Source organism: Diadema antillarum, unplaced genomic scaffold (assembly GCF_040938485.1).
Source record: "Diadema antillarum isolate AM-2024a unplaced genomic scaffold, OU_Dant_1.0 scf00000010, whole genome shotgun sequence".
NCBI classification, from domain to species: Eukaryota; Metazoa; Echinodermata; class Echinoidea; order Diadematoida; family Diadematidae; genus Diadema; species Diadema antillarum.
Window position 1 is genome coordinate 2,614,307 of NW_027270899.1, and position 65,484 is coordinate 2,679,790.

A 65,484-nucleotide genomic window follows, 5' to 3' on the forward strand; every position below is an offset into this window, starting at 1 on the left:
TCTTTGGGCCTGGCGCGTATTTTTCAAGTGCAAAGGATCAATACAAACAATATGGGGACACTACTATTCCCTACGGGAATTTTTTATAAAGTCGTTAAGTCATTATAGCAGTTTATACAATGTCTACTACTTGCTGTTAATTTCAAATTATTTTCAACATACGTTACTCCCATTCCAGGGTATATGTAGCTCTTGAACTTGTTACCAAATTAAACAATGAACTTACTCGTGAATTGATTGGATGAAAGCTGACAAGAAATCCTTTAAATGACATACAGTGTATTCAATACTTATGTCACACATAAATTAAAGTTGAAAGATTGAGTTATTGTCCTTGGCTTGGCATCAGAGACGCCTACCATGCGGAAATTAATCCTTCTGGAGAAGCTTTCGGCCTTGTTTACTTCAACTTCATGGCAGCGGAGCTGATCTTCATGGATGAAACTTCCTTTTGCATTGCTGCTACCTTTTCCTCCAGATGTTTGTTCCTCTTTTCCAGTTCGTCGGCTCTAGTGCTCTGGTACTCCACACTTTTTTACACAATCTGTCTGCGTTCTTGGAGTGATTCAACAACTTTCTTGATCATTCGCTCGAAATTGGCGTTTGCAGGTTCAAAGTAGTTGTAGATAGAATGTGTAGGAGTTCGGGTGCTTTCTGCTGTTCAGGCGTATCGAGGATCTCATCAAGGTCAGAACGAGCAGCTCCTTCGACATCAGTGGCGCCAAATTCTGTCCCAAACAAGCTGTCGTCGCTACAGGTGTCGTCATCTTCCGAGTCCAGCTGTTTCCTACGTTTTGGGTACTTTTTTACGTCCGTCCTTGCTCATAGTGGATTCAGCAATTGATTATATGATAATAAATCCAGTTATGTATTCCAAAAAAGAGAAGAAAATAAGCTTAATCCAGCGAATTGAATACGAAGGTGGAGAGGACTTTTCGCCTTTTTACCAATAACGAGCCGCCACATATTTTTTTTTTAGTCGTAATTGAAACGCCAAATTCAATGCACCACCTTGTCTTAAGTTCAGCGATTATTGCACATTCCCTAAATTTGCGGGCATAGTTTCAATATAGTCTGCAATGACATGCTGAATTACACATTGGCTGTCTCGTCACATGACATGACATGACCTACGTTGTAGGTGTCTTGATGGCCAAGTCACATTGGAATTACATTTCGACGTAGTTCGTGAGAAATTCCCGACAAAGACCAGAGGGCCACCGCCGGTACGCCTACGGGACACCAATGGATGAATCATTGATCACCCATCGGTCGCCGAGCGATTTCCTAAAAATCAGCCGGTGGTCGATGGGAGATCGTCTAGTTACCCGTTGGGCATCGCTCAGTGACTACTTAGAGACTCTGCGAGGAGATTATCCCTATATTTTGCGAATTTTTTTTTGCAAAAAATACGACCGGTGACCGACGAGAAGTCGACAGGGCCTCGCGCAGGCCTCACTCGGGTATTACAGCCTACTCGACATCTCCCAAAACTGATGGGCGGTGCCAACATTTCTGCGCCGAACGAGCAGGCGTCAAATCGGTCGGTCGCCGATCTGAGTTGTGACCGTAGACTATCAGTTCTCACAAAGCGCATGGTCTCTCCAGCAGTGACTTAGGGAAAGCAAACTTGAGTCCAAATATGGCCAAGGTGAAGAAAAGACAACTCAACGAGCTTCTTAAACCTGTTGGCAATTGCGACTGCCCCATGCTGAATCTCATTATTGTTGTCTTATTCACTTTAGGGGTCTCATGAGCATCATATTCAATCTCTTGTGTCCATCAACCAATAGGTTCAGAAGAAGAAATGTTGTATTTTTTTTTCTTTTGAAAGAATAGGTATCTTTAAATAGGAAGTTAAACATGTTTGCCAAACATCCACTTCAGTATCAACAGACATTAACTTATGCTTCGCTAAGTCAGTTAGTTTCCCCTTCCCCTTTCTTATATCATAAATGTGCTAATCCTTGTTAAAAAATTTACCGCCATGTGTGTCTTCACTGCTATAAGATTCTGCCAATACAGATTGCTATAAAAAATGCCTTGTACAAGTATATGTTTTTTTATCTTTTTTACACAGACAATCACCATGGCAACCTTTAATGACTTCCTCACCCAGAAACATGTGTGTCCGACTTGTCTAACACAGTTCAACCTACCAAAATTACTGGCATGTTCTCACCGCTTCTGCGTTAACTGTTTGGAACAAATGTCTCAATCCCAGCCCTATCAGCGAATTTTTACATGTCCCATCTGCAGAAAAGTAACGGCCTTACCCACTGGAGGTGTGGGTAGGTTACCAACAGACATACTGCTGCCAGTGCTGTGTTCTCTTTTGGGCGAACTGAAAACCGAGAATATTTCTTCAACATGCTCAGTTTGTAAGATTGACCAAAAGCTCCCTGCAGTGTCATACTGTAAGGATTGTGGGAAATATTTATGCAAATCATGTGAGAAACGTCACTGTGCCTGGAAAGAGCTCTTCAACCACGAAGTGGTCCCCATCTCTGAGATCTCCCCGGAAAACGCTCCGCTGAAGAGCCGCCCAAAGTGTGAGAAGCATCCTGATTATGAGGAAGAATATATCTGTACCAGGTGTCGTCAGTACATTTGCAGTAAGTGCGGGGTTTCGGTTCATATGAAGGCTGGTCATCAGGTGGAAAGAGCAGACGTCCATGAAGAGAAACTTGTGGAAAATATCCATGATTTGAGAGAAAAAGCAAAGTTAAAGAGGTCAAACTTTGAAAACCACATCGAATTCATAGAAACACATCGTAAGGAAATAAAAAACATGTTGCGAAAGCTCAATGATGACATCGACAATACGTACGAGGAGTACATGCAATTGTTGTCAAGCAGAAGAGAAACTTTGAAAGGCCAAGTAAAACAATTTTCTGAAAACCTCGAGAAGGAATTAAATGACATGGACGAAAAGAGTAGGCAAACCATCCGTCTCTTGAATGCAACGGACGAGCTTACCACTAAAGACATGAAGCTACCGCAAGAGAAAGGCGCCTTGCTTGAATACGACAGATTGTGTGAGAACTTGGAGAGCGTTTTGGGACATGATCCTGACAACCAATCACCAAGAAGAGTGATAGAGCGAGCTCTGAATATGTCATTTCGTAAAAACGTAAAGGTCAATGAACTTCGCCTTGGAGAGCTGAAAGTCAATGAACTTCGTCTTGGAGAGCTGAAGGTCAATGAACTTCGTCTTGGAGAGCTGAAGGTAAATGAACGTCGTCTTGGAGAGCTGAAAGGTAATGAACTTCGTCTTGGAGTGCGGAAAAGTTGCACGTGGAATGTCAAGATAGGCGTAGAGCTCGCTGTCGACAGTAACTGTATGAGTCATGCACCAGACGGTGTGATGGCCATGGGATCGTTTACCGGTGGGATCTGCCTCTATTCCCCTGATGGCCAGTTACAGGAGACGGTCCTGGAAGATGTCCCTGTCTGTGGTGTGGGATTCCTGTCGGACTGTCGAAGCGTTGTACGTGACATACACAACAAGATTTCACTGTACACACCACAGTGGGAGAAGCTTGACGTCGCGTTCGAGACGATGCGTTTCAATGAAGGAGTACCTGGCGGGACCACTGTAGATGGGGGTGATACTATCTACGTGGGTTATTGGAAACCTCACAGGATCCAGATATTTACCCCACATGGTGGTAAGGCTGTTAAGGAGGTCATGTGTAATGAACATTCACCCATTCAATTATTTTCCTTTCAATCTACTGGAAACCTTATACTGAGAGATACAAAGTCTGTCGTGTGCGTTCTGGATGGAAATGGGAAAAAGAAGAACGTCATGAAAGGGAAGGAGGGTAGGGCTGCTTACCCAGCTGTGTGTCGAGATGATTCGGTCATTGTAGCCTGGGCGAATCACAAGAAGAACCTCGTCAGCATCGATCGATACACGACAGATTTGAAGCATGTGCACAATCTCATTACGGACTTCAAACTACATACACCACTAAAGGGATTCGGGTATCGTCTGGAAGAGCTTGAGAGTGGTGCGATAGCTTTCTGCACTCCAGACAGACTATATGTTTTTGATTCTGCATAGCGTTAAAAATCACGATAAAATGTTCCCGGTGTGCATCAAAGTAAAATCGTTTTTCTTCTATTTTTTGTATGTGTATGGGTACATGAGATGGAATTGATATACCTGTGGTCTACATCATCTTTGTTTGTTTGGTTTTTTTTCCTGTTGCTAATGTATCGTGTATATTTGAATGCTTATGCTGTCACAAGATACTATGTATCTGGGCTGTACAAAGTCTTTCATGATAATAATTATGGTGCTTAACAATTCTTTAACATTGCCTTAGATCGAACACAGTTATATGAAGGGTTAATGTTGATAGTTTATTCCTAAGATGAAATAAGTATGTAACCACCATTTGTTTTATGTGCATTTACGGTGGGCATGTATTCTTTGGTTAAACTGGACAGGATACATTACCGTTACAATGCACTAGAATTGACTTCCATTCCTCATGTATGGTTTTCTGTGTAATAATCCCCACATTTATTCTATTGCTTTCCAACTTGTATTTACCTATTTCAATGCAGACCTCAACGCTTAATCAATGTGTGCTTTACCTAGTCTGTGGAAATCAGTCTGCACTGAAGGGTATTCATGAATATACTAGGTGTTACCAAAAAAAAAATCATACTTTTGATCCTTAATAGTTCGAAAAGTATACATTAGATAATTGATATGAGTAATGGCTGAATAGTGTAGAATTTATTCGGAGGTGATTAGAAAAAAGAGAGCATTGATTAGTTTCGTTAAATTCATGATTGATTTTAAAGTTAAGTTCCACATTTTGGTGAAATTTGAACCCTCCGTATAAAATTAAACTTTACACAGGAACCGATGTTTGTGAGTGTGTGTGCTTACAATGACCCTGAATAGCAGACCTGAATACCACCTTTTCAGAGCTCTGATCCAAGGCAATGAATGCTTCATTAATGATAAATGATGGATTACCCTGGGCACTGCTAGTCTGAATTCATAGTAAAGGGTAAAATGCATGCACGTGGGGAAAAAATAAGTACATGTTTTCATGTGCTTGATTTCAGAATGAATAAAACTAGCTGTCATAGTGGAATTTCTCAGAACATTCCAATCCTGGTTATTGTTCAGGACCATTGTTACGGTGTTAAAGACACACTCTCCTACACACCAATTGACCCTGGCAAAATTGAAATTTTGTACAAAGGGTTGAAAACAGAGCAAAATCTGAAACCTAACTTACAAATAAATCTGTATTCATCTCTGCTATAATTCATAAATTACATCCAACAAAATTGTACACACTCAGCTATTGCTCGTATCAATATCAGTGTTATCTAATATGTAGGGGTTTTTTTTAAACTATAAGATGAAGAGTGGGGAATATCTTTTTCAACGCCTATATAGTTTAAGTACGCCAATTGGTTTCAACATGGAAATTATGATTTAATAATGACAAACTTGTGCTACATTGGTACACTTGTATTTGCCGCTATGAAATTGAGAGACATTTAGGTTGGTCTGTAGGCAGTATAATGATGACATTTTACAACATTGGTAGTAATACGCTTTATTGTGTGCTTATTCATTCTAATGTGCTTACAAACGACAGTATTATGCTATAAGCGCTATATAAGTATTGATTATTGTTTTTGTTAATGTTTTAATACTTTTGAATCTCATAACATAATAACTGTGGTTTGAACAAGGATGTACCGAGCGAATACATCCTTGCTTTGAAGTATAGCCTGAGTATTAGCCCCATACACTGAAACAAAGCCTCACACACAGGAATCGTCCGTTGGTCCAACGTTGGCAACGGCCGACACGGTAGAAGTCGGTGAGCCGACGTTGCCTCAAGGTTGGACGTAGTCACTTAGTTTACATAAACGTTGGGTGACTACTTTTTGTTTTGTAACGTTTGATTACTATCAACTGTAAATATCCGTCCATGAAATCACTTTTTCAACTATTTTCTCTTTCATATTTTGCTCAGGAAAGAATTTGCAGTAATGATTTTGTGTTCTGATTAATCTTCACTAGGCCAAATAGTCACGATAGTGTGGAAAGTGATTCCGTGATCAAGATCTAAAAGGCTAGAGGTGTCCGTTTGTAGTTTTTGTGTCTGTAACTCTGCGAAGGTCCCCATTGAACAATTGTTCAACGACTTTCTAATCTTCGAAAAGTATATTTATGTATTTTTTTGCAAATTTCCTGAACACTGAAAATGGCGCATCATTAGTTGTGTCAGATATTGTATTGTCAGAAGTTGAGGAGGAAGAAGTGCAGAATGAAGCGATGACAGGACCTTTATTCCTTTTTCTTGAATTTATTTTTTGAAGCAGGTAGGGTGATGTCATTGCTGTCTTTGTAGCTATGTTATGGCAAATGACGAAGATTATAATGCACCCACAACCGTTATGGTGACCGCTCTTTCTTCGTTTGTATAACGACATACAGTTTTAATATTGTATATTTGCTCAGGGGATCAGCCTCGAAAGGCCAATGGCCTACTGCTGATCTCCTCCACCATTTATTTTAATTGTTATGTCAATCTGGAACACACACTTTTTAACTTTTAACTGTGATTATGTATTTATCCAAAATAATTTTTGGTTTGTATATGTATGTGTCAGAACTGATTGATTGTGTATTTATATGTTTTTACCTGAACTGTGGAAAATAAACTGAAACTTAAACTGAAACTGAAACTGAGTTTGTGCCCCCTTCTTTGGAACACTCTCCCTACTCATATCTCACTTCCGCTGACATCTTCGAAAAGAAACTTGAAACCCATTTGTTTCTAGAACGGAACTGATAATTATGTATGTATTTGTAGTAGATTATTTGCATTCTAAGCTGTGTTTGTGTGTTTGCTTTGATGACTGTAAAGCGCTTCGAAACATATTGTATTAATGTGCCATATCATTATTATCATTATGTATATTTGCTTCCCTGATATCAAATGTGCTTTATTAAAATGATATTATGTTATTTCGAAAGACCGTGCCTTGACCGTGGCTGTCTAGACTTTGATAATGTTTGTGAGAAATGTGACATTTAGAGCGCCGTCTATCGTTCGATCACTTTTCTTTCTTTCTTTCTCTCTCATTCTCTCTCTCTCTCTCTCTCTCTCTCTCTCTCTCTCATTTGACCACGTCTGTGACGCACATACTAAGGAAATGAGCCAAGCCCTAACAATATAAACTCAGTTTTGTGACGTGAAATAACGCGTTGCCCAAGGAGCCAAAAAAACAAATCGGTTCTTTGAAGTTTGAAGTTTGAAGATTAGTGACTCAATGACCCTCATGCAAGTTATCATGCACCGTAAAGAATAATTTCAAATAAATTAGTCTAACAAGTTAAGAGTAAACAACAAATATATGTACAAGACATCAGTAGCCTACAGTTTGCATAAAATTAGATTAAGAATAATCATATAAAGTGAATTTATGTACATATGAATAATCCAGGCACTGCCGAAAGTAAAAAAAAAAAAAAATACAAACAACAGGTATGTAGAGTATGCTCAAACGCTGTGTTTCATTTGCTATTAACTTAACAAATACTCATACGTGTTATTTCAATTTGGACTTATCTTCTGTGTATGTATTGGTCCTTGTCACAGCAAGTGTAGGTTGATTGATTGTGTTTTTGTTTTTGTTTTTTTTTTTTTGAGGGCTCCAGCCACAAGCACACAATCCTGGGAGTCTTGGCATGTATTTGTATATTTGTAATGACCTATAAGTTGTATATTGTTTTATATTTAAAAACATATGTGACCCTGCGTCACAAAGCCAACACAGACATTGAATTTAAGTCCTTCTGTCCTCTCACATTAAATTAGTGCGTGCGCCTTTTTTTTTTTCCTTTGGTTTTGTGACGCACGGTCACATAATTATTATGGTCGTGTTTAAATGTGTTACCATAATTTCAATAATACTTCGTGAGAATGTTTAGCGTTTCTTTTTAATGAAAGGATACGCAAACAAACATGATGATTCATGACCGTTATCATTATTAGTCACCAAAATCATTATTAGAACAATGTGAACAAAGACGTTCAACTTTGGGAATGTCTTTGTAAAATCCAGACACACTGCATAATAAAATCATATGCATGTATATTGCATATCACAATCTCTGCTACCATAATCACATTTTCTTCTTTAGGTCTGTACACCCGTCACATTGCACATCTGTTTCAGTTGCTTTCATAGCTGCGCAAGTAATCGGTATGAATGAAAATTATAATGTAGCGGTATTTTTACAAAAGGCTTGCAAAAAGGATTCTATGGAGGAATCGAAACTGCTCGGAAGGCAAACAGGAATCTGGCTCTCGATGCCCGAGGGAAATTTGTTTTGATTTGACATTTGACTTTAGTTTCCTGGTAGATTACAATCGTGTCTACAGAGGAAGTTAAAATTGGCTACAGATCGGTTTGTTTTACATTCAACAACACATGTTTGCAGCCCCGTTTAAAATACATGCTCAAATCAAAATGAGACTCAATGTCTTTCTGCCAAACCTGTCATAGAAAGCACTGTTTGATAGATACATAATGTTAACATAGCACACTATCACAGCACAATATCACTAGTATACACTACAATTACTTTGCATGACGGCATTTTGAGAGGAAAAGATATTCATATTTTCATTTATTTATGTTTTTCAGTTCCAACCAAAACATACAAATATTTTGCAGGCATTGTATCACAATGTGTAATGAAAGATGAGTTTACAAGATACGGAAATGCTGGAAATGGGGAGGACTGCTAAAAAGCAGTGTTGGAGGGTGAATCCCACCCCCCCTTCCCCCCCCCCCCACACACACACACACACAGGTAATAAAAGAAAAATATTTGATGTAATGTTGTGAATTAAAAACGGAATTACACAAGAAATATACTTAACGCTTTGTCTGCAACCAGGATGGTTTAATACCTATCTCTTTTATTGATGACTGATTAATACTCTCTTACATTCTTGTTAGGCCTACTTACTATCTCTCCCTCCCCACCCCCACCTCTCTCTCTCTCTCTCTCTCTCTCTCTTTCTCTCTCCATTTTGCATCCTTGATACATACATTAGAATCTACTGACTTTATTGAACACTTCAACTAGAAATCAATCCTTAATTCTCTTTGGTTTTTTGGTTTTGTTTTGTTTGTTCTTTTTGTGGTGTTGTCCGTTCGTATGTTTCATGAAGTGTCCAAAATGTTTTCCTTCCCGTAAGACCATTTTCTCTCTGACATAATAATATCATGTCACAGAAATAATACGTCGAGACCATATTATGGTCTCGACGTATTTGGGAAAATTATTTGCAAAGGACATATAAAAAAGAAGAATTGTTATCTTCACCAAAACTGAGATTGAAAACGTTGCCAGCACGTAGTCACTTATGTGTACCTGGTGTAAATCACGTGGGAAGGCAATGTCGAACTTACATTGAAATTGAAGACCTGAATATAAGAACGACCCAAGTCCATTTTTGGCCAAAATCAGTCTGACATGGGAAATTGTAGCTTATGCATGGACTCATCTTGTGTAAAAAAGATAAATCCTAATTACCCCCGGAAGTGCCTGAAATGAATTAGTTAAATCTGATATGAATGTAAGAATGAAGGACTTGGGTCATTCTCACATTCATATTATATCGCCCTCTCTCATCCATCTCTCATCTCTATAGCAGAATATCATGTATATGATTCAAAGAACCACCCAAGTACATCATACAAAATGGCCTCTCCGCAATGTAATAATGTTAATGTTAATTATCATAGTAATACATGTTTTAATTTGTATATACAATGTTCCCTTCCCATCACAGTTAAATAGAATATTATTAGACAAATAAAAAAGATATGATTTTTTTTCTTAAAGTTTACTCGAAATGGTCTTCCATGGACTTGGGTCGTTCATATATTCAGATACTTAATTGATGTAAAATAGGATACCATGATATGTCGACAGTCAAAGGTAAATAATTTGCCCAAGAATTCCTTATCTCATTTTCCTAAGATAATTATTGAACTTATCAGTTTACATGCCAAAAAAAAACACACACACAAAAAAAAGTGATTTTCATGAAGATACAGTGTATAATAAATGCTGGGAAAACCGCTACTATTAATAATTAGGGTCCCATGAAAAGGTCATACGGTAGGTACTGGCTTCCTCTGAACTGCTCCGCCATTTTGTGAGTACTTTCTAATTGATCTCTCTTTCTTTTAACTTACTGTCAGTACTCTGTTTGAGTCTTCAGAGTTATGCTGCACTCATTCTAAATTCTGTTCGCACGTTCTTACAAGCTGAACATAAAGTAGGTTGTGATTTTATGCGTGACTGCACTTCGGAGTCAAACATATTAATCGACAAAATTCAACCCGGAAGCGCAGCACACTTGGTAAGCACATGAAGCGCTACTCGATCACGCATGTTATTCATGCCTGTCATATATTTTTACTGGTGAACAAAGGATCGCCATAAAACTGTTTGGGGCCACTAATATTCCTCATTTCATCAACGCCATTAAAAACGAAATCATTTAGCAGTTTATTATACAATGTATACTTTTCATTGTTGAATCCGATTTATCATTGTACTCCCATTCCACCTTTTCTCCAGCTCCTGAAATTGTTAACAAACTAAACGATGGATTTACTCATGTAATTGACTGGGTGAAAGCAAGCCAGTCATTTCTTAGTTTGAAAAAGCTTAAATGATCTTCTCAATCCAATATAAGCAGATGAGAGTCCTATAACTGAAGTTATTTTATATTTAGTTGCTAAATTCTTAATTGTCTCTTTTGACGACACATTTTCTTGGAACGTTCATAAATAAATCCAATCGAACAATCTCCGGTGATATCAGAATAAGAGACAAACTTGTTGAATTTAGTTATTGCCCGTAAATATGTGGTTGGGTTGAAATGAATTACAAGCAAAATGGCAACCAAAGAAATTGAGTAGAATCAGTTCTGGGAATTTCATTTTCCATATCCAAATAATGCAAGATTTTTGTAAAGTAACGTTAATCATTTGTAAAAGCAGGTAAACAGGTATATTTGGGTTAATACAATACAATAAATAAAAATACGTACATGAAATAAATATCAAACCACGATTATCATGGTATGACATGCTTTGACTTTATCACGTAATCATTTATATCATTTAAATCAATGTTATTGTAAGAACTGGGGGAGCTTCATAAATCTGCTCTTAAAGTTACCAACGACGTAAGAACGACTGGTGATCAGTTATTGTGTTGAATTATTAAAATTCTGATAAGCATAGCACATCAGAACAAATATTATACATATATATATTATGTATATTATATTGTATATGTGTGACGGAAGAAAAACTTGCAGTATAGACGTTGCAGTGATGTTCACTCTTGCCTTTATTCCCCAAGCTTTCGGCTGTTTCACCAGCCTTTTTTTCAAGGGCTTGATGAGACATAAGAATAAAAGCAAAATATGTTTTATGTTTATGTCTTTTATGTTTATGTCTCATCAAGCCCTTGAAAAAGGCTGGCGAAACAGCCAAAAGCTTGGGGAATAAAGGCAAGAGTGAACATCACTGCAACGTGTATACTGCAAGTTTTTCTTCCGTCACACATATACCAATGATGCAGTACCCACCACGTACGAGGCCAAGCCCGCTTCACGTTATATATATATATATATATATATATATATATATGAAGGGTTTGTTTGCAAAAACGGATAAGTCCATTTTTGAAGATTTTGAAGTACGATCTCTGTCATAATGAACAAAATAATACCTTTTAAATAATATATTGGTCACTACATATAAACGTATATTTTTGAAGTTATGGTCAAAAAAAGCAAAAATTTTCTTATTATTCTCTTTATTTTTCTTAACCTTTAATCGCAAATATCTCCATTTGGCAAATATGGACTTATCGGTTTTTGCAAACAAACTCTTCATATATATATATATATATATATATATATATATTGTATATAATGTAAACACGTCAAAGCTGTGATATATTAATTCACCCGACTAAAATGAAAATAAAATGAATGTTTGATTTCTATTGAACTGTGTCACTTTTATCATTTTCTATTTTTGGGTATTCTCAGTATGCGTACTTAATCTCTCCCTCTTTTCATCCTTGGTAGTCACTCCTAAACTTACTAATTTCTTGATCATTTTAACCGACAAGTAATCCCCCATTTCTTTTTAAACTATATGATTCACTTCAGTTCCATTAGCAAAGGTGATGCATACAAGTTCATATTTTTGTCATTAATTTTTGAATGGGTTTTTCAACTCTGTGCTGCTGGCATGCTCGTCTTGTCATTGGTTATGTCTTATTTGGCTCTCCTTTTGTTTGCATCATAATGATATGAATGCACCTTTACACAATTTATGTAATCCTCACTCAAAGAAACACAGCCTTTCAAATTCGGTCTTTCATGGTGTTGCCCTTTCGTATGGTCCATGAAGTGTCCCATTTATTTTTTTTTCGCCCTCATTGGAAACATTTCTCTCTGCCCTATATGGTGCAGACGTATTAGAGGAAAATAAAGTTTGCAAAGGGCTTCCAAGACAGGTAAATTGTTATTTATTAAGAAATCTGAAATGATAATAATTTGCCCGTGTCTATTTTGTATTAAGTCACCTTGGAAAAAATGCTGAAAAGAAAGACAATGACGAAATTACATTGAAATTGACGTAAAATAGGATGCCATGTTACACGATATGCCGACAGTCAAACGAAAATAATCTGCTGAAGATTCTCCATCTCATTTTACTCGGATTATCTCTTGAAGTTATCATTTTACATTGTAAAGAAAAAAAAATAAATCGTGCTCTGTGACTTTCACATACACAGGGTGTATATGAGATGTTTGGGGAAAACCCGCAACTATTAATAATAGGGTCCCAGTGAAAAGGTCATACGGTAAGTACTGACTTCCTTTGAATCGTCCCGCCATTTTTTGAGAGCCTCGCAATACATCTTTCTTTCTAATAACTAACTCTCAGTACTCTGTTTGAGTCTTTAGAGTAAGACCGCACTCATTCTAATTTCTGTTCTCACGTTCCTACAGGCCTAACATAAAGTAGGTTGTGATTTTATGCATCACTACTCTTCGGAGCCCGACAGAAAATCAACAAAATTCAACCCGGAAGCGCAGCATACTTGGTAAGCACATGAAGCATTACTTGATCACGCAAGTTATTCATGCCTGTTATGTAGTTTTAAAAGTGCACAACGGATCGCCATAAAAAATTTTTGGGGCCACTAATATTCCTCATTTCATCAACGTTATTAAAATCGCAATCATATAGCAGTGTATACCACGTATACTATTCGTTGTTGATTCCATTATATATTTTACTCCCATTCCAGCGTTTCTCCAGCTCCTGAACTTGTTACCGAATCAAGCGATTAATTCATTCATGTTATTGATTTGGTGAAAGACAACAAGTTATCTCTTAGTTTGAAAAATCTTAAATGATCTTCCCAATCCAATATAAGCAGATGAGAGCCCTACAACTGAAGCTATTTTGCAGTTACTGACTAAATTCGTCAATGTCTCTCTTGACAACACATTTTCTTGGAACGTTGGCAGATAAATCTAATAAAACTATTTCCCGTACTATCAGAGTAGGAGACAAACTTGGTGAATTTAGTTGTCGCCGGTAAATATGTGCTTGGATTTAAATGCTATACAAGGAAACTGATAACCCCAGAAATTGAGTAGAATCAATTCTGAGAATTTCATTTTCCATATCCAAATAACGAAAGATTATTGGAAAGTAACAATGATCATTTTTTTTTGATTGAAAAAGCAGATAAACATGGTACATGGGGTTAGTACAATAAAGTAAATACAAATAGATATCAAATTCATCACGTTAATATCAGTATCATTTGATCGTTGTTATTATAAGAACTTGAAGTTGTTTTAATGGTATACAAGTAGTGGAATTTTAAAGACATGAACGTGCATTAGCATGATCAAAAACGGATATTTTGTGACGCACATTACAAGGTAAAGACAATGGAGATCCAATATAATAAGTTGAAATACCAGCATGACCAGGGTCTTCAAAACATCGAACAAGGCGTTCAACGGAGATAACCATTGTATGCAAATAAGGAATGAATCACAAATAAATAGTATAGTCTCGCCAATTCCGTAACGCTCGAAGCTGACATAAAATAAAAATGTTATGATAATTAGACAAGAGAATGAGAAAGTTATAAAAGAGAAACGTGACCACTAGTTATAGAAATAGTTTTCTAATGTACCTCTTTAGGCTGCGAATAGAGATCGACCATATTTTTTCTCTCTTACTCTTTCTCTTTATCTTCAACTTTCGCAATCCCTTTTTTCTTCTTAGCGTGATATGTGTTCATTCTGTTATTGCTTTGATTTGTGAAATAGTTATTGTTTTGTTGTAACTAATCACATCGATAGTTTATCAAAACTAGGCCTATTACTCTTTCTGTGTATCTATTGAGGCCCCAAACATTAGTCTTTGTTTACTGGGGACCCCCCTGCATCGTAACTTCACTTTTTTCATAACTCTGTTTTCTGTCACTATGATTTTTTACTAAAAAAAAAAATGATTTGCATAACTTGGTATATTTTCAAGTGATATGTTAAATTGCACTATGCAGAAACAGCAAATTATATGAAAAATATGATTATTCAAATCCAGCAACCATATAGTTTCCCCATGATTCTGGATTTCCAATGTGTCGTTTCACGTACATAAGAGTGTGCAGAAGATGGGAATTAATATTCAAAACATGTGTAATTTGACGACAGTGCCTTGTACGAGTGGACAAGAACCTAATTACATATAGTTAATGCACCTCACGCTCAGGGAAGAGGCTCCTCAATCAACAGCTACTATATTTCGTAAGCACTTTGAACTATGAATGATCATTTCTTGGGATTGATATTTATATTTCTTGTATTGCTATTTCGGCCACAAATGTCAGGTGTTTTCTTTTGCATAATCCTCTCTATTGATCTCTCTCCGTTTGGTCCATGAAATATGCCAGCCCCCCCCCCCTAACACACACAAACACACACATAAACATATGCATGCTTTAAGGACAAGTTCACCTTCATAAACATAAGGATTGAGAGAAAGTAGCAATATTGGTAGAACACATCATTGAAAGTTTGAGGAAAATCAGACAATCCGTTTAAAAGTTATGAATTTTTGAAGTTTTTGTGCAGTAACCGCTGGATGAGAAGACTACTGCGGTGTATGAATAAGTTATGTCACATGCGTACAACAATAAATGGAAAATATAAAGAGAATTTCACAAAATTCCATCTTTTGAAACAAGTATACATTCCCTTGACTCGTTACCAACAAATTTTATGGGTAATATTATTCCCCCTGCCTTTAGAAAGAGGCAAGTCAAGTGCACTGTAAAAACATGGGTGTTAGATTTAACACCACGGGTGTTAAATCTAACACCGATCAAACTTCAATAAAGGACCACACCCACAGGTGTTAAAAATCCACTGTGATGGTGTTGAAAAGTGTTCACCTGACACTTCGTGGTGTTAATTTGACACTGTATCTGGTGTTATTTTGACACTGTACTGGCGTTAATTAAAAAATGACACCACATGGTGTTGATTTTATATTTGTTGGTGTTCATATCAATGGATTAACACCCGTCCAGCTTCAATAAGGGACCACACCAGCTGGTGTTACTTTGGTGTAAATTTATTTTCACATATTTTCAAAAATCTAGTATTTTAATGTAAAATTCTTGATCGTCTTGTTTAAATTAAAAATCAACAAGAAGTGCAGTTACTAAGAAACTCTTCAAAAAACAGTTTAAAATTTGGAAATGACACCCGGGGGTGTTAATTTAACACCATAAATGAGCACCGAAAATTTAACACCAGCTCGGTGTTCACTATTTAACACCGGACTTTTTGCAGTGTGCTTTTTTATTATGCGAAAAAAATGAAAATATGTTGAATTTTCTTCTATATTTTCTTTATACTGTTGTACGCATATGACTCACAAGCTGTAGTAGTCTCCTCTTCCAGCGGTTCCAACACAAAAATGTTAAAAATTCATAACTTTTGCATCGATTGTCCAATTTTCCTGAAACTTTCACTGATGTGTTCTACTAATATTGTTGCACTCTCTCAATCCTTGTTTATGAAGGTGAACTTGTCCTTTAACGTATTGGTCCCTCTAAAGCAAGTGTCTCTGCCAGAATGTGGGGAAACCCATTTCTTAAAGACAAAAGGTGAAAGAATACGCCCAGGCTTTCATTCACCACTCGACCATATAGGGCTTGTTTTTATTTTCTAGTTCTCTTTAAGGTTGCACTTACTTGATATTCAAGCTCTTTTGTTCATCAACCATCAGAGTCAGCAGACATACAGTAGGTTCTAATCCTAATCCCTTTCACATGAAACATACCAACAGTGCAGGCGATTGTTTATCAATGTACGACATGATTTTTTTAAGGATGGATTCTATTCCAAAAAGTCTCTAACTTTCGATGAATTGTGTACCTACCTGATACATTTTGCAAACGTTTTATACTATACAGATGCAATTTATTGATTGTTATCATGAAATAATAGTATGAAATGAATTGAAAAGTGAATGCATTGAATTAATCTTTGCCTCGTATCGCTATTCGATCTTTCCCTTTTCCTTTTCTTGTCCTAAATATGATATTTGTTAACATGTATTACTTCTTATATTTCTTGTTTGCTAAAATTCTGCTAGAACTGCCTGATACCAAATAATACCTAATTATTATGTCTTGTGGCTCTTTTTTCTGTTCAACAGACCAAAACTATGGCAACGTTTAATAAAGTCATTAGTCAAGATCTCGAGTGTCCTATTTGCCTGACACTTTTCAACAAGCCTAAAGAATTGGCATGTTCACACACTTTCTGCGAAGATTGCTTGGAGTATATCTTTCAAGCTCAACCCAACCAACAAACGCTTAAATGCCCTGTATGCAGGAGAGGAGCACCCTTACCCAGTGGAGGTGTTGGTAAGTTACAAACAAACGAACCAGTGAGTTCTCTTTTGGAGGCATTGAAAACCGAGAACCCAACATGCACAGTTTGTGAGATGGACGAAAAACCGCTAGCTGTGTCCCACTGTCAGGATTGTGGGAAATATATGTGTAAATCGTGTGAGAAAAACCACTCCACCTGGAAAGCGCTCTCCAACCACGAAGTGGTGCCCATGAGCGAGGTGCTCTCGGGAAAAGTTCGGCTTAAGAGGAGAAGAAAGTGTAAGAAACACCCTAACGATGATGAAGACTGTTACTGTATCGGATGTCGGGAGTACATTTGCTGTAAGTGCGGGATGTTGGAGCATTCGCAAGCTGGTCATCAGGTGGAAGGAGCACCTATTCATGAGGAAAACATTCTCAAAAATATCAAGGAGTTGAAAGAAAGAGTAAATTCAAAGAAAACGACTGTTGAAAACCATATCAAGTTCATAGCCACACAACGCAATGAAATAGCAAACATATTGGAAAAGGTAAATGATGACATTGACAAGGCATACGAGGAATGCATTCAACTATTGTCAGACAGAAAAGAAGCGCTGAAAGGTCAAGTGAAACGATGGTCTGAAAAATTCGAGAAGGAATTATACGACATGGATGAAGAGCATCGGCGAACAATCCGTCACATAACCTCCACGGAGGAGCTTGTCACTAATGGTATGAAGGCACCTCTGGAGAAAGACGCATTGTTTGCACACGACACGCTGCGCGAAAACTTGACGAATCTCCTGGGACGAAATGATCCAGACGACCAAATACCTAGACGTGTGAAAGAACGAGCTCAGAGGATTTCATTCAGTAAACACGTGAAGGCCAATGAACTTTGTCTCGGTGAGCTAAAAGATTACAAGTGGGAAGTCAAAGCAGACGTAAAGCTCACTGGTGTAGGACCTACCTGCCGCATGAGGTGTATAGCAGCAACACCAAACGGGAAAATGGCGATGGGCAGGATGGGAAGTTATGAAAGTGGAATCTATCTCTACTCCCCTGATGGCAAGTTACAACAGACGGTGATGGAACATGTTTTTGCTTATTCAATGGCATTCCTGTCTGACGGACGAAGTGTTTTGGGCCTACGTGGTAAAATCTACAAGATATCACTGTACACTCCACACTGGGAGAAGCTTGACGTCACGTTCGAGACTGGAAGCCAGCTAACAGCTGCTGATAGTGTGACTGTTGACGGAGGTGATAATATATACGTGAGTTGTGACATACGCCAAAAGATCCAAGTATTTACCCCACGGGGAGGGAAGGCTTTCAGAGAAATAATGTATGATAAATTACATATCTCACCAATGCAAATAGTCTCATTTCTAACAACGGGAAACCTGATATGCGGTGTGCTCAATCGTGTCATATGCCTTGATGGTAATGGGAAGATAAAGAAAGTCTTCAGGGAAAATGGTAGGGATGGCTACCCGGCAGTTTGTCGAGATGATTCGGTCATTATAGCCTTGGTGGATCAAGGGAACGGTCTTGTCAGTATCGATCGATACGCGAGGGATTTGGAGTACGTGCACAATCTCATCACTGATTTCAAAGTGCCAAAAAGTTGTCGGTACGTGTGCCTCCTACAGGTGTTCAAGAGTGGTGAGATAGCCTTGTACATGCCTCCGCAAAGATTCTACATATTTGACACCGTAAGAGCATAGTGTGAACATTGACGATATTTTGAAATTGCCCTGGAAAATTTTTTATTTCCCTTTCTATGTGGGGCTGGAGGTGATGGAGTGGGTGAGGAAATAAGACGGGGGTCTAGGGCAATTACCCTCTGGGCAATTACCCCGTCCCCTTCCCCTGGCCTTAATCCAAATCCTAATAATGAACCTAATCCTAGCCCTAAACCTAACCCTAACCCTAATCTTTTATTACTCCTACCTTACCACTAACCAGTATTTAGCGGGGGGGGGGGGGGGGTTATTGCCCTTTGGGGGTAATTGCCCGGATACGGTATTGTGTTGCAACCAAACCCTCCATGCAAGGACAGGCCACCGTCTCCACAAATGGGGGTCACTCGACTAGCCCGGCTTGTGACTGCAGCCATCCTGACCAAACCCTCCGTCACATCGTGGAAGACTGCCACATGTCTGTATATGTATGTAAACACAATACGAAGATGAAATAGCGACGGTTCATAAATACACGCGTATTGCACGTTCTCTATTGTACAGGCCCTACAGCGCGGGTCTCACGAACCGGCGCAATACAACTTTTCATACCTAGGTTCGTGAGACCCGCGCTTTAGTACATAACCTATGGTGCGCGCAAGAAACGATGCGTTTACGAACCGACGCAGTGAGTTTGAAGACAGAAATATCGTAGATTTTTGAATTCACCCTAAAATTACACTATGAATAGGAAGAACAACTTCCACTTTCATCACCCTGTCAAAATTTTTACACACAAGACAGGAAAAAACATTGAAAACGTTGTCTAAAACTTGTGAGATCTTTAAACGCGATTTTCTCAGAATTGCATTTTCGCTCAAAAAAACGAAATAGCGTCGGTTCGTGAAACCAACGACGAAATGTTCGGATTAACAAACCCTTTTTCATTTTTCGGATTAACGAACCTCTAGGCATAGGGAATTTGTGTGTTTCGAATTAACTGACCTTCGGAATACCGAACCTTCGGAATAGCGAACAGCACACAATAAGACATGACGTCATTGAAGTGGAATAAGAGTACGGCCTCTTCAAATTTGAAGGAACTTTTAGAAAAAGAAATTAAGAAAAGAAATTGTGAATATGCATGGAAATGAATGTCTGTAACACTTTTTTTAGAATAAAGTTATAATCTGATACGTCGTCTGAATAAGTTTACCCAAAACACTTTATTTTGGTGTAAATTAGCCACTTGAAGCAACATTCGAGCAGATTATATTTTATTAATGCAATATTATTGCTCCCTGTCATTGACTGTGTTCAACATTGAAATCAAAATATTCCAGTCAAAAAGACTTTATAATCATACGCAAATTAAAATTTCCTGTTTGGCAATCATTCCTTTGGTGGCCACTGCCGTGCATTTTAACAACGTCCTTCAAGCATATCTACAGGAAAGGAAAATTAAACTGTGTACATTCTTATCGATTTGATGATTTCGACTGACTGAAAAAAGTACTTTCCTATTCGGTTTGTAAATAGCTGAATCTTGTTATTTCGATATGCTACTGATCATGTACTTCTCTGTCTAATATTTCACGAAGTGTGCTTATAATTGAGTCGTTATTTTGCATGACCCGTAGTGCAGCATCCATAAAGATTCAAAACTCATATTCGGTATGATTTGAATTTTATAGTAAAATTGGATTTGATGTTCCCTTTGAATGCTTTAAAATGTATATAAGAGTAATGTATGTCATGATAATGTTGTAAAACGTTTCTCAGCTGTTTCATCCACGTGTCTGTCTCATGCTGCCTTTAATATTTCTAATGTGTGCAATAAATACCAGAGCGTTTGTAAACAGAACGATGGGTCTGACATCACTTGGTCAGACGTAGTAATATGAAGTGTTGCATTTCCGACAATGTACCAAGTATAAAAGAGTGATTACGTTTTACTATGTGAACATCGTTTACAGAATTGACTTTAACTACAACGTATCACCACATTTTTTTTCGATCTACACTTGTATAAGATATTTGTGTTGTTATATACTTGTGCCTACTATAGGATAAACAATCGCTTTATTCCCTATTCATCTTCTGAAAGTTAATGAATATTTATTAGATCACTAACACTTTCTGAGAACTTTATGTTCATATTAGTACCATGTCTGTGTCATAAAATGGGTGTATCTGCGCGCATACGTGTTCCCATGTATCTGGAACAAACATTTAATCCAATTTTACAACAGACCCTACTACACTTTGTGACTTCAGAATCTAAAGAGTGTGATCACAGTAAACTCTGTAACATTAATTCCTTAGTTTTATTTTGTTGCAGTAAGCATAATAAAACATTCATGTAGAAAGCCATCTGCATAAGAATTTCAAAATATGTTTTACCTTCTTTCAGGGCCTTCATAATATGTATGTGCTCATAGAAGAAGAAGATCAAAATGAAATGTATGAGTTTCATTTCGTAACATAATGCTCTTATAGATTTAAACTGATATAAACCATTCGATATAAACTAATATTAGAGGGACTGTACAGTACTGGTTGAGGTGAGGATTCAGGTTTATAACATTCCTAAGTGAGATAATGAGAAACCTTTTCTGAAAAATGAACGAATATGTAATTTTAATAAGGATTCAAGGTTTTTGATAAAAATTGGTTTTCAAATGGTTGAGATATCCAAAAAAAATGATAGTAAATAAAAGGCGACAGCCCACGTTTTTTTATTAGGATCTCTTTGATTCACCTTGTTTTTGGATATCTCAGCCATTTCAAAACCAGTTTTCAACAAATAAACTTCGGATACCCCTTAGAATTGCATGCTCTTTGACATTTCATAGGGTGGTTCCTGAATATCTCGCAAAACGTTAAAAGCTAAATCCTCACCTCGACGAGAACTGTACAACCTCTTTAATGTTGTTTTATTGAAATTCAATATCTGCATTGAAATTTAACGAATCAATTTCCCGTTTTATAATGCGGATGACATGAGGGGCAATTCATTTAAGCAATAGTTTCATGGATTATTTACAATTGAGAAGAAAGCCGAGGGGGATCATCGGCAACATTGTTGGCAAAATTGTCTAATATGATTGTATTGTTTGTGTGTGTGCGTGTTGTGTTTCCGTGTGTGTGTGTGTCTGTGCGTGTCTGTTTGTCTGATAGAAAACTAATCATGAATAATGTTTATAATCTTCACCTTGAAACCCATATATGGTACAACTAAACAATACACAAGAATCTAATGTCCATGTAACATTATCCGATATTCTTGTAAGAAATATTTTCACCTATCGGTACAATACATGGCATTCTATACATTTTAATCATTTATCAAATTTTCATGAAATATCTTATTACCGAAAAGTGTAGTAATCTCAAACAAAAATACAATTTGAATTTAGTGTATGTAGAATTGTGGAGCTCATTGATACACATGAAAGGGAAAAAATATTGTACTTCATTGACTTCGTTCATTTTCAGTATTTCTGTTCATTTTATGGATACTTTCTTTTCCCGAAGGGTATCCCAACTTTCATACCAAGAGTTGCTCATATGAAAGAGCCTGTAATTCCAAGAGGGAGTCAACGCTTAATTAATGAAAATTATCCTTATAAAAGTTGGGACACACCTTCCATTACGATCCCTTTGTTTTGCTTTGTTTTTGGATGTCTCAGCCATTCCAAAACTTATTTTCATCCATTAAAAAAAAAAATGAATTCCTGTCATACAGAATGGTATGCTTTGTATTATTAAAAAAATGATCTCTTGGTGTTTCACCAAAAGCTATAAGCCCAATCTTCATCTTCATCTTCACCAACAGGCCTAGTATCATCCCTTCAAGTCCTCATTACCAATTAAATTTACATTGACCTATTGCCTCATGAAGGGGCGGAAAGTACAATATTGTTACAGGGTAACATTTCTTGGCAGTAGTAAAAAAAGAGGGAGTAAAAAAAAGAAATAACTGTGTATGTTTATCAAAAGAAAAATAGTTCGAATTCATGCATATTTCTTTTACCCTTCTTAATGTTAGATAGTCACTTTGATCATCGAAAACTCAAAGTCTATAAACTTGATAGTTTACAAAAATTCTTTATTACTCAAATGAAAACAATGTCTCGATTGACATTTTGAATTGGCGTACAATATAGCAAGGCATTGTTGCATAATTATGCTGGCAGACAAACAGACGTTATTGCTGGAACTTATTCTCCATCTCATTTTCCTTAAGATTATCATTGAAGTTCTTATTCAACTTCGTATATGCACACATTCAAATTTTTTGGCTCACACTGATCCCATATTTTATCGCCTAAAAACTTTGAAGGCCCATAATATACATCTATACCTAACTTCCATATTTATGTATAAACACACTCGAAATTTATTACCATTTTTTCATAATACCCTATAGTAACCAATGACCATATTCACTCATACCCTACCCGTCGTTTCCATGATTTTCATTTAAGTAATCCGAAGCTTTTACTTGCTCAAAATTCGATTAGACATCAAGGTCCGGATACATGGAACACTCTTCCTGAGAAGTTGAAACAGTGTGCCTCCTTGTTTTCATTTAAAGCAAAGTTAAAGAAGTACATTTTATTACAGTATACTTCAAATACGAACTAAAAACAAATAAATTATACAACTAATGTTGGTCTCCCGATAGCAACAGCGCATATCGTCCCCTCTTTCAGTAAACCAATTTCATTATTCTAAATTCCAGCCTATCTGTCATTGTGCACCCTCAAGCACCTGAACACACATTCACCACCACCACCATCACACACCAGAGTTTATTTTCCCTGCTACCTTCGCAGCAGAATTTATATTGTTACGAATCTAGCACGTCCTTATCTTTTCCTCGGGCCGGCCATATTTTCAAGCAATGCTTATAATGGCGGCCCTCTGCATAATCGTTTCTTAACTACAAATGTTATTCGTATCACTGCTGCATAGACATGCATACTGTATATTAAATCTCTTTCATATCGTTGTTTATGCAAGTCAAAAGACTGTGTTAAATTTATTTTATATATTTCCTACATGTTCATGATTATGTACTTATATGTATCGTGGTTTATGCAAGTCAAACGACTCTGCGTTGAATTTACTTTGTATATTTCCTGCATCTTCATGATTATGTAACTTATGTATATTGATTTGCAGAAAATAAAGTGTTAAATTTATTCTATATATTTCCTACATGTTCATGATTATGTACTTATATGTATCGTGGTTTGTGCAAGTCAAACGACTCTGCGTTGAATTTACTTTGTATATTTCCTGCATTTTCATGATTATGTAACTTATAGTTGATTTGCAGAAAATAAAGTATCTATCAAACAAACAACTTCAGGACATTTGTTTACATCTTTGTCTTTTGAGTATATAAATTCTCCTCTTTGGTAGCATAATAATCAAGAAACACTTGTATTCTACATAAGGTTTGTTCTGTTTATGATTTTGAATAAATGATTCACTAAAGTATGAAGTCCCAATTTCTCCATCTTACATTTCAATGACGGACGAACATCTTTCATACCATGAGGCAGAATGCGGTTACGCGCTGTGCTTTTCAGAAAGACACACGGTGAATGGGATGTGGGGAAAACCCAGCACTAAGTGAAAGGGTCGTAATGAAAAGGTCACCGATCAAACGGCAGAGAAGGGCATGATGCACGCACGTACAGAGCACATTCAGTTCTATGCTCTTTGATCATGGTCTGTGTAATAGCTGCTTGTACCACCGACCATTTCGTGAGTACTCTGTAATACATCTCTCTTTTGTTTGACGTGTTTTACTAATCGTCCGTTTTCTATTTGGGCCTTACAAGCAAGACAACATTCCGTCTGACTTGTGACTTCACCTTTCTACAGGCTGAACAACACATCCCTGTCACAGAGTCGGTGGCGATCGCATGCATACGTCGGTGGCGGACATAGGCCCTACATGTAAATCAACAATATTCTGTGTGGGAAACGGCCTACATCATACTGTATACTTGGTAAGCATATGGGACATTGTTCACACACACACACACACACACACACACACACACACTTTGTTTATGCCTAGCATAATTAATTTGTTTCCCAAATGCAACACTTAGGCCTAACACTGTATAAACATTAAATATAAGGTCACTATTATTTTTCATTGTGTCTATGTACTGTGTAGCACCCGTCTGATATGTCGAATGAATGAATAATAATAGTATATCATCATCGTCGTCCTATCTGGCGTAAACGACGTTCAAATGAACAGAGCTACCAAGTCTCACGCATTCTGAGTGAGACTCAAGCATTTAGGGGCCATCTCACGATTTTACGCATGGCATCCATTTTTCTCACGCATCGGGAAAAGTCTGCTAACTTGGGCCTACACTATAATATTAATAATGAGCATAGCCCAAAGGATTAAAGTGATAGTTGGAATTGAAGGTTTATTTCCCTTTTCTCTTTCAAAATAGGTAAGAATAGTCACTTATGTATGCACCTGATCGCACCATAAGAGCTAAAAATTGAAAAAGCTCCCTACCGTGGGAGGGATAAAAAACTCCTCCCCCCCCCCAAAAAAAAGAGCTATATATATATATATATATATATATATATGGGGGGGGGGGGGGGCAAAACGGGTTTTTGCCCCTCCCCGCGTGTCCCATGTAACAAATAATCTACCAAATAAAAAAAGGCGCTTTTCTTTCTAAAAGTTGTCAATTGAGTATATGAATATAAGAACGACCCAAGTCCATGGAAGACCATTTCGAGTAAACTAAAAAAACCTTCATATCTTTTTTGTTTGTCCAATGATCTATTTAACTGTGATGGGATGGCAACATTGTATATACAAATTAGAACATATATTAGTATGACAATTAACATTAACATTAATTGTGGAGAGGCCATTTTGTGTGATGGACTTGGGTCGTTCTTTGATTCATATACATGATATTCTGCTATAGAGATGAGAGGACGAGAGAGGGCGCTATGATATGAATGTAAGAATGACCCAAGTCCTTCATTCTTACATTCATATAAGATTTAACTCATTTATTTCAGGCACTTCCGGGGTTAATTAGGATTTATCATTTATACACAAGATGAGTCCATGCATAAGCTACAATTTCCCATGTCAAACTGAATTTGGCCAAAAATTGGACTTGGGTCGTTCTTATATTCATATACTCAATTGTCAATTTCATAACTGAAAATTCGCAAACCATAATACACTATTATATACATTATAATATATATACACTAATATTTACTTATGAGTAGATTTAGTGCATACATGGTGGCCTCGCGTCCTCGAGTGTGCTTCCTGAGACATACCTTTAGTAAACCTTACATTTTCCCTTTCTTCTATACTTTTTGGCAATATAAGAAAGAAAAATTATTGCTCAATGCGACCACTTTTAAAGGGATGGTACAGTTTTGGTGGAGATGAGAATTAATCTTTTAACTTATTGCGACATACCAAGAAAACACTTATGATATAGTACAGAACATACCGTTTTAAGAGGAATTCAAAGTTTATTTGATGAAAATCGGGTTTGGAATGACTAAAACATCCAAAAAATCACAAAATAAAACAAAGCTATCGTAATAAAATGCGGGTCCCACACTTCTTTGGTAGAATCGCTCTTTTTTGGATATCTCAGCCATTTCAAAACTAATTTACATCAGATAATTAAAACGTTGAATTCCTCATACAATGATACATGCTCTTTCATATTTCATGAGACTTTTCTCATTATCTAACACAAAAAAGTTAGAAATGTGAAATTAGGTCTCAACCAGGACTGTACGATACCTTTAAGCTTTTAATGAACATATTTCAGACGAATGGCAAAGTGAAAGTGTCTCGCTCGCTCTGCCCGTACTTATAGTAAAATGAACAGTTTTAATTAGCGCCCTCCCCAGGCAGGTCCTTCCACGTCCCCCTGCTCGGTCGCTTCGCTCCCTCGCCGAGAATCTCACACCGCCACATAAATGTACCCCCGTATAATGATAGTTCTTTCCTTTTTAATTCTTTTCCACTATGTTTAATTTCCTTGAAATTTGCTTTTAGGCAAATACTCGATAAACGGGACTTTTTTACTCTGTTTTTACAGAAAGTCCCTACCCTACAACCGCTCGATCGCTTCGCTCCTTCGGCGAGGATCTCACACCGTCACATTATATGCCCCCGTCGAGATTTTGCCCCCCCCCCCCCCAAAAAAAAAAAAAAAAAAACACACACACACACACAAACACACACACACACATACACACACACAAAACAAAACAAAAAACAGAAAAAAAACAGAAGTGTTCCGGCACGCTTGACCACCTGTAGGGATGTAGGCGCAAGGAAAGGTATGACTTGGAGAGTTTTGTGTTTTTACATTTGGATTCAGCTTCACTGACATGTTACAGAAGTCCCGTGCCTTCCTGGAAGTGTTGTTAGCGATCATCTATAGGCCTATATGTCACAAAACACTTCTTTTTTTCTTCCCCATTAGAAACATTTCTCTCTGACCTATATGTCCAAGACGTATTAGGAAAAAAAAAAAATTTGCAAAGGGCTTCCAAGAGAGGTAAATCATCGTTTGTTAAGAAATCTGAAATGATAATATTTGCCCGTGCTTATTTTGTATTAAAGTCACCTTGGAAGAATTGCTGAAAAGAAAGACAATGACGAAATTACATCGAAACTGACGTTAAATAGGATGCCATGTTACACGATATGCTGACAGTCAAACGAAAATAATCTGCTGAAGATTCTCCATCTCATTTTACTCAGATTAGTAATTGAAGTTATCATTTTACATTGTAAAGAAAAAAATGAATAAATCGTGCGCTGTGATTTTCACATACACAGTGTGTATATGAGATGTTTGGGAAAACCCGCAACTATTAATAATAGGGTCCCAGTGAAAAGGTCATACGGTAAGTACTGACTTCCTTTGAATCGTCCCGCCATTTTGTGAGAGCCTCGCAATGCATCTCTCTTTCTAATAACTAACTCTCAGTGCTCTGTTTGAGTCTTTAGAGTAAGACCGCACTCATTCTAATTTCTGATCTCACGTTCCTACAGGCCTAACATAAAGTATGTTGTGATTTTATGCATCACTACACTTCGGAGCCCGACAGAAAATCAACAAAATTCAACCCGGAAGCGCAGCATACTTGGTAAGCACATGAAACATTACTCGATCACGCAAGTTATTCATGCCTGTGTAAGTGCACAATGGATCGCCATACAAATTTATGGGGCCACTAATATTCCTCATTTCATCAACGTTATTAAAATCGCAATCATATAGCAGTTTATACCACGTATACTATTCGTTGTTAATTCCAATATTATACAAATGATGCACAGGATAGAGTGCGTTAGTGTAGGCGTAGTGCACTCGAGGGTATTTACAATTGTGAAACATGCACGAGGCGAACACTAACGCCACGAAATAATCCTGTGCATCATTTGTTTTATAAAATGGGTCGAAAATTCGAAAACTAACATCATTTTTCAGCGTTTTTCACGTACCTTTGTGGGTCAAGACGTCCGAAGATGTTCGTCCCAAACTTTTACGCACGTCGCACTCGCGGAAGTCCCGCACATACAGTATAAGTATAATGGGGGGTTGGGTTTCCGGACACCCGCATGAAAACTTACTTATTTTACATGGAATATGCACCCTTTACCTTAAAGACTTGATATAGACTCCTCATATAGGCCTACTAGACAACATACTCTGAAAACGGCGTGAGAATTAACCTACTAAATCGTTGGATTTGCTCTTCAAAGTGACTCCATGTACGCGCGTCCGGTCCCATAACGCTTGGTCTACTGTACTGTACAAAGTGTACGTATAGTACAGTATACGTACGTACGCCACATATGTTATGCACAAGGGAAGACAGGCCGGCCGGCCGGCAGCCCGAACTAGAAGTTGTTTACAGGATTGACAGCGCGTACGCGTATGCATGCAATTCATCATTGGAGCCGCCGCGCGCACAGACGATCGGCAATCTACCATAGGATTACAGGCAGTGCAGTTGTACTGAAGTAAAGGAAGGATGTGTGTCTCATTTCAGCGCTTCCTATTGGCTACATTCTTGAACCCATTTTATAAATTATTTTACTGCCATTCCAGCGTTTCTCCAGCTCCTGAACTTGTTGCCAAATCAAGCGATTAATTCATTCATGTTATTGATTTGGTGAAAGACAACAAGTTATGTATTAGTTTGAAAAATCTTAAATGATCTTCCCAATCCAATATAAGCAGATGAGAGCCCTACAACTGAAGCTATTTTGCAGTTACTGACTAAATTCGTCAATGTCTCTCTTGACAACACATTTTCTTGGAACGTTGGCAGATAAATCTAATAAAACTATTTCCCGTACTATCAGAGTAGGAGACAAACTTGGTGAATTTAGTTGTCGCCGGTAAATATGTGCTTGGATTTAAATGCTATACAAGGAAACTGATAACCCCAGAAATTGAGTAGAATCAATTCTGAGAATTTCATTTTCCATATCCAAATAACGAAAGATTATTGGAAAGTAACAATGATCATTTTTTTTTTATTGGAAAAGCAGATAAACATGGTACATGGGGTTAGTACAATAAAGTAAATACAAATAGATATCAAATTCATCACGTTAATATCAGTATCATTTGATCGTTGTTATTATAAGAACTTGAAGTTGTTTTAATGGTATACAAGTAGTGGAATTTTAAAGACATGAACGTGCATTAGCATGATCAAAAACGGATATTTTGTGACGCACATTACAAGGTAAAGACAATGGAGATCCAATATAATAAGCTGAAATACCAGCATGACCATCAGGGTCTTCAAAACATCGGACAAGGCGTTCAGCGGAGATAACCATTGTATGCAAATAAGGAATGAATCACAAATAGATAGTATTGTCTCGCCAATTCCGTAACGCTCGAAGCTGTCATAAAATAAAAATGTTATGATAATTAGACAAGAGAATGAGAAAGTTATAAAAGAGAAACGTATTTTCTTGTATATTTTCTTTATACTGTTGTACGCATATGACTCATAAGCTGTAGTAGTCTCCTCTTCCAGCGGTTCCAACACAAATATGTTAAAAATTCATAACTTTTGCATCGATTGTCCAATTTTCCTCAAACTTTCACTGATGTGTTCTACTAATATTGTTGCACTCTCTCAATCCTTATGTTTATGAAGGTGAACTTGTCCTTTAACGTATTGGTCCCTCTAAAGCAAGTGTCTCTGCCAGAATGTGGGGAAACCCATTTCTTAAAGACAAAAGGTGAAAGAATACGCCCAGGCTTTCATTCACCACTCGACCATATAGGGCTTGTTTTTATTTTCTAGTTCTCTTTAAGGTTGCACTTACTTGATATTCAAGCTCTTTTGTTCATCAACCATCAGAGCCAGCAGACATACAGTAGGTTCTAATCCTAATCCCTTTCACATGAAACATACCAACAGTGCAGGCGATTGTTTATCAATGTACGATATGATTTTTTAAAGGATGGATTCTATTCCAAAAAGTCTCTAACTTTCGATGAATTGTGTACCTACCTGATACATTTTGCAAACGTTTTATACTATACAGATGCAATTTATTGATTGTTATCACAAAATAATAGTATGAAATGAATTGAAAAGTGAATGCATTGAATTAATCTTTGCCTCGTATCGCTATTCGATCTTTCCCTTTTCCTTTTCTTGTCCTAAATATGATATTTGTTAACATGTATTACTTCTTATATTTCTTGTTTGCTAAAATTCTGCTAGAACTGCCAATACCAAATAATAGCTAATTATTATGTCTTGTGGCTCTTTTTTTTTCTGTTCAACAGACCAAAACTATGGCAACGTTTAATGAAGTCATTAGTCAAGATCTCGAGTGTCCTATTTGCCTGACACTTTTCAACCAGCCTAAAGAATTGGCATGTTCACACACTTTCTGCGAAGATTGCTTGGAGTATATCTTTCAAGATCAACCCAACCAACGAACGCTTAAATGCCCTGTATGCAGGAGAGGAACACCCTTACCCAGTGGAGGTGTTGGTAAGTTACAAACAAACGAACCAGTGAGTTCTCTTTTGGAGGCATTGAAAACCGAGAACCCAACGTGCACAGTTTGTGAGATGGACGAAAAACCGCCAGCTGTGTCCCACTGTCAGGATTGTGGGAAATATATGTGTAAATCGTGTGAGAAAAATCACTCTACCTGGGAAACGCTCTCCAACCACGAAGTGGTGCCCATGAGCGAGGTGCTCTCGGGAAAAGTTCGGCTTAAGAGGAGAAGAAAGTGTAAGAAACACCCTAACGATGATGAAGACTGTTACTGTATCGGATGTCGGGAGTACATTTGCTGTAAGTGCGGGATGTTGGAGCATTCGCAAGCTGGTCATCAGGTGGAAGGAGCACCTATTCATGCGGAACACATTCTCAAAAATATCAAGGAGTTGAAAGAAAGAGTAAATTCAAAGAAAACGACTGTTGAAAACCATATCAAGTTCATAGCCACACAACGCAATGAAATAGCAAACATATTGGAAAAGGTAAATGATGACATTGACAAGGCATACGAGGAATGCATTCAACTATTGTCAGACAGAAAAGAAGCACTGAAAGGTCAAGTGAAACGATGGTCTGAAAAATTCGAGAAGGAATTATACGACATGGATGAAGAGCATCGGCGAACAATCCGTCACATAACCTCCACGGAGGAGCTTGTCACTAATGGTATGAAGGCACCTCTGGAGAATGACGCATTGTTTGCACACGACACGCTGCGCGAAAACTTGACGAATCTCCTGGGACGAAATGATCCAGACGACCAAATACCTAGACGTGTGAAAGAACGAGCTCAGAGGATGTCATTTACTAAACACGTGAAGGCCAATGAACTTTGTCTCGGTGAGCTAACAGATTACAAGTGGGAAGTCAAAGCAGACGTAAAGCTCACTGGTGTAGGACCCACCTGCTTCATGAGGTGTATAGCCGCAACACCAAACGGGAAAATGGCGATGGGCAGGATGGGAAGTTATGAAAGTGGAATCTATCTCTACTCCCCTGATGGCAAGTTACAACAGACGGTGATGGAACATGTTTTTGCTTATTCAATGGCATTCCTGTCTGACGGACGAAGTGTTTTGGGCCTACGTGGTAAAATCTACAAGATATCACTGTACACTCCACACTGGGAGAAGCTTGACGTCACGTTCGAGACTGGAAGCCAGCTAACAGCTGCTGATAGTGTGACTGTTGACGGAGATGATAATATATACGTGAGTTGTGACATACGCCAAAAGATCCAAGTATTTACCCCACGGGGAGGGAAGGCTTTCAGAGAAATAATGTATGATAAATTACATATCTCACCAATGCAAATAGTCTCATTTCTAACAACGGGAAACCTGATATGCGGTGTGCTCAATCGTGTCATATGCCTTGATGGTAATGGGAAGATAAAGAAAGTCTTCAGGGAAAATGGTAGGGATGGCTACCCGGCAGTTTGTCGAGATGATTCGGTCATTATAGCCTGGGTGGATCAAGGGAACGGTCTTGTCAGTATCGATCGATACGCGAGGGATTTGGAGTACGTGCACAATCTCATCACTGATTTCAAAGTGCCAAAAAGTTGTCGGTACGTGTGCCTCCTACAGGTGTTCAAGAGTGGTGAGATAGCCTTGTACATGCCTCCGCAAAGATTCTACATATTTGACACCGTAAGAGCATAGTGTGAACATTGACGATATTTTGAAATTGCCCTGGAAAATCTTTTATTTCCCTTTCTATTTGGGGCTGGAGGTGATGGAGTGGGTGAGGAAATAAGACGGGGGTCTAGGGCAATTACCCTCTGGGCAATTACCCCGTCCCCTTCCCCTGGCCTTAATCCAAATCCTAATAATGAACCTAATCCTAACCCTAAACCTAACCCTAATCTTTTATTACTCCTACCTTAATTACCACTAACCAGTATTTAGCGGGGGGGGGGGGGGGGGGGGGGGTTATTGCCCTTTGGGGGTAATTGTCCGGATACGGTATTGTGTTGCAACCAAACCCTCCATGCAAGGACAGGCCACCGTCTCCACAAATGGGGGTCACTCGGCTAGCACGGCTTGTGACTGCAGCCATCCTGACCAAACCCTCCGTCACATCGTGGAAGACTGCCACATGTCTGTATATGTATGTAAACACAATACGAAGATTAAATAGCGACGGTTCATAAATACACACGTATTGCACGTTATCTATTGTACAGGCCCTACAGCGCGGGTCTCACGAACCGGCGCAATACAACTTTTCATACGTCGGTTCGTGAGACCCGCGCTTTAGTACATAACCTATGGTGCGCGCAAGAAACGATGGGTTTACGAACCGACGCAGGGAGTTTGAAGACAGAGATATCGTAGATTTTTGAATTCACACTAAAATTACACTATGAATAGGAAGAACAACTTCCACTCTCATCACCCTGTCAAAATTTTTACACACAAGACAGGAAAAAAACATTGAAAACGTTGTCTGAAACTTGTGAGATCTTTAAACGCGATTTTCTCAGAACTGCATTTTCGCTCAAAAACGAAATAGCGTCGTTTCGTGAAACCAACGACGAAATGTTCGGATTAATAAACCCTTTTTCATTTTTCGGATTAACGAACCTCTAGGCATAGGGAATTTGTGTGTTTCGGATTAACTGACCTTCGGAATAACGAACCTTCGAAATAGCGAACAGCACACAATAAGACATGACGTCATTGAAGTGGAATAAGAGTAAGGCCTCTTCAAATTTGAGGGAACTTTTAGCAAAAGAAATGAAGAAAAGAAATTGTGAATATGCATGGAAATGAATGTCTGTAACACTTCTTTTAGAATAAAGTTATAATCTGATACGTCGTCTGAATAAGTTTACCCAAAACACTTTATTTTGGTGTAAATTAGCCACTTGAAGCAACATTCGAGCAGAGTATATTTTATTAATGCAATATTATTGCTCCTTGTAATGGACTGTGTTCAGCATTGGAATCAAAACATTCCAGTCAAAAAGACTTTATAATCATACGCAAATCAAAATTTCCTGTTTGGTAATCATTCCGTTGGTGGGCACTGCCGTGCATTTTAACAACGTCCTTCAAGCATATCTACAGGAAAGGAAAATCAAACTGTGTACATTCTTATCGATTTGATGATTTCGACTGACTGAAAAAAGTACTTTCCTATTCGGTTTGTAAATAGCTGAATCTTGTTATTTCGATATGCTACTGATCATGTACTTCTCTGTCTAATATTTCACGAAGTGTGCTTATAATTGAGTCGTTATTTTGCATGACCCGCAGTGCAGCATCCATAAAGATTCAAAACTCATAATCGGTATGATTTGAATTTTATAGTAAAATTGGATTTGATGTTCCCTTTGAATGCTTTAAAATGTATATAAGAGTAATGTATGTCATGATAATATTGTAAAACGTTTCTCAGCTGTTTCATCCACGTGTCTGTCTCATGCTGCCTTTAATATTTCTAATGTGTGCAATAAATTTCAGAGCGTTTGTAAACAGAACGATGGGTCTGACATCACTTGGTCAGACGTAGTAATATGGAGTGTTGCATTTCCGACAATGTACCAAGTATAAAAGAGTGATTACGTTTTACTATGTGAACATCGTTTACAGAATTGACTTTAACTACAACGTATCACCACATTTTTTTTGGATCTACACTTGTATAAGATATTTGTGTTGTTATATACTTGCGCCTACTATAGGATAAACAATCGTTTTTTTCCCCTATTCATCTTCTGAAAGTTAATGAATATTTATTAGATCACTAACACTTTCTGAGAACTTTATTTCCATATTAGTACCATGTCTGTGTCATAAAATGGGTGTATCTGCGCGCATACGTGTTCGCATGTATCTGGAACAAACATTTAATCCAATTATACAACAGACCCTACTACACTTTGTGACTTCAGAATCTAAAGAGTGTGATCACAGTAAACTCTAACATTAATTCCTTAGTTTTATTTTGTTGCAGTAAGCATAATAAAACATTCATGTAGAAAGCCATCTGCATAAGAATTTTAAAATATGTTTTACCTTCTTTCAGGGCCTTCATAATATGTATGTGCTCATAGAAGAAGACGGTCAAAATGAAATGTATGAGTTTCATTTCGTAACATAATGCTCTTATAGATTTAAACTGATATAAACCATTCGATATAAACTAATATTAAAGGGACTGTAGAGTACTGGTTGAGGTGAGGATTCAGGTTTATAACATTCCTATAAGTGAGATGATGAGAAACCTTTTCTGAAATATGAACGAACATGTAATTTTAATAAGGATTCAAGGTTTTTGATGAAAATTGGTTTTCAAATGGTTGAGATATCCAAAAAAAATTATATTAATAAAAGGCGACAGGCCACGTTTTTTATTAGGATCTCTTTGATTCACCTTGTTTTTGGATATCTCAGCCATTTCAAAACCAGTTTTCAACAAACAAACTTCGGATACCCCTTAGAATTGCATGCTCTTTGACATCTCATAGGGTGGTTCCTAAATATCTCGCAAAACGTTAAAAGCTAAATCCTAACCTCGACGAGAACTGTACAACCTCTTTAATGTTGTTTTATTGAAATTCAATATCTGCATTGAAATTTAACTAATCAATTTCCCGTTTTATAATGCGGATGACGTGAGGGGCAATTCATTTAAGCAATAGTTTCATGGATTATTTACAATTCAGAAGAAAGCCGAGGGGGATCATCGGCAACATTGTTGGCAAAATTGTGTAATATGATTGTATTGTTTGTGTGTGTGCGTGTGTGTGTTTGCGCGTGTGTGTGTCTGTGTGTGTCTGTGTGTCTGATAGAAAACTAATCATGAATAATGTTTATAATCTTCACCTTGAAACCCATATGGTACAACTAAACAATACAGAAGAATCTAATGTCCATGTAACATTATCCGATATTCTTGTAAGAAATATTTTCACCTATCGGTACAATACATGGCATTCTATACATTTTAATTATTTATCAAATTTTCATGAAATATGTTATTACCGAAAAGTGTAGTAATCTCAAACAAAAATACAATTTGAATTTAGTGTATGTAGAATTGTGGAGCTCATTGATACACATGAAAGGGAAAAAATATTGTACTTCATTGACTTCGTTCATTTTCAGTATTTCTGTTCATTTTATGGATACTTTATTTTCTCGAAGGGTATCCCAACTTTCATACCAAGAGTTGCTCATATGAAAGAGCCTGTAATTCCAAGAGGGAGTCAACGCTTAATTAATGAAAATTATCCTTATAAAAGTTGTGACACACCTTCCATTACGATCCCTTTGTTTTGCTTTGTATTTGGATGTCTCAGCCATTCCAAAACTTATTTTCATCCATTAAAAAAAATGAATTCCTGTCATACAGAATGGTATGTTTTGTATTATTGAAAACATGATCTCTTGGTGTTTCACCAAAAGCTATAAGCCCAATCTTCATCTTCATCTTCACCAACAGGCCTAGTACCATCCCTTCAAGTCCTCATTACCAATTAAATTTACATTGACCTATTGCCTCATGAAGGGGCGGAAAGTACAATATTGTTACAGGGTAACATTTCTTTGCAGTAGTAAAAAAAGAGGGAGTAAAAAAAAGAAATAACTGTGTATGTTTATCAAAAGAAAAATAGTTCGAATTCATGCATATTTCTTTTACCCTTCTTAATGTCAGATAGTCACTTTGATCATCGAAAACTCAAAGTCTATAAACTTGATAGTTTACAAAAATTCTTTATTACTCAAATGAAAACAATGTCTCGATTGACATTTTGAATTGGCGTACAATATAGCATGGCATTCTTGCATAATTATGCTGGCAGACAAACAGACGTTATTGCTGGAACTTATTCTCCATCTCATTTTCCTTAAGATTATCATTGAAGTTCTTATTCAACTTCGTATATGCACACATTCAAATTTTTTGGCTCACGCTGATCCCATATTTTATCGCCTAAAAACTTTGAAGGCCCATGATATACATCTATACCTAACTGCCATATTTATGTATAAACACACTCGAAATTTATTACCATTTTTTCATAATACCCTATAGTAACCAATGACCATATTCACTCATACCCTACCCGTCGTTTCCATGATTTTCATTTAAGTAATCCGAAGCTTTTACTTGCTCAAAATTCGATTAGACATCAAGGTCCGGATACATGGAACACTCTTCCTGAGAAGTTGAAACAGTGTGCCTCCTTGTTTTCATTTAAAGCAAAGTTAAAGAAGTACATTTTATTACAGTATACTTCAAATACGAACTAAAAACAAATAAATTATACAACTAATGTTGGTCTCCCGATAGCAACAGCGCATATCGTCCCCTCTTTCAGTAAACCAATTTCATTATTCTAAATTCCAGCCTATCTGTCATTGTGCACCCTCAAGCACCTGCACACACATTCACCACCACCACCATCACACACCAGAGTTTATTTTTCCCTGCTACCTTCGCAGCAGAATTTATATTGTTACAAATCTAGTACGTCCTTATCTTTCCCTCGGGCCGGCCATATTTTCAAGCAATGCTTATAATGGCGGCCCTCTGCATAATCGTTTCTTAACTACAAATGTTATTCGTATCACTGCTGCATAGACATGCATACTGTATATTAAATCTCTTTCATATCGTTGTTTATGCAAGTCAATAGACTGTGTTAAATTTATTTCATATATTTCCTACATGTTCATGATTATGTATTATATGTATCGTGGTTTATGCAAGTCAAACGATTCTGCGTTGAATTTACTTTGTATATTTCCTGCATCTTCATGATTATGTAACTTATGTATATTGATTTGCAGAAAATAAAGTGTTAAATCTATTTTATATATTTCCTACATGTTCATGATTATGTACTTATATGTATTGTGGTTTGTGCAAGTCAAACGACTCTGCGTTGAATTTACTTTGTATATTTCCTGCATCTTCATGATTATGTAACTTATGTATATTGATTTGCAGAAAATAAAGTATCTATCAAACAAACAACTTCAGGATATTTGTTTACATCTTTGTCTTTTGAGTATATAAATTCTCCTCTTTGGTAGCATAATAATCAAGAAACACTTGAAGGGTTTGTTTGCAAAAACCGATAAGTCCATTTTTGAAGATTTTGAAGTACGATCTCTGTCATAAAGTACAAACTAATACCTTTTAAATGATATATTGGTCACTACATATAAAGCTATATTTTTGAAGATATGGTCAAAAGAAGCAAAAATTTTCTTATTATTCTCTTTATTTTTCTTGACCTTTAATCGCAAATATCTCCATTTGGCAAATATGGACTTGTCGGTTTTTGCAAACTCTTCACTTGTATTCTACATAGGGTTTGTTTTGTTTATGACTTTAAATAAATGATTCAGTAAAGTATAAAGTCCCAATTTCTCCATCTTACATTTCAATGACGGACGAACATCTTTCATATCATGAGGCAGAATGCGGTTACGCGCTGTGCTTTTCAGAAAGACACACGGTGAATGGGATGTGGGGAAAACCCAGTACTAAGTGAAAGGGTCGCAATGAAAAGGTCACCGATCAAACGACTGAGAAGGGCGTGATGCACGCACGTACAGAGCACATTCAGTTCTATGCTCTTTGATCATGGTCTGTGTAATAGCTGCTTGTATCACCGACCATTTTGTGAGTACTCTGTAATACATCTCTCTTTTGTTTGACGTGTTTGACTAATCGTCCGTTTTCTATTTGGGCCTTACAAGCAAGACAACATTCCGTCTGACTTGTGACTTCACCTTTCTACAGGCTGAACAACACATCCCTGTCACAGAGTCGGTGGCGATCGCATGCATACGTCGGTGGCGGACATAGGCCCTACATGTAAATCAACAATATTCTGTGTGGGAAACGGCCTACATCATACTGTATACTTGGTAAGCATATGGGACATTGTTCACACACACACACACACACACACACACACACACTTTGTTTATGCCTAGCATAATTAATTTGTTTCCCAAATGCAACACTTAGGCCTAACACTGTATAAACATTAAATATAAGGTCACTATTATTTTTCATTGTGTCTATGTACTGTGTAGCACCCGTCTGATATGTCGAATGAATGAATAATAATAGTATATCATCATCGTCGTCCTATCTGGCGTAAACGACGTTCAAATGAACAGAGCTACCAAGTCTCACGCATTCTGAGTGAGACTCAAGCATTTAGGGGCCATCTCACGATTTTACGCATGGCATCCATTTTTCTCACGCATCGGGAAAAGTCTGCTAACTTGGGCCTACACTATAATATTAATAATGAGCATAGCCCAAAGGATTAAAGTGATAGTTGGAATTGAAGGTTTATTTCCCTTTTCTCTTTCAAAATAGGTAAGAATAGTCACTTATGTATGCACCTGATCGCACCATAAGAGCTAAAAATTGAAAAAGCTCCCTACCGTGGGAGGGATAAAAAACTCCTCCCCCCCCCCCAAAAAAAAAGAGCTATATATATATATATATATATATATATGGGGGGGGGGGGCAAAACGGGTTTTTGCCCCTCCCCGCGTGTCCCATGTAACAAATAATCTACCAAATAAAAAAAGGCGCTTTTCTTTCTAAAAGTTGTCAATTGAGTATATGAATATAAGAACGACCCAAGTCCATGGAAGACCATTTCGAGTAAACTAAAAAAACCTTCATATCTTTTTTGTTTGTCCAATGATCTATTTAACTGTGATGGGATGGCAACATTGTATATACAAATTAGAACATATATTAGTATGACAATTAACATTAACATTAATTGTGGAGAGGCCATTTTGTGTGATGGACTTGGGTCGTTCTTTGATTCATATACATGATATTCTGCTATAGAGATGAGAGGACGAGAGAGGGCGCTATGATATGAATGTAAGAATGACCCAAGTCCTTCATTCTTACATTCATATAAGATTTAACTCATTTATTTCAGGCACTTCCGGGGTTAATTAGGATTTATCATTTATACACAAGATGAGTCCATGCATAAGCTACAATTTCCCATGTCAAACTGAATTTGGCCAAAAATTGGACTTGGGTCGTTCTTATATTCATATACTCAATTGTCAATTTCATAACTGAAAATTCGCAAACCATAATACACTATTATATACATTATAATATATATACACTAATATTTACTTATGAGTAGATTTAGTGCATACATGGTGGCCTCGCGTCCTCGAGTGTGCTTCCTGAGACATACCTTTAGTAAACCTTACATTTTCCCTTTCTTCTATACTTTTTGGCAATATAAGAAAGAAAAATTATTGCTCAATGCGACCACCTTTAAAGGGATGGTACAGTTTTGGTGGAGATGAGAATTAATCTTTTAACTTATTGCGACATACCAAGAAAACACTTATGATATAGTACAGAACATACCGTTTTAAGAGGAATTCAAAGTTTATTTGATGAAAATCGGGTTTGGAATGACTAAAACATCCAAAAAATCACAAAATAAAACAAAGCTATCGTAATAAAATGCGGGTCCCACACTTCTTTGGTAGAATCGCTCTTTTTTGGATATCTCAGCCATTTCAAAACTAATTTACATCAGATAATTAAAACGTTGAATTCCTCATACAATGATACATGCTCTTTCATATTTCATGAGACTTTTCTCATTATCTAACACAAAAAAGTTAGAAATGTGAAATTAGGTCTCAACCAGGACTGTACGATACCTTTAAGCTTTTAATGAACATATTTCAGACGAATGGCAAAGTGAAAGTGTCTCGCTCGCTCTGCCCGTACTTATAGTAAAATGAACAGTTTTAATTAGCGCCCTCCCCAGGCAGGTCCTTCCACGTCCCCCTGCTCGGTCGCTTCGCTCCCTCGCCGAGAATCTCACACCGCCACATAAATGTACCCCCGTATAATGATAGTTCTTTCCTTTTTAATTCTTTTCCACTATGTTTAATTTCCTTGAAATTTGCTTTTAGGCAAATACTCGATAAACGGGACTTTTTTACTCTGTTTTTACAGAAAGTCCCTACCCTACAACCGCTCGATCGCTTCGCTCCTTCGGCGAGGATCTCACACCGTCACATTATATGCCCCCGTCGAGATTTTGCCCCCCCCCCCCCCCCCCCAAAAAAAAAAAAAAAAAAAAAAAAAAACACACACACACACACACAAACACACACACACACATACACACACACAAAACAAAACAAAAAACAGAAAAAAAACAGAAGTGTTCCGGCACGCTTGACCACCTGTAGGGATGTAGGCGCAAGGAAAGGTATGACTTGGAGAGTTTTGTGTTTTTACATTTGGATTCAGCTTCACTGACATGTTACAGAAGTCCCGTGCCTTCCTGGAAGTGTTGTTAGCGATCATCTATAGGCCTATATGTCACAAAACACTTCTTTTTTTCTTCCCCATTAGAAACATTTCTCTCTGACCTATATGTCCAAGACGTATTAGGAAAAAAAAAAACATTTGCAAAGGGCTTCCAAGAGAGGTAAATCATCGTTTGTTAAGAAATCTGAAATGATAATATTTGCCCGTGCTTATTTTGTATTAAAGTCACCTTGGAAGAATTGCTGAAAAGAAAGACAATGACGAAATTACATCGAAACTGACGTTAAATAGGATGCCATGTTACACGATATGCTGACAGTCAAACGAAAATAATCTGCTGAAGATTCTCCATCTCATTTTACTCAGATTAGTAATTGAAGTTATCATTTTACATTGTAAAGAAAAAAATGAATAAATCGTGCGCTGTGATTTTCACATACACAGTGTGTATATGAGATGTTTGGGAAAACCCGCAACTATTAATAATAGGGTCCCAGTGAAAAGGTCATACGGTAAGTACTGACTTCCTTTGAATCGTCCCGCCATTTTGTGAGAGCCTCGCAATGCATCTCTCTTTCTAATAACTAACTCTCAGTGCTCTGTTTGAGTCTTTAGAGTAAGACCGCACTCATTCTAATTTCTGATCTCACGTTCCTACAGGCCTAACATAAAGTATGTTGTGATTTTATGCATCACTACACTTCGGAGCCCGACAGAAAATCAACAAAATTCAACCCGGAAGCGCAGCATACTTGGTAAGCACATGAAACATTACTCGATCACGCAAGTTATTCATGCCTGTGTAAGTGCACAATGGATCGCCATACAAATTTATGGGGCCACTAATATTCCTCATTTCATCAACGTTATTAAAATCGCAATCATATAGCAGTTTATACCACGTATACTATTCGTTGTTAATTCCAATATTATACAAATGATGCACAGGATAGAGTGCGTTAGTGTAGGCGTAGTGCACTCGAGGGTATTTACAATTGTGAAACATGCACGAGGCGAACACTAACGCCACGAAATAATCCTGTGCATCATTTGTTTTATAAAATGGGTCGAAAATTCGAAAACTAACATCATTTTTCAGCGTTTTTCACGTACCTTTGTGGGTCAAGACGTCCGAAGATGTTCGTCCCAAACTTTTACGCACGTCGCACTCGCGGAAGTCCCGCACATACAGTATAAGTATAATGGGGGGTTGGGTTTCCGGACACCCGCATGAAAACTTACTTATTTTACATGGAATATGCACCCTTTACCTTAAAGACTTGATATAGACTCCTCATATAGGCCTACTAGACAACATACTCTGAAAACGGCGTGAGAATTAACCTACTAAATCGTTGGATTTGCTCTTCAAAGTGACTCCATGTACGCGCGTCCGGTCCCATAACGCTTGGTCTACTGTACTGTACAAAGTGTACGTATAGTACAGTATACGTACGTACGCCACATATGTTATGCACAAGGGAAGACAGGCCGGCCGGCCGGCAGCCCGAACTAGAAGTTGTTTACAGGATTGACAGCGCGTACGCGTATGCATGCAATTCATCATTGGAGCCGCCGCGCGCACAGACGATCGGCAATCTACCATAGGATTACAGGCAGTGCAGTTGTACTGAAGTAAAGGAAGGATGTGTGTCTCATTTCAGCGCTTCCTATTGGCTACATTCTTGAACCCATTTTATAAATTATTTTACTGCCATTCCAGCGTTTCTCCAGCTCCTGAACTTGTTGCCAAATCAAGCGATTAATTCATTCATGTTATTGATTTGGTGAAAGACAACAAGTTATGTATTAGTTTGAAAAATCTTAAATGATCTTCCCAATCCAATATAAGCAGATGAGAGCCCTACAACTGAAGCTATTTTGCAGTTACTGACTAAATTCGTCAATGTCTCTCTTGACAACACATTTTCTTGGAACGTTGGCAGATAAATCTAATAAAACTATTTCCCGTACTATCAGAGTAGGAGACAAACTTGGTGAATTTAGTTGTCGCCGGTAAATATGTGCTTGGATTTAAATGCTATACAAGGAAACTGATAACCCCAGAAATTGAGTAGAATCAGTTCTGAGAATTTCATTTTCCATATCCAAATAACGAAAGATTATTGGAAAGTAACAATGATCATTTTTTTTTTATTGGAAAAGCAGATAAACATGGTACATGGGGTTAGTACAATAAAGTAAATACAAATAGATATCAAATTCATCACGTTAATATCAGTATCATTTGATCGTTGTTATTATAAGAACTTGAAGTTGTTTTAATGGTATACAAGTAGTGGAATTTTAAAGACATGAACGTGCATTAGCATGATCAAAAACGGATATTTTGTGACGCACATTACAAGGTAAAGACAATGGAGATCCAATATAATAAGCTGAAATACCAGCATGACCATCAGGGTCTTCAAAACATCGGACAAGGCGTTCAGCGGAGATAACCATTGTATGCAAATAAGGAATGAATCACAAATAGATAGTATTGTCTCGCCAATTCCGTAACGCTCGAAGCTGTCATAAAATAAAAATGTTATGATAATTAGACAAGAGAATGAGAAAGTTATAAAAGAGAAACGTATTTTCTTGTATATTTTCTTTATACTGTTGTACGCATATGACTCATAAGCTGTAGTAGTCTCCTCTTCCAGCGGTTCCAACACAAATATGTTAAAAATTCATAACTTTTGCATCGATTGTCCAATTTTCCTCAAACTTTCACTGATGTGTTCTACTAATATTGTTGCACTCTCTCAATCCTTATGTTTATGAAGGTGAACTTGTCCTTTAACGTATTGGTCCCTCTAAAGCAAGTGTCTCTGCCAGAATGTGGGGAAACCCATTTCTTAAAGACAAAAGGTGAAAGAATACGCCCAGGCTTTCATTCACCACTCGACCATATAGGGCTTGTTTTTATTTTCTAGTTCTCTTTAAGGTTGCACTTACTTGATATTCAAGCTCTTTTGTTCATCAACCATCAGAGCCAGCAGACATACAGTAGGTTCTAATCCTAATCCCTTTCACATGAAACATACCAACAGTGCAGGCGATTGTTTATCAATGTACGATATGATTTTTTAAAGGATGGATTCTATTCCAAAAAGTCTCTAACTTTCGATGAATTGTGTACCTACCTGATACATTTTGCAAACGTTTTATACTATACAGATGCAATTTATTGATTGTTATCACAAAATAATAGTATGAAATGAATTGAAAAGTGAATGCATTGAATTAATCTTTGCCTCGTATCGCTATTCGATCTTTCCCTTTTCCTTTTCTTGTCCTAAATATGATATTTGTTAACATGTATTACTTCTTATATTTCTTGTTTGCTAAAATTCTGCTAGAACTGCCAATACCAAATAATAGCTAATTATTATGTCTTGTGGCTCTTTTTTTTTCTGTTCAACAGACCAAAACTATGGCAACGTTTAATGAAGTCATTAGTCAAGATCTCGAGTGTCCTATTTGCCTGACACTTTTCAACCAGCCTAAAGAATTGGCATGTTCACACACTTTCTGCGAAGATTGCTTGGAGTATATCTTTCAAGATCAACCCAACCAACGAACGCTTAAATGCCCTGTATGCAGGAGAGGAACACCCTTACCCAGTGGAGGTGTTGGTAAGTTACAAACAAACGAACCAGTGAGTTCTCTTTTGGAGGCATTGAAAACCGAGAACCCAACGTGCACAGTTTGTGAGATGGACGAAAAACCGCCAGCTGTGTCCCACTGTCAGGATTGTGGGAAATATATGTGTAAATCGTGTGAGAAAAATCACTCTACCTGGGAAACGCTCTCCAACCACGAAGTGGTGCCCATGAGCGAGGTGCTCTCGGGAAAAGTTCGGCTTAAGAGGAGAAGAAAGTGTAAGAAACACCCTAACGATGATGAAGACTGTTACTGTATCGGATGTCGGGAGTACATTTGCTGTAAGTGCGGGATGTTGGAGCATTCGCAAGCTGGTCATCAGGTGGAAGGAGCACCTATTCATGCGGAACACATTCTCAAAAATATCAAGGAGTTGAAAGAAAGAGTAAATTCAAAGAAAACGACTGTTGAAAACCATATCAAGTTCATAGCCACACAACGCAATGAAATAGCAAACATATTGGAAAAGGTAAATGATGACATTGACAAGGCATACGAGGAATGCATTCAACTATTGTCAGACAGAAAAGAAGCACTGAAAGGTCAAGTGAAACGATGGTCTGAAAAATTCGAGAAGGAATTATACGACATGGATGAAGAGCATCGGCGAACAATCCGTCACATAACCTCCACGGAGGAGCTTGTCACTAATGGTATGAAGGCACCTCTGGAGAATGACGCATTGTTTGCACACGACACGCTGCGCGAAAACTTGACGAATCTCCTGGGACGAAATGATCCAGACGACCAAATACCTAGACGTGTGAAAGAACGAGCTCAGAGGATGTCATTTACTAAACACGTGAAGGCCAATGAACTTTGTCTCGGTGAGCTAACAGATTACAAGTGGGAAGTCAAAGCAGACGTAAAGCTCACTGGTGTAGGACCCACCTGCTTCATGAGGTGTATAGCCGCAACACCAAACGGGAAAATGGCGATGGGCAGGATGGGAAGTTATGAAAGTGGAATCTATCTCTACTCCCCTGATGGCAAGTTACAACAGACGGTGATGGAACATGTTTTTGCTTATTCAATGGCATTCCTGTCTGACGGACGAAGTGTTTTGGGCCTACGTGGTAAAATCTACAAGATATCACTGTACACTCCACACTGGGAGAAGCTTGACGTCACGTTCGAGACTGGAAGCCAGCTAACAGCTGCTGATAGTGTGACTGTTGACGGAGATGATAATATATACGTGAGTTGTGACATACGCCAAAAGATCCAAGTATTTACCCCACGGGGAGGGAAGGCTTTCAGAGAAATAATGTATGATAAATTACATATCTCACCAATGCAAATAGTCTCATTTCTAACAACGGGAAACCTGATATGCGGTGTGCTCAATCGTGTCATATGCCTTGATGGTAATGGGAAGATAAAGAAAGTCTTCAGGGAAAATGGTAGGGATGGCTACCCGGCAGTTTGTCGAGATGATTCGGTCATTATAGCCTGGGTGGATCAAGGGAACGGTCTTGTCAGTATCGATCGATACGCGAGGGATTTGGAGTACGTGCACAATCTCATCACTGATTTCAAAGTGCCAAAAAGTTGTCGGTACGTGTGCCTCCTACAGGTGTTCAAGAGTGGTGAGATAGCCTTGTACATGCCTCCGCAAAGATTCTACATATTTGACACCGTAAGAGCATAGTGTGAACATTGACGATATTTTGAAATTGCCCTGGAAAATCTTTTATTTCCCTTTCTATTTGGGGCTGGAGGTGATGGAGTGGGTGAGGAAATAAGACGGGGGTCTAGGGCAATTACCCTCTGGGCAATTACCCCGTCCCCTTCCCCTGGCCTTAATCCAAATCCTAATAATGAACCTAATCCTAACCCTAAACCTAACCCTAATCTTTTATTACTCCTACCTTAATTACCACTAACCAGTATTTAGCGGGGGGGGGGGGGGGGGTTATTGCCCTTTGGGGGTAATTGTCCGGATACGGTATTGTGTTGCAACCAAACCCTCCATGCAAGGACAGGCCACCGTCTCCACAAATGGGGGTCACTCGGCTAGCACGGCTTGTGACTGCAGCCATCCTGACCAAACCCTCCGTCACATCGTGGAAGACTGCCACATGTCTGTATATGTATGTAAACACAATACGAAGATTAAATAGCGACGGTTCATAAATACACACGTATTGCACGTTATCTATTGTACAGGCCCTACAGCGCGGGTCTCACGAACCGGCGCAATACAACTTTTCATACGTCGGTTCGTGAGACCCGCGCTTTAGTACATAACCTATGGTGCGCGCAAGAAACGATGGGTTTACGAACCGACGCAGGGAGTTTGAAGACAGAGATATCGTAGATTTTTGAATTCACACTAAAATTACACTATGAATAGGAAGAACAACTTCCACTCTCATCACCCTGTCAAAATTTTTACACACAAGACAGGAAAAAAACATTGAAAACGTTGTCTGAAACTTGTGAGATCTTTAAACGCGATTTTCTCAGAACTGCATTTTCGCTCAAAAACGAAATAGCGTCGTTTCGTGAAACCAACGACGAAATGTTCGGATTAATAAACCCTTTTTCATTTTTCGGATTAACGAACCTCTAGGCATAGGGAATTTGTGTGTTTCGGATTAACTGACCTTCGGAATAACGAACCTTCGAAATAGCGAACAGCACACAATAAGACATGACGTCATTGAAGTGGAATAAGAGTAAGGCCTCTTCAAATTTGAGGGAACTTTTAGCAAAAGAAATGAAGAAAAGAAATTGTGAATATGCATGGAAATGAATGTCTGTAACACTTCTTTTAGAATAAAGTTATAATCTGATACGTCGTCTGAATAAGTTTACCCAAAACACTTTATTTTGGTGTAAATTAGCCACTTGAAGCAACATTCGAGCAGAGTATATTTTATTAATGCAATATTATTGCTCCTTGTAATGGACTGTGTTCAGCATTGGAATCAAAACATTCCAGTCAAAAAGACTTTATAATCATACGCAAATCAAAATTTCCTGTTTGGTAATCATTCCGTTGGTGGGCACTGCCGTGCATTTTAACAACGTCCTTCAAGCATATCTACAGGAAAGGAAAATCAAACTGTGTACATTCTTATCGATTTGATGATTTCGACTGACTGAAAAAAGTACTTTCCTATTCGGTTTGTAAATAGCTGAATCTTGTTATTTCGATATGCTACTGATCATGTACTTCTCTGTCTAATATTTCACGAAGTGTGCTTATAATTGAGTCGTTATTTTGCATGACCCGCAGTGCAGCATCCATAAAGATTCAAAACTCATAATCGGTATGATTTGAATTTTATAGTAAAATTGGATTTGATGTTCCCTTTGAATGCTTTAAAATGTATATAAGAGTAATGTATGTCATGATAAATATTGTAAAACGTTTCTCAGCTGTTTCATCCACGTGTCTGTCTCATGCTGCCTTTAATATTTCTAATGTGTGCAATAAATTTCAGAGCGTTTGTAAACAGAACGATGGGTCTGACATCACTTGGTCAGACGTAGTAATATGGAGTGTTGCATTTCCGACAATGTACCAAGTATAAAAGAGTGATTACGTTTTACTATGTGAACATCGTTTACAGAATTGACTTTAACTACAACGTATCACCACATTTTTTTTGGATCTACACTTGTATAAGATATTTGTGTTGTTATATACTTGCGCCTACTATAGGATAAACAATCGTTTTTTTTTCCCCTATTCATCTTCTGAAAGTTAATGAATATTTATTAGATCACTAACACTTTCTGAGAACTTTATTTCCATATTAGTACCATGTCTGTGTCATAAAATGGGTGTATCTGCGCGCATACGTGTTCGCATGTATCTGGAACAAACATTTAATCCAATTATACAACAGACCCTACTACACTTTGTGACTTCAGAATCTAAAGAGTGTGATCACAGTAAACTCTAACATTAATTCCTTAGTTTTATTTTGTTGCAGTAAGCATAATAAAACATTCATGTAGAAAGCCATCTGCATAAGAATTTTAAAATATGTTTTACCTTCTTTCAGGGCCTTCATAATATGTATGTGCTCATAGAAGAAGACGGTCAAAATGAAATGTATGAGTTTCATTTCGTAACATAATGCTCTTATAGATTAAACTGATATAAACCATTCGATATAAACTAATATTAAAGGGACTGTAGAGTACTGGTTGAGGTGAGGATTCAGGTTTATAACATTCCTATAAGTGAGATGATGAGAAACCTTTTCTGAAATATGAACGAACATGTAATTTTAATAAGGATTCAAGGTTTTTGATGAAAATTGGTTTTCAAATGGTTGAGATATCCAAAAAAATTATATTAATAAAAGGCGACAGGCCACGTTTTTTATTAGGATCTCTTTGATTCACCTTGTTTTTGGATATCTCAGCCATTTCAAAACCAGTTTTCAACAAACAAACTTCGGATACCCCTTAGAATTGCATGCTCTTTGACATCTCATAGGGTGGTTCCTAAATATCTCGCAAAACGTTAAAAGCTAAATCCTAACCTCGACGAGAACTGTACAACCTCTTTAATGTTGTTTTATTGAAATTCAATATCTGCATTGAAATTTAACTAATCAATTTCCCGTTTTATAATGCGGATGACGTGAGGGGCAATTCATTTAAGCAATAGTTTCATGGATTATTTACAATTCAGAAGAAAGCCGAGGGGGATCATCGGCAACATTGTTGGCAAAATTGTGTAATATGATTGTATTGTTTGTGTGTGTGCGTGTGTGTGTTTGCGCGTGTGTGTGTCTGTGTGTGTCTGTGTGTCTGATAGAAAACTAATCATGAATAATGTTTATAATCTTCACCTTGAAACCCATATGGTACAACTAAACAATACAGAAGAATCTAATGTCCATGTAACATTATCCGATATTCTTGTAAGAAATATTTTCACCTATCGGTACAATACATGGCATTCTATACATTTTAATTATTTATCAAATTTTCATGAAATATGTTATTACCGAAAAGTGTAGTAATCTCAAACAAAAATACAATTTGAATTTAGTGTATGTAGAATTGTGGAGCTCATTGATACACATGAAAGGGAAAAAATATTGTACTTCATTGACTTCGTTCATTTTCAGTATTTCTGTTCATTTTATGGATACTTTATTTTCTCGAAGGGTATCCCAACTTTCATACCAAGAGTTGCTCATATGAAAGAGCCTGTAATTCCAAGAGGGAGTCAACGCTTAATTAATGAAAATTATCCTTATAAAAGTTGTGACACACCTTCCATTACGATCCCTTTGTTTTGCTTTGTATTTGGATGTCTCAGCCATTCCAAAACTTATTTTCATCCATTAAAAAAAATGAATTCCTGTCATACAGAATGGTATGTTTTGTATTATTGAAAACATGATCTCTTGGTGTTTCACCAAAAGCTATAAGCCCAATCTTCATCTTCATCTTCACCAACAGGCCTAGTACCATCCCTTCAAGTCCTCATTACCAATTAAATTTACATTGACCTATTGCCTCATGAAGGGGCGGAAAGTACAATATTGTTACAGGGTAACATTTCTTTGCAGTAGTAAAAAAAGAGGGAGTAAAAAAAAGAAATAACTGTGTATGTTTATCAAAAGAAAAATAGTTCGAATTCATGCATATTTCTTTTACCCTTCTTAATGTCAGATAGTCACTTTGATCATCGAAAACTCAAAGTCTATAAACTTGATAGTTTACAAAAATTCTTTATTACTCAAATGAAAACAATGTCTCGATTGACATTTTGAATTGGCGTACAATATAGCATGGCATTCTTGCATAATTATGCTGGCAGACAAACAGACGTTATTGCTGGAACTTATTCTCCATCTCATTTTCCTTAAGATTATCATTGAAGTTCTTATTCAACTTCGTATATGCACACATTCAAATTTTTTGGCTCACGCTGATCCCATATTTTATCGCCTAAAAACTTTGAAGGCCCATGATATACATCTATACCTAACTGCCATATTTATGTATAAACACACTCGAAATTTATTACCATTTTTTCATAATACCCTATAGTAACCAATGACCATATTCACTCATACCCTACCCGTCGTTTCCATGATTTTCATTTAAGTAATCCGAAGCTTTTACTTGCTCAAAATTCGATTAGACATCAAGGTCCGGATACATGGAACACTCTTCCTGAGAAGTTGAAACAGTGTGCCTCCTTGTTTTCATTTAAAGCAAAGTTAAAGAAGTACATTTTATTACAGTATACTTCAAATACGAACTAAAAACAAATAAATTATACAACTAATGTTGGTCTCCCGATAGCAACAGCGCATATCGTCCCCTCTTTCAGTAAACCAATTTCATTATTCTAAATTCCAGCCTATCTGTCATTGTGCACCCTCAAGCACCTGCACACACATTCACCACCACCACCATCACACACCAGAGTTTATTTTTCCCTGCTACCTTCGCAGCAGAATTTATATTGTTACAAATCTAGTACGTCCTTATCTTTCCCTCGGGCCGGCCATATTTTCAAGCAATGCTTATAATGGCGGCCCTCTGCATAATCGTTTCTTAACTACAAATGTTATTCGTATCACTGCTGCATAGACATGCATACTGTATATTAAATCTCTTTCATATCGTTGTTTATGCAAGTCAATAGACTGTGTTAAATTTATTTCATATATTTCCTACATGTTCATGATTATGTATTATATGTATCGTGGTTTATGCAAGTCAAACGATTCTGCGTTGAATTTACTTTGTATATTTCCTGCATCTTCATGATTATGTAACTTATGTATATTGATTTGCAGAAAATAAAGTGTTAAATCTATTTTATATATTTCCTACATGTTCATGATTATGTACTTATATGTATTGTGGTTTGTGCAAGTCAAACGACTCTGCGTTGAATTTACTTTGTATATTTCCTGCATCTTCATGATTATGTAACTTATGTATATTGATTTGCAGAAAATAAAGTATCTATCAAACAAACAACTTCAGGATATTTGTTTACATCTTTGTCTTTTGAGTATATAAATTCTCCTCTTTGGTAGCATAATAATCAAGAAACACTTGAAGGGTTTGTTTGCAAAAACCGATAAGTCCATTTTTGAAGATTTTGAAGTACGATCTCTGTCATAAAGTACAAACTAATACCTTTTAAATGATATATTGGTCACTACATATAAAGCTATATTTTTGAAGATATGGTCAAAAGAAGCAAAAATTTTCTTATTATTCTCTTTATTTTTCTTGACCTTTAATCGCAAATATCTCCATTTGGCAAATATGGACTTGTCGGTTTTTGCAAACTCTTCACTTGTATTCTACATAGGGTTTGTTTTGTTTATGACTTTAAATAAATGATTCAGTAAAGTATAAAGTCCCAATTTCTCCATCTTACATTTCAATGACGGACGAACATCTTTCATATCATGAGGCAGAATGCGGTTACGCGCTGTGCTTTTCAGAAAGACACACGGTGAATGGGATGTGGGGAAAACCCAGTACTAAGTGAAAGGGTCGCAATGAAAAGGTCACCGATCAAACGACTGAGAAGGGCGTGATGCACGCACGTACAGAGCACATTCAGTTCTATGCTCTTTGATCATGGTCTGTGTAATAGCTGCTTGTATCACCGACCATTTTGTGAGTACTCTGTAATACATCTCTCTTTTGTTTGACGTGTTTGACTAATCGTCCGTTTTCTATTTGGGCCTTACAAGCAAGACAACATTCCGTCTGACTTGTGACTTCACCTTTCTACAGGCTGAACAACACATCCCTGTCACAGAGTCGGTGGCGATCGCATGCATACGTCGGTGGCGGACATAGGCCCTACATGTAAATCAACAATATTCTGTGTGGGAAACGGCCTACATCATACTGTATACTTGGTAAGCATATGGGACATTGTTCACACACACACACACACACACACACACACTTTGTTTATGCCTAGCATAATTAATTTGTTTCCCAAATGCAACACTTAGGCCTAACACTGTATAAACATTAAATATAAGGTCACTATTATTTTTCATTGTGTCTATGTACTGTGTAGCACCCGTCTGATATGTCGAATGAATGAATAATAATAGTATATCATCATCGTCGTCCTATCTGGCGTAAACGACGTTCAAATGAACAGAGCTACCAAGTCTCACGCATTCTGAGTGAGACTCAAGCATTTAGGGGCCATCTCACGATTTTACGCATGGCATCCATTTTTCTCACGCATCGGGAAAAGTCTGCTAACTTGGGCCTACACTATAATATTAATAATGAGCATAGCCCAAAGGATTAAAGTGATAGTTGGAATTGAAGGTTTATTTCCCTTTTCTCTTTCAAAATAGGTAAGAATAGTCACTTATGTATGCACCTGATCGCACCATAAGAGCTAAAAATTGAAAAAGCTCCCTACCGTGGGAGGGATAAAAAACTCCTCCCCCCCCCCAAAAAAAAAGAGCTATATATATATATATATATATATATATGGGGGGGGGGGGCAAAACGGGTTTTTGCCCCTCCCCGCGTGTCCCATGTAACAAATAATCTACCAAATAAAAAAAGGCGCTTTTCTTTCTAAAAGTTGTCAATTGAGTATATGAATATAAGAACGACCCAAGTCCATGGAAGACCATTTCGAGTAAACTAAAAAAACCTTCATATCTTTTTTGTTTGTCCAATGATCTATTTAACTGTGATGGGATGGCAACATTGTATATACAAATTAGAACATATATTAGTATGACAATTAACATTAACATTAATTGTGGAGAGGCCATTTTGTGTGATGGACTTGGGTCGTTCTTTGATTCATATACATGATATTCTGCTATAGAGATGAGAGGACGAGAGAGGGCGCTATGATATGAATGTAAGAATGACCCAAGTCCTTCATTCTTACATTCATATAAGATTTAACTCATTTATTTCAGGCACTTCCGGGGTTAATTAGGATTTATCATTTATACACAAGATGAGTCCATGCATAAGCTACAATTTCCCATGTCAAACTGAATTTGGCCAAAAATTGGACTTGGGTCGTTCTTATATTCATATACTCAATTGTCAATTTCATAACTGAAAATTCGCAAACCATAATACACTATTATATACATTATAATATATATACACTAATATTTACTTATGAGTAGATTTAGTGCATACATGGTGGCCTCGCGTCCTCGAGTGTGCTTCCTGAGACATACCTTTAGTAAACCTTACATTTTCCCTTTCTTCTATACTTTTTGGCAATATAAGAAAGAAAAATTATTGCTCAATGCGACCACCTTTAAAGGGATGGTACAGTTTTGGTGGAGATGAGAATTAATCTTTTAACTTATTGCGACATACCAAGAAAACACTTATGATATAGTACAGAACATACCGTTTTAAGAGGAATTCAAAGTTTATTTGATGAAAATCGGGTTTGGAATGACTAAAACATCCAAAAAATCACAAAATAAAACAAAGCTATCGTAATAAAATGCGGGTCCCACACTTCTTTGGTAGAATCGCTCTTTTTTGGATATCTCAGCCATTTCAAAACTAATTTACATCAGATAATTAAAACGTTGAATTCCTCATACAATGATACATGCTCTTTCATATTTCATGAGACTTTTCTCATTATCTAACACAAAAAAGTTAGAAATGTGAAATTAGGTCTCAACCAGGACTGTACGATACCTTTAAGCTTTTAATGAACATATTTCAGACGAATGGCAAAGTGAAAGTGTCTCGCTCGCTCTGCCCGTACTTATAGTAAAATGAACAGTTTTAATTAGCGCCCTCCCCAGGCAGGTCCTTCCACGTCCCCCTGCTCGGTCGCTTCGCTCCCTCGCCGAGAATCTCACACCGCCACGTAAATGTACCCCCGTATAATGATAGTTCTTTCCTTTTTAATTCTTTTCCACTATGTTTAATTTCCTTGAAACCTGTAGGGATGTAGGCGCAAGGAAAGGTATGACTTGGAGAGTTTTGTGTTTTTACATTTGGATTCAGCTTCACTGACATGTTACAGAAGTCCCGTGCCTTCCTGGAAGTGTTGTTAGCGATCATCTATAGGCCTATATGTCACAAAACACTTCTTTTTTTCTTCCCCATTAGAAACATTTCTCTCTGACCTATATGTCCAAGACGTATTAGGAAAAAAAAAAACATTTGCAAAGGGCTTCCAAGAGAGGTAAATCATCGTTTGTTAAGAAATCTGAAATGATAATATTTGCCCGTGCTTATTTTGTATTAAAGTCACCTTGGAAGAATTGCTGAAAAGAAAGACAATGACGAAATTACATCGAAACTGACGTTAAATAGGATGCCATGTTACACGATATGCTGACAGTCAAACGAAAATAATCTGCTGAAGATTCTCCATCTCATTTTACTCAGATTAGTAATTGAAGTTATCATTTTACATTGTAAAGAAAAAAATGAATAAATCGTGCGCTGTGATTTTCACATACACAGTGTGTATATGAGATGTTTGGGAAAACCCGCAACTATTAATAATAGGGTCCCAGTGAAAAGGTCATACGGTAAGTACTGACTTCCTTTGAATCGTCCCGCCATTTTGTGAGAGCCTCGCAATGCATCTCTCTTTCTAATAACTAACTCTCAGTGCTCTGTTTGAGTCTTTAGAGTAAGACCGCACTCATTCTAATTTCTGATCTCACGTTCCTACAGGCCTAACATAAAGTATGTTGTGATTTTATGCATCACTACACTTCGGAGCCCGACAGAAAATCAACAAAATTCAACCCGGAAGCGCAGCATACTTGGTAAGCACATGAAACATTACTCGATCACGCAAGTTATTCATGCCTGTGTAAGTGCACAATGGATCGCCATACAAATTTATGGGGCCACTAATATTCCTCATTTCATCAACGTTATTAAAATCGCAATCATATAGCAGTTTATACCACGTATACTATTCGTTGTTAATTCCAATATTATACAAATGATGCACAGGATAGAGTGCGTTAGTGTAGGCGTAGTGCACTCGAGGGTATTTACAATTGTGAAACATGCACGAGGCGAACACTAACGCCACGAAATAATCCTGTGCATCATTTGTTTTATAAAATGGGTCGAAAATTCGAAAACTAACATCATTTTTCAGCGTTTTTCACGTACCTTTGTGGGTCAAGACGTCCGAAGATGTTCGTCCCAAACTTTTACGCACGTCGCACTCGCGGAAGTCCCGCACATACAGTATAAGTATAATGGGGGGTTGGGTTTCCGGACACCCGCATGAAAACTTACTTATTTTACATGGAATATGCACCCTTTACCTTAAAGACTTGATATAGACTCCTCATATAGGCCTACTAGACAACATACTCTGAAAACGGCGTGAGAATTAACCTACTAAATCGTTGGATTTGCTCTTCAAAGTGACTCCATGTACGCGCGTCCGGTCCCATAACGCTTGGTCTACTGTACTGTACAAAGTGTACGTATAGTACAGTATACGTACGTACGCCACATATGTTATGCACAAGGGAAGACAGGCCGGCCGGCCGGCAGCCCGAACTAGAAGTTGTTTACAGGATTGACAGCGCGTACGCGTATGCATGCAATTCATCATTGGAGCCGCCGCGCGCACAGACGATCGGCAATCTACCATAGGATTACAGGCAGTGCAGTTGTACTGAAGTAAAGGAAGGATGTGTGTCTCATTTCAGCGCTTCCTATTGGCTACATTCTTGAACCCATTTTATAAATTATTTTACTGCCATTCCAGCGTTTCTCCAGCTCCTGAACTTGTTGCCAAATCAAGCGATTAATTCATTCATGTTATTGATTTGGTGAAAGACAACAAGTTATGTATTAGTTTGAAAAATCTTAAATGATCTTCCCAATCCAATATAAGCAGATGAGAGCCCTACAACTGAAGCTATTTTGCAGTTACTGACTAAATTCGTCAATGTCTCTCTTGACAACACATTTTCTTGGAACGTTGGCAGATAAATCTAATAAAACTATTTCCCGTACTATCAGAGTAGGAGACAAACTTGGTGAATTTAGTTGTCGCCGGTAAATATGTGCTTGGATTTAAATGCTATACAAGGAAACTGATAACCCCAGAAATTGAGTAGAATCAGTTCTGAGAATTTCATTTTCCATATCCAAATAACGAAAGATTATTGGAAAGTAACAATGATCATTTTTTTTTTATTGGAAAAGCAGATAAACATGGTACATGGGGTTAGTACAATAAAGTAAATACAAATAGATATCAAATTCATCACGTTAATATCAGTATCATTTGATCGTTGTTATTATAAGAACTTGAAGTTGTTTTAATGGTATACAAGTAGTGGAATTTTAAAGACATGAACGTGCATTAGCATGATCAAAAACGGATATTTTGTGACGCACATTACAAGGTAAAGACAATGGAGATCCAATATAATAAGCTGAAATACCAGCATGACCATCAGGGTCTTCAAAACATCGGACAAGGCGTTCAGCGGAGATAACCATTGTATGCAAATAAGGAATGAATCACAAATAGATAGTATTGTCTCGCCAATTCCGTAACGCTCGAAGCTGTCATAAAATAAAAATGTTATGATAATTAGACAAGAGAATGAGAAAGTTATAAAAGAGAAACGTATTTTCTTGTATATTTTCTTTATACTGTTGTACGCATATGACTCATAAGCTGTAGTAGTCTCCTCTTCCAGCGGTTCCAACACAAATATGTTAAAAATTCATAACTTTTGCATCGATTGTCCAATTTTCCTCAAACTTTCACTGATGTGTTCTACTAATATTGTTGCACTCTCTCAATCCTTATGTTTATGAAGGTGAACTTGTCCTTTAACGTATTGGTCCCTCTAAAGCAAGTGTCTCTGCCAGAATGTGGGGAAACCCATTTCTTAAAGACAAAAGGTGAAAGAATACGCCCAGGCTTTCATTCACCACTCGACCATATAGGGCTTGTTTTTATTTTCTAGTTCTCTTTAAGGTTGCACTTACTTGATATTCAAGCTCTTTTGTTCATCAACCATCAGAGCCAGCAGACATACAGTAGGTTCTAATCCTAATCCCTTTCACATGAAACATACCAACAGTGCAGGCGATTGTTTATCAATGTACGATATGATTTTTTAAAGGATGGATTCTATTCCAAAAAGTCTCTAACTTTCGATGAATTGTGTACCTACCTGATACATTTTGCAAACGTTTTATACTATACAGATGCAATTTATTGATTGTTATCACAAAATAATAGTATGAAATGAATTGAAAAGTGAATGCATTGAATTAATCTTTGCCTCGTATCGCTATTCGATCTTTCCCTTTTCCTTTTCTTGTCCTAAATATGATATTTGTTAACATGTATTACTTCTTATATTTCTTGTTTGCTAAAATTCTGCTAGAACTGCCAATACCAAATAATAGCTAATTATTATGTCTTGTGGCTCTTTTTTTTTCTGTTCAACAGACCAAAACTATGGCAACGTTTAATGAAGTCATTAGTCAAGATCTCGAGTGTCCTATTTGCCTGACACTTTTCAACCAGCCTAAAGAATTGGCATGTTCACACACTTTCTGCGAAGATTGCTTGGAGTATATCTTTCAAGATCAACCCAACCAACGAACGCTTAAATGCCCTGTATGCAGGAGAGGAACACCCTTACCCAGTGGAGGTGTTGGTAAGTTACAAACAAACGAACCAGTGAGTTCTCTTTTGGAGGCATTGAAAACCGAGAACCCAACGTGCACAGTTTGTGAGATGGACGAAAAACCGCCAGCTGTGTCCCACTGTCAGGATTGTGGGAAATATATGTGTAAATCGTGTGAGAAAAATCACTCTACCTGGGAAACGCTCTCCAACCACGAAGTGGTGCCCATGAGCGAGGTGCTCTCGGGAAAAGTTCGGCTTAAGAGGAGAAGAAAGTGTAAGAAACACCCTAACGATGATGAAGACTGTTACTGTATCGGATGTCGGGAGTACATTTGCTGTAAGTGCGGGATGTTGGAGCATTCGCAAGCTGGTCATCAGGTGGAAGGAGCACCTATTCATGCGGAACACATTCTCAAAAATATCAAGGAGTTGAAAGAAAGAGTAAATTCAAAGAAAACGACTGTTGAAAACCATATCAAGTTCATAGCCACACAACGCAATGAAATAGCAAACATATTGGAAAAGGTAAATGATGACATTGACAAGGCATACGAGGAATGCATTCAACTATTGTCAGACAGAAAAGAAGCACTGAAAGGTCAAGTGAAACGATGGTCTGAAAAATTCGAGAAGGAATTATACGACATGGATGAAGAGCATCGGCGAACAATCCGTCACATAACCTCCACGGAGGAGCTTGTCACTAATGGTATGAAGGCACCTCTGGAGAATGACGCATTGTTTGCACACGACACGCTGCGCGAAAACTTGACGAATCTCCTGGGACGAAATGATCCAGACGACCAAATACCTAGACGTGTGAAAGAACGAGCTCAGAGGATGTCATTTACTAAACACGTGAAGGCCAATGAACTTTGTCTCGGTGAGCTAACAGATTACAAGTGGGAAGTCAAAGCAGACGTAAAGCTCACTGGTGTAGGACCCACCTGCTTCATGAGGTGTATAGCCGCAACACCAAACGGGAAAATGGCGATGGGCAGGATGGGAAGTTATGAAAGTGGAATCTATCTCTACTCCCCTGATGGCAAGTTACAACAGACGGTGATGGAACATGTTTTTGCTTATTCAATGGCATTCCTGTCTGACGGACGAAGTGTTTTGGGCCTACGTGGTAAAATCTACAAGATATCACTGTACACTCCACACTGGGAGAAGCTTGACGTCACGTTCGAGACTGGAAGCCAGCTAACAGCTGCTGATAGTGTGACTGTTGACGGAGATGATAATATATACGTGAGTTGTGACATACGCCAAAAGATCCAAGTATTTACCCCACGGGGAGGGAAGGCTTTCAGAGAAATAATGTATGATAAATTACATATCTCACCAATGCAAATAGTCTCATTTCTAACAACGGGAAACCTGATATGCGGTGTGCTCAATCGTGTCATATGCCTTGATGGTAATGGGAAGATAAAGAAAGTCTTCAGGGAAAATGGTAGGGATGGCTACCCGGCAGTTTGTCGAGATGATTCGGTCATTATAGCCTGGGTGGATCAAGGGAACGGTCTTGTCAGTATCGATCGATACGCGAGGGATTTGGAGTACGTGCACAATCTCATCACTGATTTCAAAGTGCCAAAAAGTTGTCGGTACGTGTGCCTCCTACAGGTGTTCAAGAGTGGTGAGATAGCCTTGTACATGCCTCCGCAAAGATTCTACATATTTGACACCGTAAGAGCATAGTGTGAACATTGACGATATTTTGAAATTGCCCTGGAAAATCTTTTATTTCCCTTTCTATTTGGGGCTGGAGGTGATGGAGTGGGTGAGGAAATAAGACGGGGGTCTAGGGCAATTACCCTCTGGGCAATTACCCCGTCCCCTTCCCCTGGCCTTAATCCAAATCCTAATAATGAACCTAATCCTAACCCTAAACCTAACCCTAATCTTTTATTACTCCTACCTTAATTACCACTAACCAGTATTTAGCGGGGGGGGGGGGGGGGGGGGTTATTGCCCTTTGGGGGTAATTGTCCGGATACGGTATTGTGTTGCAACCAAACCCTCCATGCAAGGACAGGCCACCGTCTCCACAAATGGGGGTCACTCGGCTAGCACGGCTTGTGACTGCAGCCATCCTGACCAAACCCTCCGTCACATCGTGGAAGACTGCCACATGTCTGTATATGTATGTAAACACAATACGAAGATTAAATAGCGACGGTTCATAAATACACACGTATTGCACGTTATCTATTGTACAGGCCCTACAGCGCGGGTCTCACGAACCGGCGCAATACAACTTTTCATACGTCGGTTCGTGAGACCCGCGCTTTAGTACATAACCTATGGTGCGCGCAAGAAACGATGGGTTTACGAACCGACGCAGGGAGTTTGAAGACAGAGATATCGTAGATTTTTGAATTCACACTAAAATTACACTATGAATAGGAAGAACAACTTCCACTCTCATCACCCTGTCAAAATTTTTACACACAAGACAGGAAAAAAACATTGAAAACGTTGTCTGAAACTTGTGAGATCTTTAAACGCGATTTTCTCAGAACTGCATTTTCGCTCAAAAACGAAATAGCGTCGTTTCGTGAAACCAACGACGAAATGTTCGGATTAATAAACCCTTTTTCATTTTTCGGATTAACGAACCTCTAGGCATAGGGAATTTGTGTGTTTCGGATTAACTGACCTTCGGAATAACGAACCTTCGAAATAGCGAACAGCACACAATAAGACATGACGTCATTGAAGTGGAATAAGAGTAAGGCCTCTTCAAATTTGAGGGAACTTTTAGCAAAAGAAATGAAGAAAAGAAATTGTGAATATGCATGGAAATGAATGTCTGTAACACTTCTTTTAGAATAAAGTTATAATCTGATACGTCGTCTGAATAAGTTTACCCAAAACACTTTATTTTGGTGTAAATTAGCCACTTGAAGCAACATTCGAGCAGAGTATATTTTATTAATGCAATATTATTGCTCCTTGTAATGGACTGTGTTCAGCATTGGAATCAAAACATTCCAGTCAAAAAGACTTTATAATCATACGCAAATCAAAATTTCCTGTTTGGTAATCATTCCGTTGGTGGGCACTGCCGTGCATTTTAACAACGTCCTTCAAGCATATCTACAGGAAAGGAAAATCAAACTGTGTACATTCTTATCGATTTGATGATTTCGACTGACTGAAAAAAGTACTTTCCTATTCGGTTTGTAAATAGCTGAATCTTGTTATTTCGATATGCTACTGATCATGTACTTCTCTGTCTAATATTTCACGAAGTGTGCTTATAATTGAGTCGTTATTTTGCATGACCCGCAGTGCAGCATCCATAAAGATTCAAAACTCATAATCGGTATGATTTGAATTTTATAGTAAAATTGGATTTGATGTTCCCTTTGAATGCTTTAAAATGTATATAAGAGTAATGTATGTCATGATAATGTTGTAAAACGTTTCTCAGCTGTTTCATCCACGTGTCTGTCTCATGCTGCCTTTAATATTTCTAATGTGTGCAATAAATTTCAGAGCGTTTGTAAACAGAACGATGGGTCTGACATCACTTGGTCAGACGTAGTAATATGGAGTGTTGCATTTCCGACAATGTACCAAGTATAAAAGAGTGATTACGTTTTACTATGTGAACATCGTTTACAGAATTGACTTTAACTACAACGTATCACCACATTTTTTTTGGATCTACACTTGTATAAGATATTTGTGTTGTTATATACTTGCGCCTACTATAGGATAAACAATCGTTTTTTTCCCCTATTCATCTTCTGAAAGTTAATGAATATTTATTAGATCACTAACACTTTCTGAGAACTTTATTTCCATATTAGTACCATGTCTGTGTCATAAAATGGGTGTATCTGCGCGCATACGTGTTCGCATGTATCTGGAACAAACATTTAATCCAATTATACAACAGACCCTACTACACTTTGTGACTTCAGAATCTAAAGAGTGTGATCACAGTAAACTCTAACATTAATTCCTTAGTTTTATTTTGTTGCAGTAAGCATAATAAAACATTCATGTAGAAAGCCATCTGCATAAGAATTTTAAAATATGTTTTACCTTCTTTCAGGGCCTTCGTAATATGTATGTGCTCATAGAAGAAGACGGTCAAAATGAAATGTATGAGTTTCATTTCGTAACATAATGCTCTTATAGATTTAAACTGATATAAACCATTCGATATAAACTAATATTAAAGGGACTGTAGAGTACTGGTTGAGGTGAGGATTCAGGTTTATAACATTCCTATAAGTGAGATGATGAGAAACCTTTTCTGAAATATGAACGAACATGTAATTTTAATAAGGATTCAAGGTTTTTGATGAAAATTGGTTTTCAAATGGTTGAGATATCCAAAAAAAATTATGTTAATAAAAGGCGACAGGCCACGTTTTTTATTAGGATCTCTTTGATTCACCTTGTTTTTGGATATCTCAGCCATTTCAAAACCAGTTTTCAACAAATAAACTTCGGATACCCCTTAGAATTGCATGCTCTTTGACATCTCATAGGGTGGTTCCTAAATATCTCGCAAAACGTTAAAAGCTAAATCCTAACCTCGACGAGAACTGTACAACCTCTTTAATGTTGTTTTATTGAAATTCAATATCTGCATTGAAATTTAACTAATCAATTTCCCGTTTTATAATGCGGATGACGTGAGGGGCAATTCATTTAAGCAATAGTTTCATGGATTATTTACAATTCAGAAGAAAGCCGAGGGGGATCATCGGCAACATTGTTGGCAAAATTGTGTAATATGATTGTATTGTTTGTGTGTGTGCGTGTGTGTGTTTGCGCGCGTGTGTGTCTGTGTGTGTCTGTGTGTCTGATAGAAAACTAATCATGAATAATGTTTATAATCTTCACCTTGAAACCCATATGGTACAACTAAACAATACAGAAGAATCTAATGTCCATGTAACATTATCCGATATTCTTGTAAGAAATATTTTCACCTATCGGTACAATACATGGCATTCTATACATTTTAATTATTTATCAAATTTTCATGAAATATGTTATTACCGAAAAGTGTAGTAATCTCAAACAAAAATACAATTTGAATTTAGTGTATGTAGAATTGTGGAGCTCATTGATACACATGAAAGGGAAAAAATATTGTACTTCATTGACTTCGTTCATTTTCAGTATTTCTGTTCATTTTATGGATACTTTATTTTCTCGAAGGGTATCCCAACTTTCATACCAAGAGTTGCTCATATGAAAGAGCCTGTAATTCCAAGAGGGAGTCAACGCTTAATTAATGAAAATTATCCTTATAAAAGTTGTGACACACCTTCCATTACGATCCCTTTGTTTTGCTTTGTATTTGGATGTCTCAGCCATTCCAAAACTTATTTTCATCCATTAAAAAAAATGAATTCCTGTCATACAGAATGGTATGTTTTGTATTATTGAAAACATGATCTCTTGGTGTTTCACCAAAAGCTATAAGCCCAATCTTCATCTTCATCTTCACCAACAGGCCTAGTACCATCCCTTCAAGTCCTCATTACCAATTAAATTTACATTGACCTATTGCCTCATGAAGGGGCGGAAAGTACAATATTGTTACAGGGTAACATTTCTTTGCAGTAGTAAAAAAAGAGGGAGTAAAAAAAAGAAATAACTGTGTATGTTTATCAAAAGAAAAATAGTTCGAATTCATGCATATTTCTTTTACCCTTCTTAATGTCAGATAGTCACTTTGATCATCGAAAACTCAAAGTCTATAAACTTGATAGTTTACAAAAATTCTTTATTACTCAAATGAAAACAATGTCTCGATTGACATTTTGAATTGGCGTACAATATAGCATGGCATTCTTGCATAATTATGCTGGCAGACAAACAGACGTTATTGCTGGAACTTATTCTCCATCTCATTTTCCTTAAGATTATCATTGAAGTTCTTATTCAACTTCGTATATGCACACATTCAAATTTTTTGGCTCACGCTGATCCCATATTTTATCGCCTAAAAACTTTGAAGGCCCATGATATACATCTATACCTAACTGCCATATTTATGTATAAACACACTCGAAATTTATTACCATTTTTTCATAATACCCTATAGTAACCAATGACCATATTCACTCATACCCTACCCGTCGTTTCCATGATTTTCATTTAAGTAATCCGAAGCTTTTACTTGCTCAAAATTCGATTAGACATCAAGGTCCGGATACATGGAACACTCTTCCTGAGAAGTTGAAACAGTGTGCCTCCTTGTTTTCATTTAAAGCAAAGTTAAAGAAGTACATTTTATTACAGTATACTTCAAATACGAACTAAAAACAAATAAATTATACAACTAATGTTGGTCTCCCGATAGCAACAGCGCATATCGTCCCCTCTTTCAGTAAACCAATTTCATTATTCTAAATTCCAGCCTATCTGTCATTGTGCACCCTCAAGCACCTGCACACACATTCACCACCACCACCATCACACACCAGAGTTTATTTTTCCCTGCTACCTTCGCAGCAGAATTTATATTGTTACAAATCTAGTACGTCCTTATCTTTCCCTCGGGCCGGCCATATTTTCAAGCAATGCTTATAATGGCGGCCCTCTGCATAATCGTTTCTTAACTACAAATTTTATTCGTATCACTGCTGCATAGACATGCATACTGTATATTAAATCTCTTTCATATCGTTGTTTATGCAAGTCAATAGACTGTGTTAAATTTATTTCATATATTTCCTACATGTTCATGATTATGTATTATATGTATCGTGGTTTATGCAAGTCAAACGATTCTGCGTTGAATTTACTTTGTATATTTCCTGCATCTTCATGATTATGTAACTTATGTATATTGATTTGCAGAAAATAAAGTGTTAAATCTATTTTATATATTTCCTACATGTTCATGATTATGTACTTATATGTATTGTGGTTTGTGCAAGTCAAACGACTCTGCGTTGAATTTACTTTGTATATTTCCTGCATCTTCATGATTATGTAACTTATGTATATTGATTTGCAGAAAATAAAGTATCTATCAAACAAACAACTTCAGGATATTTGTTTACATC

General features: G+C 37.4%; 4 protein-coding genes across 4 annotated transcripts; all 4 read left to right on the plus strand.

The window, feature by feature from the left end:
* The first annotated feature begins 12,882 nt into the window (after positions 1 to 12,882).
* Positions 12,883 to 18,979, plus strand: LOC139720329 (uncharacterized). The gene is made up of 2 exons (XM_071631696.1): positions 12,883 to 13,213; positions 16,864 to 18,979. The coding sequence occupies exon 2, from the start codon at positions 16,873 to 16,875 to the stop codon at positions 18,751 to 18,753; it is 1,881 nt and encodes a 626-aa protein (XP_071487797.1). The 5' UTR covers positions 12,883 to 13,213; positions 16,864 to 16,872; the 3' UTR covers positions 18,754 to 18,979.
* A 4,921-nt stretch (positions 18,980 to 23,900) lies between these two features.
* LOC139720340 (uncharacterized) lies at positions 23,901 to 32,704 on the plus strand. The gene is made up of 4 exons (XM_071631707.1): positions 23,901 to 24,489; positions 24,610 to 24,737; positions 27,812 to 27,906; positions 30,585 to 32,704. The coding sequence occupies exon 4, from the start codon at positions 30,594 to 30,596 to the stop codon at positions 32,472 to 32,474; it is 1,881 nt and encodes a 626-aa protein (XP_071487808.1). The 5' UTR covers positions 23,901 to 24,489; positions 24,610 to 24,737; positions 27,812 to 27,906; positions 30,585 to 30,593; the 3' UTR covers positions 32,475 to 32,704.
* Positions 32,705 to 38,177: 5,473 nt separating this feature from the next.
* On the plus strand, positions 38,178 to 46,711 carry LOC139720349 (uncharacterized). The gene is made up of 3 exons (XM_071631719.1): positions 38,178 to 38,705; positions 41,791 to 41,885; positions 44,564 to 46,711. Exon 3 carries the CDS (start codon positions 44,573 to 44,575, stop codon positions 46,451 to 46,453), a length of 1,881 nt encoding a protein of 626 aa, XP_071487820.1. The 5' UTR covers positions 38,178 to 38,705; positions 41,791 to 41,885; positions 44,564 to 44,572; the 3' UTR covers positions 46,454 to 46,711.
* A 5,443-nt stretch (positions 46,712 to 52,154) lies between these two features.
* LOC139720359 (uncharacterized) lies at positions 52,155 to 60,367 on the plus strand. The gene is made up of 3 exons (XM_071631730.1): positions 52,155 to 52,679; positions 55,474 to 55,568; positions 58,247 to 60,367. Exon 3 carries the CDS (start codon positions 58,256 to 58,258, stop codon positions 60,134 to 60,136), a length of 1,881 nt encoding a protein of 626 aa, XP_071487831.1. The 5' UTR covers positions 52,155 to 52,679; positions 55,474 to 55,568; positions 58,247 to 58,255; the 3' UTR covers positions 60,137 to 60,367.
* Positions 60,368 to 65,484: the final 5,117 nt, after the last annotated feature.

Bases quoted from the DNA above. Each gene is read 5' to 3' on its own strand.
- LOC139720329 (XM_071631696.1), top strand. From the start codon at position 16,873: ATGGCAACGTTTAATAAAGTCATTAGTCAAGATCTCGAGTGTCCTATT.
- LOC139720340 (XM_071631707.1), top strand. From the start codon at position 30,594: ATGGCAACGTTTAATGAAGTCATTAGTCAAGATCTCGAGTGTCCTATT.
- LOC139720349 (XM_071631719.1), top strand. From the start codon at position 44,573: ATGGCAACGTTTAATGAAGTCATTAGTCAAGATCTCGAGTGTCCTATT.
- LOC139720359 (XM_071631730.1), top strand. From the start codon at position 58,256: ATGGCAACGTTTAATGAAGTCATTAGTCAAGATCTCGAGTGTCCTATT.